The sequence below is a fragment of the Carcharodon carcharias genome, chromosome 18, assembly GCF_017639515.1.
Source record: "Carcharodon carcharias isolate sCarCar2 chromosome 18, sCarCar2.pri, whole genome shotgun sequence".
NCBI lineage: Eukaryota > Metazoa > Chordata > Chondrichthyes > Lamniformes > Lamnidae > Carcharodon > Carcharodon carcharias.
In genome coordinates this window covers 44,317,464-44,389,552 of record NC_054484.1, presented here as the reverse complement: position 1 = coordinate 44,389,552, position 72,089 = coordinate 44,317,464, and the positions used below count along the sequence as shown (strand labels likewise).

General features: G+C 42.7%; 1 protein-coding gene across 2 annotated transcripts; it reads left to right on the top strand.

Moving 5' to 3' along the window:
• The first annotated feature begins 26,871 nt into the window (after positions 1-26,871).
• On the top strand, positions 26,872-71,621 carry casr (calcium-sensing receptor). 2 transcript variants are annotated; one of them, XM_041211556.1, is made up of 7 exons: positions 26,872-27,251; positions 35,057-35,363; positions 46,341-46,941; positions 46,996-47,237; positions 63,313-63,543; positions 68,980-69,103; positions 70,124-71,621. In XM_041211556.1, exons 1-7 carry the CDS (start codon positions 27,055-27,057, stop codon positions 71,533-71,535), a joined length of 3,114 nt encoding a protein of 1,037 aa, XP_041067490.1. In that variant the 5' UTR covers positions 26,872-27,054; the 3' UTR covers positions 71,536-71,621. The 2 variants fall into 2 exon arrangements, with proteins under 2 accessions (XP_041067490.1, XP_041067489.1); XM_041211555.1 differs by having other exon boundaries at positions 46,341-47,237.
• Positions 71,622-72,089: the final 468 nt, after the last annotated feature.

Sequence of the window (72,089 nt, the reverse complement as noted above, 5' to 3'; positions counted from 1 at the left end):
TGCCTCAGGGGCTCTGTCAATGTGGCTGGAGCATTCACCTGCCCAATCACCAGGGCTTGTACCTACCTAGGCCTGGCACATTGAAAAAAATGCTTATCTGCCCGCTCTTCTTTTGCCTGTAGCCTTAATAGTGGCCATCTCTCTCGGTTTCCCTGCCAAGCTGCCAGCTGTCTGGTTGGGCCAGTTGCTCTAAGAGGGGCAGACCTCTTGGATGGTGGTCCCGATAGTGGCTTCTTAATTTGCTGCCACCAGTAAAATCCCCACCGGGGGTCCCGCTAACCAACCACGCAGACTTAGGATCCGCTTACAGCAAAATTTTGGCTAGTGCTTCAAAACTTATGGCTTCACACATACTTTGTATGTGCCACAGCTGGATGCACACAACTTTTCTAGCAGTGAAGTGACTCATTAGCTTCTTAGAAGTTTAAAGGAATCATTATTACAAATGTGTCATGGTTGGCTGACACTTTTCCATTATCACTAACAAAACTGCTTTTTCAGGAAATAAACATGTCAAATCTGTGTGCTCCAAACAGTAACAACTTGCATTTATATAACATTTTGAACATAGGAAAATATCCCAAGGCACTTCACAAGAGTGTATTCAGAGGCACACATTTTGCAATGACGTTATCTGCTGGAAATAATACAGGACCCCAGCATACACTCCCAGTTCACAATCTGATAGAAAATGTCAGACTAATAAACTTTAAATGTTTGCCTAAAAATAACAAATCATGTTTTCTAAGAAGTAAGATGAAAACAAAGGCCAAAATAAAGAGCAGGTTATATTTAGATGACAAAACATCACGCCAATCACATTCCAGGACAATAAAAGTCAACTTTAACAGTTTCCTGCTGTACCTTTAGGAGCGTAGATCGTTGGTTCTTTATGAAAAGCTCTTATCTGACAATGAACTCCATGGATTTCTTTGTTGTTTTTGCTCCTGTGGTAGTTCAGCAAGGAGGGAACCAAAACAAGTGCTACTACTCTGATAAAAACAAAAAAACTGTTGGAAATCCAAAACAAAAACCCTTCAGAAGGGTCATGAGGACTCGAAACGTCAACTGTGCTCTTCTCCACCGATGCTGCCAGACCTGCTGAGTTTTTCCAGGTGTTTCTGTTTTTGCTACCACGCTGGGTTATATCATTCTCTTTCCCTTTGACATTAAGCTGTGCCAAATACTTTCACAGTGGGTGAGATTTCCCCTGTTCGAATGGTCAATACTGAAAATGACGTGTGTTACGTGCCAGCTAAGCAACTTACAGAAAAGGTTGACATCTACAAACTAACCAAAAATGTATATTTGCTCAAATCTCTCTTGACAATGCGCTTAACGTGCTTTTGAGGCAATTGAAGATTGCTAGGAATTCAATAAAAATGACATTGGACTAGTTAAAAATGCATTAAAAATATAAATGAAGACTTAATGATCTAAATGTTTGTTGTTTAGGTTACACTTTCTGGTAGTTTGTAATTTTCTGTAGCAACTAAATGAAGAAAACAGAGCCGTTAGTCTCTAACTGACAAGTGTTGCGATGCCCAAATACAGGGGAAATATAGTCCTGCAAAAACACGTATTGCCAAGTGTTATCTTATTTGAGTCAGTGCCTAGAGACAGTTAAGTAACTTTTGACTATTAAACCACAAATAGAAGCCACGCATTCCAGCTTGTTGAGTTGCTTCATAGTCCATCTGGCAGCAGAAAGAAATATAAAGAAATTTGGAAATGTTTGACGCAGGCCACTCTCCGCCTTCTTCAAAAGAATTGAAGTACAGCGTGGTTTTCCACACTGACTCATGGTCTGGCTTGGTGCAAGATAGATCTGGTTTTTTTTTTCAAATTAAAGTAAATCTCTATGTTTAATTTCCTCTATTATAAAAACTTGTGGATTATCTGACGTCCCTATCATATTAAGTTCCTCACTCTGTCCAAACTGCCTCCCCAGCATCACAATGATTTCTTGACCAGTAAATTTTCAGAAACAAAAGGTAGTTGTGCAGGGTGAATCTACTACCCAATACTTTGAACTAGTGGTTTGTGTGTCTGATCTACCATTATGAGATGAATCTCCCCTGGAATCAGTGTACAGAAAGGTAAGTTATCTTATCCACCTTGTTTCTATGACAGGAGGAGATCCACGAGCCAAAAGTTGTTTCAATTTGTTCTATTTTTCTGATGTTCTTGAATTCAATTTTCTTTTGCAAAGTTTCTGATGCTTTGTGCTTAATTGGATATCCTTTGCTCTTCATCCACCAGTTCTTTTGGGAATGTGAGCAATATCAGCTTTCATAATTTTCCCTTTTTATCGAATATGCATTGAATTTTAAATGGATATATTTTGTATTAGCAATCATAGTTATTATCTTCTGAAGACTAAATATAATCTGCTAATATACAGAATGGTCACAGAGTGCCCATGAGAAAAATGAAGCAAAAATAGAGTGCAAAAGTCTGGAATTAACAACAAACTAAAAAGTAGATGTAAATAATGTAAATATTAATAATCTTGACAAAGTTATGACAGAGCAGCTTGTGTGTCTTTTCTCTAGCATGTGGGAGTTTGTGAACAATGAGACCATTCAGAGCGAATGTGTCTGCATTAGATGTCTCTGTGTTGCAAGTATAATAATTTCCTCAAAACTTTTCTGGTTTATTGTGAAGTAGGTATACGGGGGTAAGTATAGTTGGGTCTGTCTGTGATTTAATTACATTTGGAGTCAAGTAGACTGCAAGCTTGAAATTATCAAAAGAAACTACGTGCTTGACGTGCTAATGAGTAAACATGGATGCTGGCTTAGCTTGTAAAGTGTGAAGGGAATTTGCATTTTTAGATAAATTAAGAGATTTGGGCCAGGATATTGTGGTCGGCAAGTGGGGGACAGGGCCTGCTCATCGGGCGGAACTTCCGATGTCACCCCGCGTCATTTCAATTTTCAGGTCAGCGGGGATGCAGCCAAATCAGCTGTGCGCCCGCCAACCTGTCAATGGCCTATTGAGGCCATTTAAAAACTAATTCAACTAGTTAATGGACCATCCAACTTTAAGATCGGCGGACAGGCTGGGAGACCTGCCGAGCTTCAGAAAAAACATGAAGCCTCATCCACGGGCGGGATGAGGTTTCATGTAGGTTTTTAAAAACTTAATAAAAGTTTGATTAAAAGTGATGGACATGTCCCAACTCACATGAGGGGCATGTCAGGGAAATTTTATTTCTCCACATTTACCATTTTTAAATTTGGCACCGATCTCCCTGAGGCAACACTTAGCCTCAGGGAGATGAGTGCACTCTTTCATGCGCATGTGTGAAAGAGCACACTCTCGGCTGAGGGAATCCCCTCCGCCCACACAGGGAGCACATAGTGCTTCCTAGTGGATGTCACACTGGGCGGGCCTTAATTGGCCCACCCACATAAAATGGAGGTGCGCCCCCAATTGGGGGAGCTGATTGGAGATATGCCCGCACGCGCCCGCTCCTGAACTTCCCCCCTGATTGGGGAAAATTCTGCCCTTGGTTTTCAAAGGGATCTTAATCTGTTTACAATTAGCTAGATAAGCAAGGTGAAGGAGTATGTTTATTTTTTAAAGGTTGCTGACAATATTGGCAACATGAAATTTTGTATATTATGAGGAAGATACAGTTTGAAAGGCATATGTTACAATTGAATTTACATATTAAAAAGAGAGAAACATATATAAAGGAGAATGAAAGGCAATATGGGAGAAGGCCACGTAAGATCTAACACAAATGTGGGAAATAGCTTTAATGAAGCCTCCAACGAGTTGTGCCTAAATCTGCTATGTAATGAAACTGAAGTTGGAGACACCCATTTGGAATTCCACTGTCAAGTGGGTATGGTGTTAACTTGCTGATTCTGTTTTAAACCTAAAATCTATTTTACACTGTTGCCTTAAAGGGGGTGTAACTGGGGCTCAGGTTAATTAGGAATTTTAGGAGTTATAGTAGTAATTAATTGTAGTCTTATGTATGTGCTTGAAATCTTTTATTTTGTTAATAAATATTTTAAGTTAATTTTTAAAATCTCTAAAGGTCTTGGTGGACTTATTACTTCTGAATTCAGTGCACACATCTTCTCATAATAAATACAAATTGCAAAACCGTTGTGATAGTGTGACCAAGTTTCCCATGTGGATTTGGTCCACCTGGCATACTTCATCTGCCACATTATAACATCTCTGTCTCTAATCTCTGTGGCTCAAGGTCATTGAGTCATTTTGGCCTTTATTATAAGGGGATTGGAGTATAAGAAAATAGACACCATGCTACAATTGTACAGAGTTTTGGTGAAACCACATCTGGAATATTGTGTGCAGTTTTGGTCTTCACATTTAAGAGAGGGTACACTTGCATTGGAGGCGGCACAGTGAAGGTTCACTAGACTGGTCCCTGGGATGAGTGGGTTGTCCTATGATTAGAGGCAAAGTAAATTGGGCTTTTATTCTATGAAGTTTAAAAGAATGAGAGGCGATCTCATTGAAACCTACAAAATTCTGAGGGCACCCAATAGGGTGGATGCTGAGAGATTGTTTCTGCCACTTGGGGAGTCTAAAATATGGGGAAGACAGCCTCAGGATAAGGGGCCAATCATTTAGCACTTCAATCAAGGGCTTGTGAATCTTTGGAATTCTCTACCCCAGAGGGTTGAGGATGTTCCATCATTGAATACATTTAAGGCTGGGATAGACAGACTTTTGGTCTCTTAAGGAATTCAGTGGTATGGGGAGCGGGTGGGAAAATGGGGTTGAAGCCCAAGATCAGCCATGATCATATCGAATGGCAGAGCAGGCTCGACGGGCCTTATGGTCTACTCCTGCTCCTATTTCTTGTGTTCTTATGAGGTCGAGGGTGAGTCGAAGACACTCTGACACATAAGGGAGGTAAACCAGAGTCTGAACATTTTGCTCCTGGCTCCAGTCACACCTCACAGAGAGGTTCAGGTTCAGAAGAGGGGTCGTGTGACCATTAGTGTGCAGAGTAAGAAGAGTCAGGTGACGTAGAAAACAGTGATCATCAGCAATTGATGCTGTTCATAGTACAATGTACATGCTAATTGTGAGAATAAGGTTAAAGAGCAAGGACAGCCAAAAGGTGGATCATGGCATCTTGGAGCAGGAGGCTGTCAGAGTGGTGCAAAGGAGGAGGAACAGGAAGAGGGGAAATATAGGCCAGAATATTGCCATTGGCATGTGGGGGCAGGTCCAACATGCTGACGCACAAAATGACGTGTGATGATGTTGGGCATGTGTCTCGACATCATCGCGCATCATTTAGATATTTCATTTGGAGGGCCCGTGCTGGAGGCAGCTGCTGACCCGCCAAACTGTCAAAGGCCTATTAAGGCCATTCGGAAAGTAATTTAGATAATTAACAGCGCTGCCCGTCCAACCCAAGCGGCCTTCGAGTTTCTCAGGAATCCTCATCCACGGGTGGGATTAGGATTCCTGAAGGTTTAATAAAATCAATAGATAAATTTTGATAGATTGACAAACATGTCCCAGCTCATGTGACACTATCACATGAAGGGACATGTATAAATAATTTTTCTCTTTCTTTATTAAAAAATTTCAATATATAATTAATCTCCCTGAGGCAGCTCCATGCCTCAGGGTCGTTGCTGCGCTCTCTCATGTGCATGTGCAAAAGAGCTCAGGCCCTGACTCTCCCTCCTCCCACCATCCACACAGGTAGCGCTGAGTGCTACGGAACGCATTTTACACTGAGTGGGCCTTAATTGGCCCGCTCGCGTAAAAAGGCAGCACGCAGCCGATCGCAGGCAGTGTTCGGCTCTGTGCCTGCTCCCACCCGCTCCCACCTGGCCCGCCCGACATAGGTAGGTTTCTGGCCATGATGTGGTAGTTGTAGGGGATTCAATAATGAGGGAAATAGATAGCATCCTTTGTAACCGGGATTGAGAGGCCCAGATGGTATGCTGCCTATCTGGCACCAGGGTGAGGGACATTTCAAATTGGCTAGAAAGCATATTAGAGAGAGAGAGGGGAGCTTCCATTTGGACCTTCCATAGGGAAGAGTAAGCAAGAGTTCCAGTTTGGAAAGTATCAGGCTAAATTAAAGAGCCGGACCTTGAGTGTTATAATCTCTGGATTATTACCCAAGCCATGTGCAAATTGGTATCGGATTAAGCAGAGTTGGGAGACGAATGCATGGCTGAAGTACAGGTGTGGGAAAGATGGTTTCCATTTCTTGGGATACTTTAGACACAACAGGTAAAGGGAAAACTAAAAGATGTTTAGTAATTAAATGAGGCGAGAGAAATAAGAAACCTGTAAGTAAAACGTTACAACAGAAGCACAGGTTAAAGTGTGTTGTCAAAATGAGTGTTCTTTATACAAATGCACGGAGGACAGGGTACAAATTGAATGGTCGTCAGGTGCAAATTCAACCTGCAGGGTCTGGCATGGTAGCCATTACTGAGGCATGGCTGCAAGACGGTCAGAGCTGGGAACTAAATATACCTAGTGATAAGGCCTAAAGAAAAGATAGAGAAAATAGTTTAAGGAAGAAATAGCCTTAGCAATTAAGAATAAAATCATTTCAGTGATGAGAGAAGATATTATGAAAGTTAAGCAGACATGCTTTTATGGGTAGAATTAAGGAATTTATAATTGTAGTAGTGCATAGGCCCCAGGTAGCAGCTGTGAAATGATAGATTATGTAAATGTGGAGATTAAACAAACATATAGCAAAGCAGAGAGGTTTTAATCAGGGATTTTAATTTTCATATAGACTGGGATAAGGAGACTATCCCATATCAGAGAAGTAATGAATTTCTTGCGAGTATCCAGGATAGTTTTCTGTAGCAATATGCCTTAGAACCAAGAGAGCAGACTTTATTAGGTCAAGTAATGAATAATGTGCCAGATTTAGTTAACACCCTAATGATGCATGAACATTTATCTAATAATGATCAGATCGAGTTCAACGTAATTTTTGAAATGGAGAAATGTGATACAGCAAGTATTTTAGAGTTAGGAAAGACTGACTTCAATGACAGAGACTGCCCATGGTAAGTTGTAAATTTGTTAATTGGTAAAATGACAGAAGATTAGTAGAAGTATTCAAAAAAGAATATAATTGATACAAAATCAGTTTATACCCTTAAAAGGCATGAGCCCCACTAGCCAAAAAAGGCAGTCCTGGATAACCAAAGAGGTAAAAGACAACATAAAATTTTAAAAAGAAACATACAAAGTGCAAAAAAGGGCACAGATCCTGGTGAATGGCAAAATATAAAGAACTGCAAAGGGTGACCAAATAGATAGCAAATAAGAAAGAAAGACTTGCATTTATATAGTACTTTTCATGACCACTGGATGTCTCAAAGTGCTTCATAGCCAATGGGCTGAACCTTCAGTTCGGTGAGCGAGGGTGGGGCCTACTCACTGAGGTGTAAAATGACATGTGGTGACGTTGGGTGTGCGACCCGACATCACGGCGCGTCATTCAGACTTTCAGTTCGGCGAACGCACACCCGACTTGGCTGCGCGTCCGCCGAACTGTCAAAGGCCTATTAAGGCCACTTAACTGTCATTTAAAATAATTAATGGAGCTGCCTGTCCAACCTTAAAGTTGGCAGGCAGGCGAAGAGCCCAGGCAGCGGGATGAGGTTTCATGAATGATTTTAAATTTTCACAAAAATTTTTAGTGAAATTAATACACATGTCCCAGCTCATGTGACAGTTTCACATGAGGGGACATGTCCGAATATTTTTAAAAAATCTTTCTTTCAGTTTTTCACACTCAAATTAATCTCCCTGAGGCAGCCCTGTCCCTCAGGGAGATTTCTGCACTTTTTCGCACGCTTACGTGAAAGAGTGCATTCGCAAACTCAGGCAACCCCCTCTGCCCTCACAGAAAGCGAATCCTTAATTGGCCCACCCACGTAAAATGGAGGTGCAGACCTGATCGGGGGTGCTGATCGCACCCCACCCGCACCGTCCGCCCGCCCGACAGGCAGAAAATTCTGCTCGTGGGATCTTTTACATCCACTCAAGCTGGAAGGTGGGGCCTTGGTTTAACATCCTAGCTAAAAGTCAGCACTGGAATGTCACTCTTGATTTAAGTGCTAAAGCCCTTGAGTGGGGCTTGAACTGTCTGACTTCAAGCTGTGCTACCAACTGAGCTACATCTGACACAGAGCTCCAAGTGGGAACATGAAAAGAAACTTGCAAGGAATATCAAAGTCAATACAAAAACTTTTACAATTAAAGTGATCAGGAGCTTTGTGGACCCCTTAAAAACTGAACTATGTGCTATCGTTAATGAAAGTAGAGAAATAGAGGATATGTTGAATAATTACTTGCATCAGTATTTACAGTAGAGGAAGGAGTCAGCATGCCAGGCACTCTGAAGAAACTAATATTGCATCAGGGTCAAGGACTCACCAAAGTTAACGTAAGAAAAATAAAAGCGATGGAAAAATAATGGCTTTAAAAAGTGTGACCAACGCCCAGGACCAGATGGTTTCCATCCAAGAGAATTAAAGGAAGTAGGTGAGAACATTGCAAATGTCCTAACTATAATGTTCTCAAGTTTGCTCATTTCAGGGACTGTTCCTTTAGATTGGAAATTGTGCATGTCACTCTGCTATTTAAGAAACGTGAGAGAGGGAAACAAGGGAATTATAGACCAGTTAGCCTAACATCTGTTGTCGGGAAATTGCTCTAGTCTATAATTAAGGATGGGCTGACTGGACATCCTGAAACCTTCAACTGATCAGAGAGAGCCAGTATTGTCCAGCTTGTAAAGGATAGTTTATGTCTGATGAATCTGATTGAATTTTTTGAAGAGGTGACTATAATAGTGGAAAGGGGAATGTCTATGAATTGTTATTTATATGAACTTCCAGAGGGTATTTGATAAAATCGCTCACCAGAGACTGCAGCCTAAAATTAAAGTTCTTAGAATTGAAAGCTAATTATTGACCTGGTTAGATAATTGGCTGAGCAACAGGAGACAGAAAGTAGGGGTAACAGGCAGTTACTCTAATTGGTAGAATGTGACTAGTGGGATTTGATTTTCTACCCCGCCAAACTAGGAACAATGGTGAGTGGGCGAGAAAAATAGCACCACCAGCCTCCATCTCTCTCCCAGGGCAATTTCCCAGAGGCCGGATGAGAGCAGCAGGACTGCTGTGGGTATCTGGTTAAACTAATTAATGATCTTTAATGCATGGCCGGGATTTTCCAGTCAGCCACCAGGGTCCCAGGAGCCTATTTAGCTTTTCTTCTGTCCGTTAATTGGCTGCTTCCAGGAAAATCATATTGAGTGACTGTTTTCCACACAATACATGCTGCTGACCCCTAGTTAAGACTGTTAGTGGGATTCAGATGCCCACAGGAAAAATCCTACTCTTTGTGTCCTGCAAGGAGTACCTAATTGGGGCCTCAATTATTCCCCTTGTTTATTGGTGACCTAGATAATGGGAAAAAGCCAAATACCTAAATTTGGTGATTACACAAATACAGGCAACATTGTAAGTTGTGTAGATGGAATGTAACAGTACAAAGGAATATTGATAGGTTGAGTGAATGATGGGCAAAACTTTGACAAATGCATTTCAATACAGGCAAATGTGATGTCATCAACTTCAAACCCAAAAAGGATAGAACGGGTACTTTATAAATGTTGAAAAGCTTGAAACAGTGGAGACCCAAATAGACTTGGGGTTCCAGCTATACAGATCATTAAAATGTCATAAACAGGTGCAAAAAATAATCAAAAAACCTAATGGAATGCTGGCCTTTATATCTTGAGGACTAGAAAGCAAGAGGTTAGTAGTCATGCTTCAGCTATACAAAGCCCTAGTTAGACAAGACCTGGAGAATTGTGAGCAGATCTGGGCTTCACACCTTTGGAAGGACACAATGGTCTAGGAGGGGGTGCAGTCGATTTACCAGAATGATGCCTGTGCTCCAAGAGTCAAATTGCAAGAAGTGAATACTCAAATTAGGATTGTAACCACTGGAACTTGAAGGTTAAGGGGAGGTTTCAAAAAAGTTTTCAAGATATTAAGGGGAACAGTTAAGATAGATAGAGAGAAACTATTTCTGCTGCTTGGGGAATTTTGAACTCAAGGGCATAATCTAAAGATTAGAGCCAAACCTTTCAGGAATGGAATTAGGAAACGTTTCTACACACAAAGGGTGATAGAAGTTTGGAATTATTTTCTGCAAATGGCAATTGATGCTAGATCAATTGTTAATTTTAAATCTGAGATTGATAGATTTTTGTTATTTTTAGATATGGCAGACATTGGGTATGTGGAGTTAGGTCACAGATCAGCCATGATCTCATTGAATGGCAGAACAGATTCAAGAGGCTAATTGGCCTGCTCCTGTTCCTATGGACTGGTCTATCTCTGTGCTTTTGATCCTTAGTGGTCAGACAGGAAGCAAAATTACTTCCCTCAGGCCTTGAGCTGTCCCATTTAAGAAAAAAAGAAAAATGATGACCTGCCTGGGAATATGGACGAGAAACAGAAAATTTTACAAATGCACAGTAGGCTATTCAATAGCTAAAAGTATAGGTGACGATCTCTAAAGCCAGTTCTTATTGGAATCAAACTAAAATAGAAGAAAATGGACAGACTCAAAAACATGGATAAATTTAGAGAAAATTGTTTGAAAAAGTTATTATTTATTTAGAACATTGCTACAAAAAGGCAGGGACTTAAAATGTTGCTTTATTGAGGAACACAATGTTTGAAATTCTGAAGCAGTTGTGAGGTACAGTAAAAATACATCAGACAAAATGATTCTTCATATTTCCTTTGTAAAAAAAGATAACAGCGCTTGAATCATGGGTTAAAGTACAATTAAATTAACCACTTGGCCTAACAAAAAAACCAACATTGTCTATTTCTTTTGCACTGAAACTCAAACCCAGACTTTAATGTCCCATAAAGATGGGTGTTTTGGGTGTGATCTTTCAGCAAAAGTGGCCAGAAGGTCAAGCAAAGAAAAATCCTAGGCCCAGATTTTCGCTCCAGGGTTGGGTGCATAAAATCAGGAGAATGTCCTTCAAAAATAGCCACCTGTAGGTTGAATTTTTGTTCCGGTGAGGGGGGACAGGCTGGATTGGACATTGGGCCCACCACCCCTGGAACCAGTGCAGAGACTGACGGGCGCAGAGGTGAGCTGGACGGAAAGCCTGCCTCTGTGTTCCAGCACTGTGTTTAAATAAATAATAATAAAAAATAAAGCAATAAACAGCCCTCCAGCTCTCACTCTTCATCCCCCACACACTCCCCATGCCCCATCCATGCCAATCTATGCTAACCCATGCCCACCCACCCTCCATGGCCTCTTATACTCTCATACCAATCCATGCCCTTCTACACACGTCCCATTGTCCCTCGTATCCATATGCCAACTTAGTACCAACTCATCCCAATCCACGCCCCCCCAATCACCATCCTTTTCCATTATCCCCTCCATTCCAGCTCACCCTGTATCCTTGGACAATTTCTTGACAGCTTTGATAATTCCTTGACAGTTCATTGACATCTGGACAGTTATTTGACAGCTGGACAATTTTTTGACAGCTGGACAGTTCCAATGAGTTTGTGCGTAAAATGTGCACAACTTTAAACAATCCCAAAGGGTGCCTTATCTCCCCAAAGTTGTCCCAGGACCCTATTCAAAAGGGTACCCTGGCTATCCAAATGAATCCACCTCTTAGATGTTCCAGTGTGCACCCTCTGGGTTTCACATTGTTAGTCTACCAAAATCTCACTTCACTGGAGGCAGCTGGTGATCTAAATGGCCAGCTGCCTTTGCAAACCACGCATGTGCAGTCCCGGCCCAACTCCAGTCCTGGCCCCACAAAGTTGGGAAATGTCAAGTTCGGGGGCGGGATTTAGAATTTTCATCCATTCCTGGGATTTCCACCATGAGGGAGAGGCTCTCCGTCATGACAAAAATCTGGCCCTAATCTATCTTTCTCTTTCAGATCCTGACTGACTAGAAGCTCCTGCTTGTATTTTAGATTTCTTGTTATCTGTTGCTGCAGGCAGAATTCTATAAAATTCAAATTCAACTTTTTCTTCTCCATCCTCAGTGCAAATGAGCCAAAATTCACTTCACTGCATTATAAACTTTTCAATTGAATATTCAGCTATTCAAGGACTAAGGTATTGGGTACATAGCCACCTACATGTGGCTATTTTTGAAGGACATTCTCCCGACTTTATGCACCCATCCCTGGAGCGAAAATCTGGGCCTAGGATTTTTCTTTGCTTGACTTTCTGGCCACTTTTGCTGAAAGATCACACCCAAAACACCCATCTTTATGGGACATTAAAGTCTGGGGTTGACTTTCAGTGCAAAAGAAATAGAGAATGTCGATTTTTTTGTTAGGATGATGATACCAGACTGACGTGATTTAAAAAAGTAATATATGTCATATGTGATAAGGAGAATGGGCTCTAATTTAACAGTCACCAGTCAGGGCAATTTTATAAATGGGACATGTATTTGACCTTCTGATCTGCACAGCGCCATTTAATAGTATTTCAAAAAGTCATTTTTCATGCCTTTGTACTCAGTGGATAATTGACGAATTCACCTGGAAAATGGTAAACTTCTGTGGAATGGAATTCAATATTGCATTAGAGCTTAATTTTTCTTACAGTATTTAATGCCCAGATGACTAATTATGAATCGTACAACATTTAAAAGCAGGGCCTGTACTGGGCACTAATTTTAATTGAAAAAACAACTAATATATGCTATCCCTGGATCCAGCTCAAAACTCTAAAAATCAAATCTGAAATATATTTATCCTCTGTTCTCTACTTCCTCCCAACTCAATTTGTCATCATAGAGAAAAAAATAACTACTCACTCACATGCACATTCTGTACCTACACTCCCTGCTCATGTTCATGCTGTATATGCATACACTGTACATTCACACCCTTTTTTATATATATATGTTGTACATTTATACTTTGTACATGTACACTCTGTACCTATACATTCTATATAATCACACCCAGAAGTTATATTTCTATACACTCACTGCATTTTTACAGCACCTGATATTATTTTTAAACTGCTCACATGTCCTTGTCCACATAGATTTCTATTCCCGACAAACTTCCAAGTTTAATTATTTAGTATAAACACAAACCTGTCTGTGATGGCTCGATTGCTAAGTACAGAGCCTGTGATTGGCTCCAAAACGCGATTTTACGCGGGTGGGCCAATTAAGGCCCACCCAGTGTAAGACATGGCTGAGGAATGAGCGAGAAGGGGCAGGCGGGGGTGGGTGCGCAATGTCCGCCGGGTCCAGTGGTGACCCAGCTGCTGATTCAAATGCAGCCGCAGCAGCCATTGGCAGGCTGCCAGCGAGGGACGTTGACCTCATGATGGACAGCATTGCAGGTGGACACGACAGCTGGGAGGGCAAGTCGGCAGGGCATTCGGCCCCGCGTTTCTCTGACGAGTGCCTCGCTGCCCTCCTGAAAGGAGGTGGCAGCATGGCGAGAAATCCTTGTTCCCAGGGACAGGGGAGGAGCTTTCCCCCCACCACCTCTGCCGCCACCCGCCCCCTCCCCCTCCCCCCCATCTCATCAATAGGGACTGGGAGGAGGTGGCATCCAGGGTCAGCTGCCACGATGTGGTGAGGCTGACATCAGTGGCTGATTATGGGCCTCTAGAGTCGTCTCTGAGGCAGCAGATGCTGGACATCCATCAGGGTGTGTGGGAGGATCTGGCGGGGATACATGAGGGAATGCATGCCATGGTCTCTGTTATGGAAGAGTCCTTGCGGAGCATGAGCAATGCAATGACCCGCATGGTCGAGTGCACTGCCTCCTCAAGGAGAGAATGGCAACTCTCATGGAGAGGCTCCTCCAGGAGCTGAATCAAGGGTTCCTGGGGATGCGATCGGACCTGCAAGCCCGCACATCGGCAATGACCTCAGGTGGTCACTGTCAGTGACCAGTATCCCAGCTAGGTGCCCGTCCATCAATGGTGAGCAGGGAGGGCCAAAGTGACCTTACATTGGCGCATGAGTTGCCTGTCATCTCTGCGAACACCTCTCACAGCGCTCCAGATGATGGCAGAAGCTCCTTCACCGCTCTGCCAGTGACTGTGGCATCCAATGAGGCTGCGGCGACTGGAGAGATGCCAGCTATGGAACTGGCTACTTGCTCCCAGGTGGGGCCAGCATAGGCTCCATGGGCTAGAGGATGCCCGCCAAGGTCATCAAGGCCAACAGGACAGCAGAGTGAGCAGACTATCTCAGATGCCAGTCCCAGCAAGGGGGGAGCACTTAGATGTAGCACCCGCAAGCGCAAACCTAAAGCACTTTAATCACAACATGGCCTGATCACGGGTGATTTTTGTTTCCCCCACTTATACGTTAATTGTTCATTTGTGTGATGACTAACACGTCTCAACTTAATTTGTATAATGTATGCCAGGCACCATATCATTAAATGTGTTGTTGTACAACAAGCCTCTGGGTGCTTCATTCGTTCTGCAGGTGCAGGGTAACCCATGATGTTATGATTGATTTGTTTCTCATTGAACTTTATTGAAATGGCACATAGTGCATGTTGTTCAGCAAGCAAATGTTCCCGTCAGGGATCGAGTTTGGAGCCTGTAGCCCTGGCATGTGGTAGTGATTCTTATTTGGTAGACTAGCTGAAGGACCGTTGGATCAAAGCCTCCTGGGTGTCCCTACTTCCCTGGAAGCTGCCCCAGTCGGCATCAATGCCATCCATGTTCTCCTCACTGTGCTCGTCCTTGGACTCACTACTGGGCTCATCATCTGTTGCCTCTGCAGCTATGTCTTCTTCGTCCACTGTGTCGCCCCTTTCCAGTGTTAGATTGTGGAGAGTGCAGCATGCAACCACTATCAGTGACACACGATCTAGGGGGTACTGGAGTGCGCCCCCGAATGGTCCAGGCATCAGAAGCGCATCTTGAGAAGACCTATGGCCCTCTCTACCACTGCCCTTGTTGACCCATAGCTCCTGTTGTACCGCTGCTCGGCCTCTGTTCTTGAGTGCCTTGGAGGTGTCATGAGCCACCTTTTGAGAGGATAGCCCTTGTCATCCAGCAGCCATCCATCCAGTCAGGCTGGAGCACTGAAGATCCTCGGCACCTGGGAGTGTCTCAGGATGTAAGCGTCATGGGAGCTGCCAGCGTACCTTGCGCAGACTTGCAGAATCTGTACCTTCATGCAGTGGAATTTCTTCCTGTTGACAAAGGCACCAGGCTCACCTGCTGGCACCTTGATGGCCACATGGGTGCAGTCGATTGCACCCTGGATGTGGAGGATACCAGCAATCACTGCAAAGCCTCTGGCTCGCTCAGCCTGGCTGGCCTTGTCCGTACAGTAATGAATGAAAGTAAATGCACGCCTGAACAGAGTATCTGTTCCCAGTTTGACACAACTATGGACAGCTGATTGGGAGACTCCAGAAAGATCCTCCACTGACCCCTGGAAAGAGCCAGAGGCATAGAAGTTGAGGGCCACAGTGACCTTCACAGCCATTGGCATGGGGTGTCCATCCTCATAGTTGGTGCTGATCTCAGGGCCAATACTCTGACAGATGAAGGTCACTGTCTCCCTGGGGAGGCGAAGTCTCCTTCAGCATTGCATCTCGGACATATTGAGGTGGCTGAATCGCTGCCTGTAAACCATGGCAGCAGGATAGTGATGTCATCTGCCTTGGGTTTCCTGTTGGCCCTGCACCTTTGTGCCTGCACCTCTCCCACAGGTCGCTCTGCTGGAGGTTAAATAGGGACACCTGGCCTCCTCTCCCTTCTTCCTCCTCAGAGGAGGTACTTCCAGCGGAGACCACAATCCCCATTACCAGGGTAAGGGCAGGCTCTCTGATACCTGGAAGGCCCCAAGTGGTATGAATCCCCTGGGGGCCTGGAAAACAACACTGAAGCCTCTTAACCTCCTACCTCCCCCTGGACCATGACCCCAACACTGAACATCAAGCCATTGTTTCCAGGACTGTTACTGACCTCATCTCCTCTAGAGATCTTCCTTCCACAGCTTCCAACCTCATAGTCTCCCAACCTTGGATGGCCCACTTCTACCTCATACCCAAAATCCACAAACAGGACTGTCCTGGAAGACCAATCGTGTCAGCCTGTTCCTGCCCCACTGAACTCATTTCTTGCTATCTTGACTCCATTCTCTCTCCCCTTGTCCAGTCCCTTCCCACCTACATCCATGATTCCTCTGACACCCTACATCACATCAACAATTTCCAGTTCTCTGACCCCAATCGCCTCCTCTTCACCATAGATGTCCAATCCCTCTACATCTCCATCCCCCACCAGGATGGTCTGCTGGCTCTCCACTTCTTCCTCGAACAGAGACCCAAACAATCCTCATCCACCACTAGTCTCCTCCGTCTGGCTGAACTTGTTCTCACACTGAACAATTTCTCCTTAAACTCCTTTCACTTCCTCCAAATAAAAGGTGTGGCTATGGGAACCCGCATGGGCCCTCAACATTGTCCGGCCCATCTCCCGCGCATCCACCCTCACACCTTCCTCTCCCTCCTAGAACCATGATAGGGTCCCCCTTGTCTTCACTTATCACCCCACCAGCCTCCGCATTCAAAGGATCATCCTCCGCCATTTCTGCCAACTCCACCACCAAACACATCTTCCCTTCACCCGCTCTGGTGGCATTCCATAGGGATCGTTCCCTCCAGGACACCCTGGTCCACTCCTCCATCACCCCCTACACCTCAACCCCCTCCCACGGCACCTTCCCATGCAACCGCAGAAGATGCAATACCTGACCCTTTACTTCCCCTCTCCTCACTGTCCAGGGGCCCAAACACTCCTTTCAAGTGAAGCAGCATTTCACTTGCACTTCCCTCAAATTAGTCTACGGCATTCGCTGCTCCCATTGCGGTCTCCTCTACATTGGAGAGACCAAACGCAGACTGGGTGACCGCTTTGCGGAACACCTTTGGTCTGTCCACAAGTATGACCCAGACCTCCCTGTCGCTTACTATTTCAACACTCCACCCTGCTCTTACGTCCACATGTCCGTCCTTGGCCTGCTGCATTGTTCCAGTGAAGCTCAATGCAAACTGGAAGAACAGCACCTCATCTTCCCACTAGGCACTTTACAGCCTTCCGGACTGAATATTGAGTTCAACAATTTTAGATCATGAACTCTCTCTTCCATCCCCACCCCCTTTCCGATCCCCCTTTTTTCAAATAATTTATATAGATTTTTCTTTTCCCATCTATTTCCATTATTTTTAAATGTATTTCCATCCATTGTTTTATCTCTGCCTTATAGCCTATTTTGATCCCTTCCCCCCACCCCACCCCCACTAGGGCTATCTGTACCTTTATTATCACATTCCTTAGATAATATCACCACCTTCAACACCTCTTTGTCCTTTTGTCTGTGACATCTTTTGGTTATCTCCACCTATCACTGGGCCTCTATCCAGCTCCACCTGTCCCACCACCCCTTAAACCAACTTAATTTCACCTCTTTTCTATTTTTCCTTAGTTCTATTGAAGAGTCATACAGACTCGAAACGTTAACTGTGCTCCTTTCCGCAGATGCTGTCAGACCTGCTGAGTTTTTCCAGGTATTTTTGTTTTTGTACTGAAGCCTCTTATTTCTGACAAAGCAGCTCTGAAGCGAAATGAAGATGCCCTGTTTACACAAGCAAGCAGCAGCAAGTTATAAGCTAAAGTATGAACCACTCACATTAACAAGCCCACTCACCCCTCTTACCCCATCCGTGGATGAGGTTTTTGAAAATGTGGCCTGCCCATTTTGCCTGTGTGACAGCCTGAAAATTGCACAGGCTACATAAACTCCGAGATAATTGGAGCCTCAAGGGCTTTAACTGGTCACTTAATAAATGGCGGGCGCACCCCCGTCTTTATCGCGCACCTGCCTAGTGAAGTACCGTGAGGGTGTGCGTTGATGCCGGCACACTCAGCCGACGCCAACGCGCTTCATTTCACACCCGCAGGCCGATCTAAAAGTTCTGCCCTTGGTGTTTATTTGGTATCTGTGCTAATTTTGTAACATGGCCAATAGATGGCGCAGCCTGCACCAACAAAATGCTGTGCCCATGAAGAGGAAAATGGATGGGTAAATCCAGTGAATGCCAGCTGATCATGGGGTAAGAAAGAGGGCAGCTGTGATGTAGTCCAGACATCATAACCTTTAGAAGATGAGGAGAGATTAGAAATTGAAGACCTGAACAGCGAGGGGAAACTGTAGGACAGAAAAACAGTTAGATTTTAAACAAAAACAAAAATACCTGGAAAAACTCAGCAGGTCTGGCAGCATCTGTGGAAGGGAACACAGTTAACATTTCGAGTCCACATGACTCTTCAAAAGAACTAAGGAAAAATAGAAAAGGGGGGAAATATAAGGTGGTTTAAGGTGGAGGGGTGGGGGAGGGGCGGGTTGGGACAAGAGAGCTGGATAGAGGGCCAGTGATAGGTGGAGATAACCAAAAGATGTCACAGACAAAAGGACAAAGAGGTATTGAAGGTGGTGATATTATCTAAAGGAATGTGCTAATTAAGGGTAGAAAGCAGGGCAAGCAAGGTACAGATAGCCCTAATGGGGGTGGGGTGGGGTGAAGGAATCGAAAAAGGCTAAAAGGTAGAGATAAAACAATGGATGGAAATACATTTAAGAATAATGGAAATAGGTGAGAAAAGAAAAATCTATATAAATTAGTGGAAAAAACAAAAAGGAGGGGTAAAAAACAGAAAGGGGGTGGGGATGGAGGAGAGAGTTCATGATCTAAAATTGTTGAACTCAATATTCAGTCCGAAAGGCTGTAAAGTGCCTAGTCGGTAGATGAAGTGCTGTTCCTCCAGTTTGTGTTGAGCTTCACTGGAACAATGCAGCAAGCCAAGGACGGACATGTGGGCATGAGAGCAGGGTGGAGTGTTGAAATGGCAAGCGACAGGGAGGTCTGGGTAATGTTTGCGGACAGAACGAAGGTGTTCTGCAAAGTGGTCACTCAGTCTGTGTTTGGTCTCTCCAATGTAGAGGAAACCGCATTGGGAGCAACGAATGCTATAGACTAAGTTGAGGGAAGTACAGGCGAAATGCTGCTTCACTTGAAAGGAGTGTTTGGGCCCTTGGACGGTGAAGAGAGGTGAAGTAAAGGGGCAGGTGTTGCATCTCCTGTGGTTGCATGGGAAGGTGCCGTGGGAGGGGGTTGAGGTGTAGGGGGTGATGGGGGAGTGGACCAGGGTCTCACGGAGGGAACGATCCCTATGGAATGCCGCTGGCGGGGTAAAGGGAAGATGTGTTTGGTGGTCTCATCAGGCTGGAGTTGGCGGAAATGGCGGAGGATGATCCTTTGAATGCGGAGGCTGGTGGGGTGATAAGTGAGGACAAGGGGGACCCTATCATGTTTCTGGGAGGGAGGAGAAGGTGTGAGGGCGGATGCGCGGGCGATGGGCTGGACACAGTTGAGGGCTCTGTCAACCACCGTGGGTGGAAGTTCTTGGTTAAGGAAGAAGGAGGTCATGTCAGAGGAACTGTTTTTGAAAGTGGCATCATCAGAACAGATGCGACAGAGGCGAAGGAACTGAGAGAATGGGATGGAGTCCTTACAGGAAGTGGGGTGTGAGGAGCTGTAGTCGAGGTAGCTGTGGGAGTCAGTAGGTTTGTAATGGATATTGGTGGACAGTCTATCACCAGAAATTGAGACAGAGAGGTCAAGGAAGGGAAGGGAAGTGTCAGAGATAGATCATGTGAAAATGCTGGAGGGGTGGAAATTGAAAGCAAAATTAATAAAATTTTCCAGGTCCAGACGAGAGCATGAAGCAGCACCGAAGTAATCATCGATGTACCGGAGAAAGAGTCGTTATTTGTACCTTGCTTGCCCTGCTTTCTACCCTTAATTAGCATATTCCTTTAGATAATATCACCACCTACAACACCTCTTTGTCCTTTTGTCTGTGATATCATTTTAGTTATCTCCACCTATCACTGGCACTCTATCCAGCTCTCTTGTCCCAACCCCACCCCACCAAACCAGCCTATATTTCACCCCTTTTCCATTTTTCTGTTCAAGATTCATGCGAACTCGAAACATTAACTGTGCTCCCTTCCACAGATGCTGCCAGACCTGCTGAGTTTTTCCAGGTATTTTTGTTTTTGTTTTCGATTTCCAGCATCCGCAGTTTTTTGCTTTTATCTTAGAGTTAAATTTTAAAGCTGGTTTTCAAATTTCATTTTCCCCCAGAATCTTTAATGCAGTTTTATTCTAGCTTGCAGACATGACATTTACAGGAAGATAAAGTAATACAATAGGTCTGTTGGTGTGGCTGAACTTACAGCAATCGCGCATTAATTCCTATAAGATACAGAATAAGGATGGTTTGTTGGCCATGGGCACAAGAGATTGGGAAGTAGGCAGGTAAGAGAAACTGAACAGTTTTGATCCAATTGAATAGTGGAACAAGCTAGAGGGGCTGAATGGCCTGTCACTGTTCATGGATTCTGATGAATGCAGCAAGAGCAGTCCAGTGTTTCTGAGACTCTTTTAAGTTGGTTAGTTCTGTCATGTTTGGGGTTTAGGGGGAGGGGTAGAGGTGGTGATGTGCTCCCATCCTCACAGAACCTGTTGCTATAATTTTACATGAGACATTTGTGGAAATGAAAATCAAGTGCTTTCTTTAACAGCCAATTCAGCCCACAATGCCAACTTTAAAACTGAGCAGCAAGTTGAAAATGTATCTTGAGATGTCACCAGACTAAACTAACCTTATCAGAAGGATACGATATCCTTTGACCAAATTTCACCTCACCTAACACGACCAGTACACTGTTCCTCTCCAAAATGCCTTCTGAACTGTTGAGTATTTCCAGAATTTTTTGTTTTTATTTAAGGTTTCCAGCATCTGCAGTATTTTGCTTTTGTCACATTTGACTGTGATTCCTCAATTCCAAAGATGACTTTTCTAATGAGAAGCATCAACAGATTACAAATTCCTTTAATGTGAAAGCTCATCATTGCTAGCATAGGGGAAAAAAATGTTGTCAAAATGTTAACCACTCCTTGACAAAATTTACCACTTCATACTGAATTCATTACAATTAATGTCTCTTACAAACATTTAACTATTCATAGTATTTTCATTCAAGCTTTATAGGAGAAGGATTGTGCAACAGGAACATTTTCATTTTAAAAGTAGGAATTCTTGAAAGAAAAGTATAAAATATCTCCCTCACACATGCCTCGATATTGATCATGGGTTTTCCAACAATCAGAAGCATCCTCCTAATCATTGGGAGCAATTTTAACCTTGCTTGTCTAGGGGAATGGGGGGCACTGATAATTAAAATGACTGAAGGGTGCTTAGTGCTGTCAGCGCACATCACCGGGCTGCTTTAACAGAAATTCAGGTGTTGGGACTGGTCTGGTGACATCCTGCAATCTGCCTCACTAGCAGCCTCCCACATCATGGCAGTATGCTGTCTCTTGCACAACTTCACCACGTAGAGAAGTCTGCATTTGGAAGAGGTAAATGCAGTCCACATCCGATGAGAAAGACCAGAGTGAAAGTGTGGAAGCAGCAGAAAAAGGAGGGCCACCTCAACACCTTGCAGCAAGAGATGTGAAAAATGAGCCAATTGCTTAGCGACTCTGGTGACCTGTTCATTCCCCTATCCTGAAAACCTACACACTACCCCTCTATGTTAATGGCTCTTGTTAAAAAGCCTTCATCACTCCCTAGTTCTGCATTGAAGAACATTAGGGGAGCAATTCTTTCCTGTCACACCCAGTTATTTGGATAAGAAATGCATATTGAGGGGGATAAATTTCCATCTGCAGTCCCCATGCCCAGTCACCTCCAGAGGTGAGCTGGCTGCTAATTTGGCAATTGGCGACTTCTGAGTGGCTGGATGTCCATTTAAAACTGTTGCTGCTGACTTTGTTAATCAGAGGCCTTAGCCTGTTTCAGGACTGATTCCAAATTTGGCCAAAACTGGGTGGAGCATGGGTCAAGCTGCTCTCCTTAGTTTTATTGTGTCTACAGAGGCCGAACTGATGGTCCTTAAATGGAAGTCTAGAAGCTACTGATGAGGAAGAGGTAAGTCATTTTCTTACTTTCCTTAATGTGGACCCAGAAGAAGCAGTAATGTTCCTCCTGGTTCTATATCAATACTGCAGACCACTGCTGGTCTACACACACTCAGACCCCACCGTTAATTTCTACCATCCCCCTCCCTGCACCACCAACCCACCCACCCTGCACTTACAGGCAAGGTAACTCCACATTTATGATTGATTTCTGGAAGGCCCCAGTTGGTGAGCTGCATGAGGATGCTCAACTGAAGTCCTTAGCTTGCTGATATTAAGTAGATAAACCCAGAAGCACAATTTGGAGTAAACCTGGTACCTCCATTTTATGGGTGGACTTTCTGAAGGCATTGCTGATTGCTTCCTATTTCCCAACAATGACCACATTTCTCAGCCATTGAAAGCTTGAGCCAACTTCTAAAGCAATAACATATTGACAATGTAAACTCACAAGTTGCTACTAAATCACACTATAGCCCAAAGTGCCAACGATGATAACATGATAAATTTAACTCCCAGCACAATTGGCGCTGGGTCAAAATCCTGGAAATCCCAGCAATGGGGGCTGCACCTACACCACATAGACTGCAGCAGTTCAAGAAAGTGGCTCAGCACCACCTTCTGAAGGGTAATTAGGGATGGGCAATAAATGATGAACAAATAAAAAATATTTCTTAAATTAATTTCTATAATAATTGTCAACCCGCAGTGCCTTTTTTTTGAAGAAGGTTTCCTAATTCTGCTCCTACAAGATGCTGCTATCATGACCTCAGCAAAGCTAGTAGAAGGCTGCTGTGGCTCAGGTTGGAACCCTGATGCTCATGGCCAGCATCTTCTGGATGTTCAATCCTGCAAGCATCGGTTGTAGATGGTTGCATCCCAGCTGCTACCGGGGCAATCTGGCCAAATTGATTTCCTGGCACCATGGTAGCTGTTGGTTGAAGGAGTAACAAAGGAATAGAGGCATTGTCATTCTGGCAAGGAAGCACATACTGTTCCCATGACGCTACTGCCACTTCCCTGGGGCAGGGGTTCATTACTTCCACTGATCTGCAGGAGAGCGCACAGTAGCAGATGAGTGATTTCTTGAAATCCCCATCTATTCAGTCTGTCAGTCTATCCAAGGTGTGTGCTGCAGCCATTCCAGCTTCCTAAACCTGCAAAGGCTGGTGACACAGATTCCTTTAGTGAGGACCCATTTACAGTGTCCCTGAAGGATTCCACATTCTCCAAGATAGACTGCAGATTGCTGATCCCAAGCAAGCTGTCACTGCAGAGTCATTGTATGCCACAGTATCAGCAGATCCTATGAGTTGAAGCATGGATTTTATATTCATCCTAAATAAAGCACATTGCCCCTCAAGGTTTTTAAATTCTCAGTTTTTATTTTTCAAACAGACAGCTAGTTATTTCAGCATGTTCACGGCCAGAGATGGGTTTTTTTGAAGGAATGAATATGCAATTGCAAATAAGCCCCGTATTCTAAAGTGTATATTGCAGAACCCAAACTTGTAACCTTTTACAGAAAGGTGAAATAATTTAGATTTATGTAGCAATGGAAACAGTATTTTACCTCCAGACAGCCTTTCTTGCTCAGTGTTGCTCATAATGCTTCAATCCGATGATGCAGCATTCTGCGTTCTACCCGGCTGCACTGATTTACTCATTTCGATAAGAATATTTAGGAGCTGTTGCACCTGCCGTAGCTGACCTCTGCTTGGTACTATAGTTACCATCTTTGTTACTGAAGTTGCCGCACTCCACTGCATCCAATGTAACTCTCTGGAGTCGTTCTAGCTTTTAGAAATGGTAACGCTTCTGTTTTCTCAGTCTTGGAACCAATTACATGCAGTACAATGTACACATGGGAATGAGGTATAAGACAGCAACTTTTTTCAAGATTTCAATGACAGAATTGTCCATAAGGCTGTGACTGCAAACAATACCTGAACTATAATATTTCTTCTGGTTGGAGTATTTTTTTAATTCATGCTGGTTCATGGATATGTACAGTCCTTGTATGTTACTCTATTAAAAACCAGTCTATATAATTGCAACACAAGTCAGCGAAATTATTTTATTTAGCAATATTTTTCTCTTGTGTAAAATGCAAGGAATGTGTAATTTTCTCCATGTGAACTATTTCTGTTGGATTATAATCTGGCTGCTTTGTTTATCAAGGAAAACATAAGCTATTTTTTTTCTCTACTATTGATTAAGGAACATAACAAATAGGAGCAGGATGAGGCCATTTGGCCCCTTGAGCTTGCTCTACATTAATTGCCTCTGATTAAATCCTCCGGTTAATGCTTAAATCAGAAGTTAATAGTTAAGTGAAATACCATGCGGTAGATTTTTCATCCATGTGATTTTTGGATGGCTGTTTGGCAATTATACTGGTGGCAAACAAGTAACCTGGGTAGCCCACTGCATTTGTACTGACACAATATTGGATGGTCCACCTGGATGAAATTAGGTCGTAATTCTGTGAATGGTGTTTGGTCTTGGGAAGGCAAATCAGGTGTGACCGGAAAGCCAGGTGTATTGGGGCCAGGTTGTGATGATGTGGAGGGCCAGGTGTGGTAAGGGGATCAGGTATGATGAAGGACCAGGTGTGGTGAGGGTAGGTGTGGTGGGGGTAGATGTGGTGAAGGACCACGTGTTGGGGCAGACGCGGCAGGTGTGATAAGGACCAGGTTTCCAGGAGACCAGAGATTTTGGGGACCAGGTGCTCTGGGGGGCATTTATGGAGGAGGGGTGGGTGCGGGTAACAGGTGTGGCAGGGTGCCACAATATATTAATGAGGCATGAGGAGACCACCTCCTCCCCTGGCCCTACAAAAGTAAACAAGTATTTACCTCGGGTTCCCCTTTGGCTGAACTACTAGATGATACTGGATGACATGTGCAGGGTGCACGGTCCTCCCAGTTGGGGCAGAGTTTAACTTTCTGGCCAGCCACACATGCCAGATCCAAAGGTATTGCAGCCATTTTCATGCCAGGGCCTCATTTAAAAAAAACTAGCTGGCTTCCCATTCCAAACAGGAGTCTCAATGCTGCCTGCCAGAGTGCTGTACTCTGTTCTGGATTGGAGGCTTCCTAACTTTTGACGGATTGGAAGGAAGATCAACTAAGTTGATAAATAGGATTGAATATCTGTGCTATGAGGAAAGACATGAGATATTAGGGATTACTACTTAGTGCAAGTGGAAGGTACTCTCAATTTTAAGTGGGCAATGGACAAAATTCTGACAAATTCTGTTTGGAATTGTCCCGATGGCTGAAAATAATCCTTCTGGTTATAATCCTAGGTTTCTAAGGACATTGGGACAGATGGGGAGAGGGAGTTAGTAAAGTGTGACTAATGATGATCATGGATAACCACGATCTTCTGGGACTTGATTGCCTTTAGGGCATTGGGTACAAAATTCCAGGAGATTGTCCTTAAAATTGAGCATAGTTTTTTTTTCTATTTTTTGTCTCTGTATGCGATGAGTTCAAGTATATTTGTAACATTGCACCATGTTGTGGTAGGATGGGCACTGATAGGGTTTTTGCACCCTTCTTGTGTATTTTTAAATCACTGTTCCTAAGTGTGATCTCACCATGAGGTCTGTATTACATGAGAAAACTCTTGTCAGAAAGCTGTGAAATGTTATATAAATGGAACTGCATTTCCATCTTTTCAGTATCTCAGCAGCACAGTATACTAATTAGGCACACAGGATCTAAATTTGTTCCCTGTCTCATTCTGTCACGCACATACTTTGCAGTTTCCAAAGCAATTACCCTATTATCCTGGCTAATGAGCCATAGGCACCTCAAGTCACACCATCTCCCAGGCAATTTGATGTATTTCCTAATAAATTGAGGTAGAGTGCTCCGGAGCATAACCCTAGGGTTTTCATGTCTCATGTTAGCAATAGAAAGATCACCTTTATATCTGACTAAGAGAGTACCACATTACAAAATTCACTCAAGAATCGATAATCTATCAGTATTAGAAGGCAGCAAACCAAAACTGTGATAACATTGATTATAAAGCAGATGTTCTGCAACATGTACAATTAAACTGCTCTGTCATGTCCGGTTCTTCTGTTTTACCACTTTTCTATAAAATCTGCCTTTAGAATCAGTGAAAGTTTCCATTGGTTCCCAAATTCATTAGTATCCCAAGCTGGCTGAAATTCCAGCTGGACACAGCATGGACCACATTAATATCATTCTCTGGCCTTATCCTCAGAATCCATGTCAGTCCCAGTCAGGAAACGCAATGCAGGTTGTCTTCAAAGCCTTACAAATTTCAGGCTGAGAGGTTGAGAAAAATGAAAGTATGTTTTAGAAGGTAGGTTAGTAAAACTTTCAAATTTTAACAAAAAAACTCACAAGATGATGCTAAAGGCTTCCTCAAGAATTTCTTTAATGGCAAATTGTGTGCTCATCTGTCATAGCCATGGTGTTCTACTACAAGCCTGCTCACCTGCCTCCTTTCAGCCAAGTTTTGAGTGATAATAGCAGAAATCATGGAGAAACTCATAGTCCTCTCCACAATATCCTTTCCATAAATCAAGGCCAAATCAAAATGAATTGACTTCATAGGGAGATGCGAGGAAGGGAAAAAAAGGAAAAAACTTATGTTTTACAATTCCAAAGTGCAGGATTACAGTTACTCAAATTCTGTACTTTCTTTCTCCAAGGAATTTGTCAAAATGGAGCAGAGCTGAACGATTTGTTCATCAGCTATAGGTATGATAGCCTTTTTCAAGATGGAAGACTTCAAGGGGACATCAGTTTTCATCTTTCAAAAATTCTACAACCGTGTCATCCCTCAGCATTACAAAGATAAGCAAAAAGTTTCATTGATTCTTCTCTAAGCGATTTGTGAGAGTGGAGACATCTGATTTGGTGAAGACATCGTCAAGAGAGGACTATACAATGGGGCATTATTATTACCATCTCTTATTCTTGGGATTTACTCTTCTTCAATCTTACAGTGTTTCAGGATATGGTCCAAACCAAAGGGCACAGAAAAAGGGAGACATTATACTGGGAGGTCTTTTTCCAATACACTTTGGAGTGACTGTAAAGGATCAAGACTTAAAATCTAGACCAGAGGCAACTAAATGTATTAGGTAGGACTTTAAGTGCAACAAATTTTTCAAACAAAATTGTGATAAATTGTGCATTTATTAAAAATGTGTATATGCCCATCTTTAGACTTTTGACTATTGCTTTGAAAAGATGGCCCAATAATGCCATAGACTTTCTCAAAACAGTCATTAACAGCCTCTATTCAATTGACATAAGGCAGAAGATCCCAAACTGTGGGTCGTGACCCCCAGTGGGGTTACAGGATGAGCAGTTGGGATCTCAAGCTCCCAGGCAGCAATGGTGGCTGTGGAGCGCAGTCTCAGATTTGACAACTCTGGGATCAGTTGCAAGACCCCATTAAATGTGCACGATTTTTTTGCCTAAGTGTGTGGCTTAATCTAATGAGCCCTAAAGCCTGATTGCTGACACCAACAGAGCCTACAAAATGGTAGGTGTCTTAGTTGTTTTGCGTATTTGTATCCCTGCTGTTTGAACCCCCACCCCACTCAACTACTCTCTCCCTGCCCTCCCACAATTTTCACTCCAGGGTCACCCCAAGTGTGAAGCATTAAAATGGGGTCACAGCAGAAAAAAGTTTGGGATGCACTGGCATATGGGGAAAATATGCAAAAATGTCATATCCTCTTGTTGTCAGTTTGGGCCATTCAGCTTTCAAGGCTGCAATTCTTAAATAATCTTTTATTAGTTTTGCACAGATGAACCACAGTGAAAATCTGAATTTCATCATTGAGTTAGACCATGATTTCTTGAGATAATGGTATAGCTGAATTTTCACTGAATATATATCATTTCACTATAATTTACAAATGTGCAACTTTTACTGTGATTTTAAGGAGTTATATTGAAAAAGAATTGTGATTCTATGCTGGTTTAATGATAAATGCTGAGTTTCACTAAATCTTACTGTCGCTAGCAGAGATATTGCTCTACATATCTTAATTATCACATTACAATTTGCTGAGATATAACTGAATCAGTGTCTTGTCATCTTGTGACTCACTATGAGACAGTAATCAAAGCATAACTGATATCTCATCCAGTTATATAGTGACTTAATGAAATTTAACTAAAATCCCACATAGGCCTATTGTGATTTACGCAGGCAGCGTTTGGATCTCACTTAGCCCTAGTGATTTACCAAGATTTATCTGAGACATGACACTCACTGAAACGTTATCAGCTATAAGATAACATCATTAACGACTTACATTGTGATTTTACTGAAATCTCACTGGTCCCCACAGTAATTTCTGAGATAGAACATTGATCTCACTAAAGCATACAATGATGAACTGAAGCCTCAACTGGATCTTAATTAATTACTGCAAGACTCAGTGGGACGTAAGTGAGATTTCTCATTTATGTTGGGATTTACTGAGATATAGCTACATCTTGCATTGTTTACAAAAATGTATCTTTCTTTCTCTACTGATACACTTCATTTAATATCCCACTTAACTGATTATGTCATACTCATGATTTTGTGTTAACAGCCCAACATAGTTGTGGAATAAAAATCATATTTCATAGCTCTTCCTTAAATAGGTAATATGAACTTTAATGATTTACGTGAATCAGTTAGATTATGTTGAGTTATGTGACATTTCGTTGTCTTGCACTATACAGTATTGAGTTTTCATTCGGCTCCTATTAAGCTACATTTTGATGTATTAAGCGTAGTGACTTGCTAAGTTCTCACTGAGTTACACTGTTCTGTACAATGATTGAAGAATGAAAGAACATGCTATAATATAGAGTTCTTCATGCCTCAAGATGTCCAAAGTGCTTCACAGCAAAGGAAGTATTTGAAATATAGTCTTTGTTGTAATTTGGGTAAAAATGGCAGCAAGTTTTCACACAGCATAGTTCATAAAAAAGCAGTGTTAGATGGTCAAGTAATATTTTTTGAGGGGTTCAACAAATCATTTGCTTTAATTATATAATGAAGTTCCACTATGAGAGATCTCGTTGAACACTGTTGTGGTTTTATTAAAATGTAACTTCTCCATGATTTTAATAGACAGTAGAGATACCGTATTGTAAAACAAAATCAATAAACAGCATGGTGTAAGCTGGTAATGCATCATTCGCATCTCTCTGGCTAACATGATTTATTGAGATGTAGTTGAGTTTTGCTGATATTTACTGGAATAGAACCAAGGTCTGACTGAGCCTCATAATTTCTAAGACATAATTGCAGTTTCTAGAGATGTGAATGAATGTCTCACTGTCCATACAACAACTGCTTGCATTTATATGGCACCTTTAACATAGTAAAACATCTGAAAGTGCTTCTCAGGAGCATTATCAAACAAAATTTGATAACAAACCACACATGAAGACAGGTGACCAATTATCTAGTCAAAGAGCTGGGCTTTAAGGAACATCTTAAAAGAGGAGAGATAAAGAGAGAAGTGGAGAGGTTTATGGAGGAAATTCCAGAGCTTAGGGCCTAAACAGCTGAAAGCATAGCCACCAATGGCGGAGCGATGAAGAGTGGAGGTGGACAAGAGGCCAGAATTGGACGAGCACAGAGATCTCAGTTGGTTGTGGGGCTGGAGCAAATTAAAGAAATAGGAAGGGGACGAGGCCATGGAGGGATCTAAAAAAGGATGATAATTTTAAAATTGAGGTGTTGCCGGCCCGGCTGCCAATATAGGTCAGTGAACATGGGGTGATGGGTGAATGGAAATTGGTGCAAGCTATGATGCGGGCAGTAGAAACTCAGTGTGCAGTATAAAGACAGCACACAGAGATCAAAATCACATTCCATAGCCCTGGCTGCATGACTGAGTTACATTATGATTTATTTATTTTACATTGAATTATGCAGTAAGTTAATGAATTGTGATTGAGCTGCATTGCAAATTTCTGAGTACTCACTGAGTCACAGTAATCTACTGGTTTCTCATCGAGTTACACTGTGACCTACGAAATACTCATTTTCAAACAACGTAGTGCACTCAGTTCTCACTGAGTTCCACTAAGTACTGTCATTGCGTTACAGAAATCTGTGAATTATTGAATCTTATTGCTTTATTGTGATGTTTTATTAGATTACAGTAATGTTGGGAATTTTCTTGGGGTTTCTCCAATTCTGCCAGCGAAGTTAACGACAGAAGCCCCAGGGAAATAGTCAGCACAAATTACTGGAGGTACACGATGGAGTTTTGAGTTGTACAATTAGTTTGCATCAAATTACAATGTAAGTTATTGAATTACACTCAACTCCACTGAATGCTGATTGAGTTACACTAAAATTAAATCATTTTTCATTGTCTTAGCTTATAAGCACTGAGCCCTCACTGAGCTCTCCTTAGATTACAGTATGAGTTACTGAGTTCTTGTGGAGTTGGTACATATTTCCAGTGTGTTTGAGTATGACGTCTTGAGTTCTCAAGTGAATTATACCCTAACTAACTAAATTCTCAGTGAATTATCGCTGAGCTGGCATTGTGCTATATTGAAATATTCTGAGTTCTCAGTGAGCTACACTTTGACTTACTAAGTATTTATTCAGTAGTACTGCAATTTACTGGAATTTTATTGCAGTACACTGTGATTTACTCTAACAATATTGCATTATGATATTACATGCTCAATGAGTTTCCTGTGATTAATGTAAATTCTGTTCATTTTCAGAAGGAGCAGATTCTGCCTGATGAGCTGGTTTGACTTTTTTGAGGAAGTGGCATCCCAAGTGGACATTGAATAATCCTTTGCTAGAGCATATTCAGACTTCTTGAAAACCTTTAATAAGGTTCTACATGAAAGATCATTAAACAACTTAATGTAGCTGATATATCGTGTAAAACTTAGAGATGGATAATGAGCTAACTGAAAGACAGAAAGGAGAAGACATTAGTTAGGGAAGTGATGTTGGGCTGGGAAGATGAGCAGTGAATGGAGTACACCACAAGTATTTGTGCTGTGGCACCTACTGTTTTTGATCCAAATAAATGACCTAGGTTCAGAATATTATTGACTGATTTAATTAAACTGTGAATCACAAACATGAGGGACCTCACTGTTAATGTCAAGCAATGAACTCACAGGATGGGACATCCAATCACTTGTTTGGCCTTCTTATAACCTTGTCCCAATTCCAAGGGCTTTACCATTACATTAAGACAGCGAAGGTTAGTCTGGATGAAAATGATCCAGACTTAAAGTTTCTTTAATGCTATTCTCTTGCTGGTGGACAGTGTCACCACTTGTTCACATCTGAAATCTAAAGCGAACAAATGAGTGGTACTGTCTACCAGCAAGGGAAAAGCATTAAAGAAACTTTAAGTCTGTCTCATTTTCAACCAGATCAGCCTTTGCTGTCTTAATGGAATGTTAAGGCCCTTGGAATTGAGACAAGGTTATTGTAGTGTTCAACTGTTCTGAGTTTGATTGTGCAGTCTCTTTACTATTGATGTTCACTGTGCTTGATTAGTTAAGCTTGGGTGTGAACTCTGAGAAAGGTAAACAAACTGTATACACAGCTGGAAGCGAGGTCTGTAAGCATGGAGAGGACATTTTTAAAAAAACTCTTGTAAATTAAGTTCCTCTTCTTCTCTTCTCTTCTTGGTATCCCTCCATCTTGAGAGATGATGGACTGCACTCAGGGTGTATGGTCACTTCTGTATTGAACATCATCTGTTGTGGCTGTAGAGGCTAATTCAGGAGTGGCAGACCCTTCCGCAGCTGGCACAGATGTGTAGCATTGGCCCGAGGACAACTGATTTTTTTTTCTTCCGGCAGGCTCTTTTTTTTTTCTGGTCATTTCTTTTGCCCTCTGCTGACTGCTTGTCTCCAGGCACTCAGGCCAGCAGTGAAGACTTCCCATACATCAACTCAGATTCCGGTCAACTTGAAGTCTCACCTGCAGACATCCTTGTATCGCAAATGTGGGGGACCTGTTGGCCTTGTGCCAATAGCAACCTTGCCATAGAGCATGTCTTTGAGGATGTGACCACCATCCATTCAGCTCAGATGACCTAGCCAATGGAGTTACCACTGACTCAAGAGGGCAAACATGATGGGGATCCCTGCATGCTGGTGTACTTCCATATTTGGCACTCTGTCTTGCGAGGAGATGTCTAGTATTGGTCTGAGGCAACAGAGGTGGAAGCTGTTTAGCCTCCTTTCTCTTGTAACTCTTGTATATTTTATATCTTGGAGCTATGCAGAAACGATACACCAGTTTCCATGTGTGTAGGAACTTTATTTTTTGTTTATTCTTTGGCAAATAAAGTTTCTACACGCATAAGGTCGAATCTTCCATTCTAAAGTTTAAGTCCGGTGGCGGGCACGGAAGTTGGAGTGATTTCCGCTGGGAGGGGTGGCTGGCTGACCATGTGCAGTCTTGCGCTGTTCAGCTCATTACTTACGCATCCATATGGAGCATGGGGAATCTAATGGTGGGGGCAGGCAGCAAGTTGCTGACCTCGTTGTTACCTTATGGGCTCTACTGTCCAAATGCCATAATTAAAGGGCACCCAGACAGCCATTCACTCACTGCAGGCCAGGAGCTCCAGATTTTGCCGAGACCAGGTTGTCCTAGAAAAGAAAGCAACACACGGCCTCATGGTTCAGCAAAGCCTCCCTGGAAAGGCAGGAGATGTTGTTTCCTGGGATGGCAGCAGCAGGTCCTCCCTTCTGACTGTCACAGTGAAGGTTAGCACCATGGGGCCCAGCACAGAAATGCCCAGCAGTGTCAAAAAAGGATGAATATGCTGCACTCTGCCAGGGCAAGTGCACTGTCTGCTCACTGCAAACTGATGCTCATAAGGGCATCTGGTAGTCTAAGTGTGCGATGTCACACAGGAGTTTGGGTTGCAGCACTCACCATTAGATGGGACACCTGCACTAAATGTGTGCCAGCCGTTTCATGCTCTCGATCTTCTATCAGTTGCAGGACAGCCTGCTTCTTAGTCACTAGGCAAGGCTCAGCAGCTGCCATAGGCATGCATGCTCCTGAACTACTCATGCAACCCTTGAGATAACAATCAATCTTTCTGTCTTTCTGCAGGAGAAGGCCCACAACAAGTAGAAGGGGTAACAGACGGGAGGCAGAATTCCAGCAAATTTCACTATTTTGAGTTTCTGAGTCATGGTCAATGGTGTAAATGAGAGACTGTAGTCGTCTGAACACTGACCCTCTGGGGATTCCCAATCAGTCCTTCTCCCCACCCAGTCATAAATCCTCTAACAGATTATTTTCTAATCTCCAGCCAGTTTCTTTTCCATTCCTAGGGGTCCCCATGAGTCCCCACAGCTCTGAGTTTGACTAACAATTTTCCATGTGGGAGTTGTAGAACTTTCCACAGTCCATCCCTAATTGTCCTTGAGAAGGTGGCGATGGGCTGCTTTCTTGAACCACTGAAGTCCATATATGGTGCAGATACAGTGTTAGGGTGGGAGTTCCAGGATTTTGACCCAGCAACAGTGAAGGAACGGCGATATAGTTTCAAGTCAGGATGGAGTATGGCTTGGAGCAGAACATGCAGATGGTGGTGTTCACATGCAAGTGTTGCCCTTGTTCTTCTAGGTGGTAGTGGCTGCTGATTTGGAAGGTGCTGTCAAGGTAGTTGCCTGTGTCTATTTTTTTCTTCCATTTTGAATAATACAGTTGGCCATTTCTAATCTACTGATACCTCCTTGGTATCAAATGGATCTCTGTAAATGGTTCACAGTGTCTGACTGACCTCTCTAGTCTCTTTCATTGTGCTGGAAGGAACCTCCATGGATTTGTATGTTGAAGTCCTTTTGAGCCTGTCCAGAACTTCCATCTCATTTATATTGAAACATTTGAAACCCTGTCACTATCCATTCAAGTAGAAAATGTTGTTTCTGCAAGTGATACCTCAGAGAGTGAAGGGGGGAGTGGACTGTGATAGCAGTTAATTCCTTTTGATGGTGGTGGGGATTCCTTGCAACAACTGTAACCGTCTGCTGGGTTGGGAGCAAGAAAGGAAATAATTTTGTTAATGGTTGCAAGGAATGTAAAAGTTTCCTATCGCAACCAAAAAAATTTCAGCTGACAAACATTTTTATTATGAAATGTTCCCTTTTTTGCAATCATAATTCTAAGGAAGAGTATCCATTCTTAAACATTAATTTACAACTAAATGGCAGCCTTAGTTGGGCAGTGAGTGTATAAATGCACTTTGTATTAATGAGGAAAGAATGTTGCATATGAAAATTGTTTGTCATGTCTTAGTGCTAGCTGGTCACTCTGAGTCGCAGCTCGTGGGTTCAAATCTCACTACAGAAACTTCAGCAAAGAAAATCTAGGGTGACACTCCGGAGTAGCACTATGTACACAGTGCTGCACCATCAGAGGTGCCATCTTTTGGGTCAGATGTTAAACTGAGGTCTCATCTGCCTTCTCATGTGGATTTAAAAGATTTCATGACATTACTTTGGAGAAGAGCAGGGAAGTTCTCCTAACATTGCTAAAAATAAAATTATTACATTGCTATTTGTGGGGCCTTGCACTACACAAGTTGGCTGCTCTGTTTCCTACATTACAACAGTGACAACAATACTTCATTGGCTGTAAAGCATTTTGGGATGTCCTGAGGTTGTGAAAGGCGCTATATAAATACAAGCCTTTTTTTCTTTCTTTCTTTTAAGATCACAATTAGGTTATAAACAATTCAAATTAAAGCAATGCAGCTACTTATTTTTGCAATGGCAGAGTATGCATTGGTGTGGCTGAGGCACCTTGTATTCATCTCAGTTACAGATTGATCAACAGAAATGTCACAGTGAGAATGATAGGCTGAAAAGGCGGATGAGGATATAATAAACAAGTTTAAATTATCATTTACAGGTACAACTTTAGGGGATTCCGTTGGTTGCAGGCAATGATATTTGCGATTGAAGAGATCAACAACAGCATGAAATTTCTGCCGAATATCACCCTCGGATACAGGATATTTGATACATGCAATGCAGTGTCCAAAGGTCTGGAAGCAACACTGAGTTTTGTAGCCCAAAATAAAATAGACTCACTGAACTTGGACGAGTTCTGTAACTGCTCTGATTACATCCCATCAACCATAGCAGTTGTGGGGGCAACGGGATCTGGAATTTCAACTGCTGTAGCCAATCTGCTGGGTTTGTTTTACATTCCACAGGTCAGTGCAATTTGTGCAGAACACGTGTTTCTGTGTATAACAGCATGTGTATGTGTGTGTGTGTGTTTGTGAAGGAGACTGCATGTTGCTGCACGCAGCCAACCCTCTCCTTGTGACTATCATGTTTTATCAGCTTGGAGCTTTCTAGTCAAATTTCAGTTCATCACATCCTTTCTGTTCAACACGTAAAAACATAACAGATTAGAGCAATTTTTACATTGATATCAACAACCTTACATTATAATTTTATTAGTTGCAGCAGTGACAGTGATTTTTAAACCTTTATCTAATCTGCTTTTTTTTAAAAAGAAAGTAGAGACAGTACTATGCTCCTTTCTGATTATAGAGCAGAAGGGCTGTGAAATAAATAATCAGGAATGACCTTTGATCTACATAGGCTTAAGTGAAATGGAATTTAAAATGTTGATTTAAAGGTTAGCTCCCTCCTTACCTGGAAGTCTTGTTTCTACACAATACTCCCTTTAGTGAATCATATCCAAAGGCAAACGAGTCTAAATAATAGTGAGGGCCATTTTAATCAGCAATGGATTGGGAAATTGAGTGTGTTATAATAGCTGGCTAATTTCTTGTTATCCACTTTGTACAATTGTCCAAAGCTAACCAAATGACCCTCAGTTATCCAAGGGGACAAGATCCTGTACAAGTTGGGATTCAAGTGCCCATTCTTCGAGTTACAAGAAGAATGTTAATAAAGCCTTAATACATAAGGTAGTTTATTTATCTCCTTTCAATTATATCTACCAAATATTAATATCTAATAGTTATATTAAAACAGATGGTTGTCATAATTACATTCAGATTACTGCACAATTATCTGAACTCAGTGGCACAGTAACTGTAAGGCGAGTGTGTGATGGTTGCTTTGGTTGGAGGTCATTTGACATTATAACCTGCTGATAATCGACTGCAACAGTTCCACTTTTAATGGTGACCTCATTACTGAGATCACTGCTGTTCAGTAGTCATAACAGCTTACACTTAACCTCTAGAAGCAGTTACATCTTTGGTGACTTATTACTTTTTTTTAAAAAAAAAGGGAGCAATATTGAATCTTATACTGACACATTGATTTATAGGATATTGTTCTAATGAGTACACTGAATCATTTGAAACTGATTAACAGATAGATGAGAACAAGGTTATCTTATGCTGGGGGTGACATTTATAAGTAAGACTTCAATTTTTTGGTGCACACATTTTCGTGAATCTCTTAACTGTAATTCCGTCCTAGATATCTATTCTCAATATAGTGCATTAACAAAGTATGCTCTAAGAGTTACTGTTTAGCTAAATACATTTTTCTCGTCCATGGAAAAGATAGCTAATCAAATTTCAGTGATCATCTAAAGCAAACAGGTCATTTCACAAAGACAGGCAGGAAACAATTGAAAGCCTGAAGGTACCAGAGCTCCTTGAGTGATTGAAATGAAAACAAAGAAAATTTGGAAAATATTCAGCATGTGTGGAGAGAGAAACAGAGTTAACACTGCAGGCCAATGACCTTTCATCATAACCCAGAACTTGAAAGGCAATTGATTTGAAACATTAGCCAAGATTTTACTGTTAGTGCAGAGACCTTGATGTCAGGAGGAAACGTGTGTCACTGGTACACACAGGTTAAGAGGCTGCCATCCTATTAAGGATCTGGCCTTGAGAGCTGCTGGCCCAATCCAAGGCTTGGCAGCTCAGCAGCGACACCAGGTTGCCTGGGGTTTACAGCAGGGAGGTGAAGACAAAATTTAAAATTATGAATCAGCCAAGTTTTGAGGGAAAGTCCCTCCGGGGAAATCAATGGGGCCACGGGGCTACCTTCCCTGCTTGAAGGCCTCGCTTTACCTCATAAGTTCTTACTCCCTGTATTGCCGCTGGGAGGTTGCCTCCATTTAGTGGTAGGCCTCACCCGATGGGAAGCTGCAAAATGCTGATGGCACTGTGAAATGACCCTTAATTAGGCCTTTTATAATGGAAATTGCCTTCATGGCTCCTTGGATCTGGCAGCCTGCCCACTTCTGGTCTTGCCGTCAGTAAATTGACCCAACGGTGGGACCCTCGTTACGGTGCCAATCTGACCCGGCTTTCCCCGATTATACTGCCCCCACCCCTGGCTTCCAGCCAGCTCCCAGGGCCGGTAAAAGTCAGGTTGTTAACTCTATTTCTCTTTCTCCAGATGCTACCAGTATTTTCTGAGTATTTCTTTCAATTTCCAGCATCAGCAGTATTTGGCTTTTGACCTTGATGGTCTTCTTTTTTCTGTTATATTCTGTTTTTCATCCACAAGGTCCTTTATTATCCACTGGGATGAGTATCTGGGGCTTTAAGTTTCACTTGAAGAATGATGCCTTCAATAGCGCAGAGTGTTCCTCAACCTTTGCAGAAGTGGCAGTAATCAGATTGAGAAAAAGAATTAAAGTAAAATCATTTTACTGCAAACTTTTTCTTTATCTTGCTAGGTATTCCATTAGTCACTAGAGAAATCCTGATCTTTTCCTAAACTTTTCTAGTCCCAATGGCATTTTCTTACAATTAATTAAAGCCACATAACAGAAACATTTCTCTTAACTATAGGGGTTGGATTTTAACTGTTCAACTTGCTGGGAGTGGAGTAGCCCAGATGTTTCAGCAACGTGTTTGTCAGTGGCTTTTTAACACAGCCACTGTTAGCAGCTGACTTCTCAACCAATTAGTGCGACAGAATAAGATGACAACCTGCGTGAGTGTATTTCACCTGAACCATTTAAACTCTGCTAGGATTAAAATAGAAAGATTGTCCAGGTGTTTGAACAGAGCAAGAAGCTTCAGTTATCAGCAGGACTGATAGCATTTCAAGGCAGAGCCTCACTTCACTGACGGCTCTCTAGAGCTGATCTCTGGGCTATAAGGGTCCACAGGGAGATTCAGTTTCCTACCAACAGGAGGAGGAAGCCTGCCTTAGAGGACAAAAAAGTATGACTGGAAAATGTTCAGGAGGTTGGCAGCAGCACAATCCTGGAAACAGTGCTGGAAGAGGAATCGGGAAGCACTTTACACCTGTTAGTCGGCCCACCTCAGCCAGTGCTCCATATGTAGCCTCCTGTCCCAGTAGCCAAGTCTGCCCCATGCACAGGTGCAACTGGGGCAATCTTTGGGAGAATCCTCAAAGACTCAAAACCCAGAAGACATCAGCCAAGAGCATCTCAGCAGCCAGAGGTAGGAACTGAGCAACCTGCATCTACTTGTCCTGCAGCCATAGGAGAAGCACCATATAGGAATTATTAAAAATGTTTTACAATCCTGTGGATTTTACTTTACCAATGAAGTAAAAGAGCTGAACTTCCCAAATGACCCCAGTGGAAGAAACTGATGGACGAGATTTCACCTTTTAAAACTTTTACTGTAACAATCAAACCAAAAATCAACATAAACTAAACATGAATTAACAGACAAATTGTGCTCAATACAAACTATATATTACATTTTAAATAGCTGATACAACAAAGCTAGATCTCACAGATTTACTGGCAGCCCTTTTGGAATATATGGCATTAATTGCAAGCACAGAGCATCCCTCAGAACCCTGGTCCTCCCAAGTAGAGTTTCAGTTCCTTTATTCACGCAGGAGTTAGGCATGAGGTGCCATCGGACTGCAGATTTACTACGCTCGAGTTCCACGGGTACAATGTCCACCAAAAGGTACAATTTTCCAGATCCTTCTCAACTCTGCTCCCCGAACCAGCCTTGTTAGTCTTCTTTTCCAGCTTTGCCATGACTTTCTACCTTGTCTCATGTACACACCGGACCGGACTTTTCCTCCTGCCAGCAGAGGGAATCTTAAAGGGTGGGACTGGAAAACTTGGAGTGAGGCCACAAGTTGAAAAACCGCTGGCGAGAAAACATCTTCCCCTTAGCACCTCCATGGCGGATCGCCTTCTCGCTGGTGAACGTCAGGATCGTACTTTGCATGCCCTGAATGTTCATTAACAGGGCTAAAGGACCAGGATCTTACACCCACGTGAAAACTTCCCATTGGTGGGAAATCAGACCGTTCTGTTTCCCAATCTGCAAAAGTGGGCGTGCACCTGGCGTGGCAGATCACTTTCACTTACCTGCCACGACTCGCTACCTTCGCCATGTGCACTGCTCTTCTCCTAGCTGGCAGTATATCATGCAGCAGATGGCACGCACACAAAGGAAGGTGGGGGGTGGTTGGACCAGATGAAGGGAAGTTGGGGAGGGGAGGCAAGGTCCAAGGATTGGGTTGGGGGGGGGTGGGGTGGGTGGTGGCATTCTAGGAAAAGGCAACTCTCCAAAGGGGGGGGGGGTGTTGAAGGGGAATGGCAACTCTGCAAGGGGAGAGTTTAAGAGGAAGGGCAAATCTGCAAAGGTGGGTGGGGGGAGTATAGTGGGTTATAGGTTTGGTTGGGTGGAGTTGACATTGTGTTCTGGGGGCAAACTGAGGATGCTGAGATCCCAAGGGGACAGTCACAGTTAAAGGAGGAAGTGGGAAGCGGTAGAGTGGGAGGGCGAAGGTTCAGGTTTCTAGAGTGTATTGTTGGTTGGGAGTGTCATCAAGAGGGACAAGAAATGTTGCAGGGATAATGGAGTGTGTAGGGTCAGGGTGGGCATGGAAAGGGTGATGGGTGTGGGCTCCGCAGGGAAGGAATGCATTTACAATGTTCTTTTTATGGGGTCAAAGGTGATAGGGGGAGGTTGAAGAGTAACAAAGAAGAGGTTCAACATAACATGAGGGGAAAGTTGGTTGGTGACAGGAGGAGAATAAAAAGTAGTAGAGTAGGTGCTAATCCTGATGCATACCATCCTGACCAAGGCAGTTCAGTGGAAAGGAAATGCCCTCCATGTTCAAATGTAAAAAAGTCAATTGGAAGAAAGATCCTCAATTGGAGTTCAATTGGAGCTCAAGATCAACACAACTGGACAATTAAAGGAGCACCCTAACAATAATGGGAACAATGATTGCAGCAGTCATTTGAAATCATAACAGTATGGTGAAGCTCACAAGGCAACAGGTTTGGCCCAGAGGGTTCTTAAAGCTACCAGATCCCAGCAAGGGGTTCAGCTGCCGCTCCTTCTGAACCATAGACCCTCAGCTGCTGTCAGGTTGAGGGATGAAGGGAGAGAGGGAGGTGGATGGTCACAAGGGCCATGCTGCCAGCTCGCGATTGCAAACTTCCATCCTCCCGGGCCCATGGGTATGCCTGACAAGGCCTTGTGTTTAGTCTTTCCATTATGACAAGGCAAACATCTGTCTGTGGACTCTTCAGGTTGTGTAGGTGATAGGGTGGCTTCTCAAACAAAGCTCTCATCAGCCTTGCCAAAGAGCCATAGGTACATGTGGTGGCATGCATAAAGGGAAGGGAGACCCATCCTTGGTCCCTGAGAATGTCCTTCACCGGAAGGGATGGAGTGCAAGCTTACCTTGAGGCAACTAACAGCCACAAAAGATCCAAAAAGCAAGTGGTCATATACTTACAAGTGCCAAAACTATGTACAATGATTGTATACCCATGCTATCAGTGTGAATTCAGAACTTCTTAACTTTTTTTAACCCCACCACTTTGTCTGGGTGTGTTCCTGACATCTGCAGCAGAGGTGGAGGCAGCCTGCTGATTACTATGCCCTCTTATCTGATGACTTTGGCGGGTGTCCTCTGGAGGGCCTAGACCTGGAGGGCGCAAGCCTTCTTTGGGTCTCCTGCTCTGGGACAGGTGCACCTTCAGCGGTTTCAGAGGCTGGAGCTGATGGGGTCACCAGCAGAGGGGACTCGGAACACATGGACACTTGTGGAGAGTCCTGATGGAAGCCTGAGGCTTCTCTTCCCTTTGGGTGCCCAAGGGCCTCTCCCTGATTCCTTGAGAAGGAGCGCCTGGAGGAAGGTTGAGGTGCCTTGTCCCCCTCTCGTGTAGCCGCTTCTAAAGCTCACCCATGGCAACAGCAATATAGCGCAGGTCTGAGCTCATCTCTGGCAGAAACTGGGCATTCTGCTGCACCAGGTTCTCCATGGTATCCAGCATCCTTCCCATGGAGACTTTGATACATTTACATGTCAGAGCCTCTACATTAGAAGGCGTGCAGATGGACTCGTCTGCCTTACATGCCAATCTGTTGAAGGCCTCTGACATCACTGCCTGTTCCTCTGCATCTTGCTGGTACTCCAGCATCTTTTCCATGACCACTTGCAGAGGCTCATCATCTGACTCAGAATTAGCAAAGGCCTCTTCTCCTGCAGTCCTCCAAGGGCCAGAGACCTTGGCTGTCACTGCCGCCACCTGCTGTGGACACATTTCTGTGAGGTGACCACCAGATTGTGAGCCTGAGCCTAAACTAGACATATGAGCCATAGAGATGTTTGTCTCTGGGCTGGTGGAGGGTGCAGGCGAATGCTGTGACGGTTGTACAGGTGAGAAGTTGTTCTTGTCGTCTTCTGTGGTGTCCTGTGGGCTGAGGCTGACTTCAGGTGTGGAGGCTGGCCTCACCCTCTTCCTGCTGGCACCTGGAATGGAGAGGAGAGAGGGAGTGACTGTCTAGGCTGCCACCTACATAGCTCACTGCCTCACCCTCAGGTTCTGATTTGCAGAGATTAGCATGCCTCCTCACTGGATGCTGGGGGAAGGCTGACCACGCTGTCGGCACAGCCACGGTGTCTGTTCTCGCCTGCAAGTTCAGCGGCCCGCTGCTTGAATCGAGCAAGGGGTCGCAGGTCTTGCATCCCAGCTTCTGTTTTTTCTCTCTCCCTTCTGTTGTGGGCTTTCTTCTCCTGCATAAAGACAGAAGGATGGAATGTGACCAAGTTTGATGAAAGGTTCCTAATGCTACTAACTAACCTCCTGACTGCCCAAAGTCTGGCCACCATGTACAAAACACAAGTCAGGATTGTGATGGAGTAATCTCCAATTGACTGCATGAGTGCAGCTCCAAAATGACTGAATACATTTGACAACATCCACGGCAATGCAGCCTGTTTGATTGGCATCCTCCACCACCTTCATACAGTTACTCCATCGCCCATGCATAGTGGCAGCAGCGTGTGCCAAAATTCACCAAGGCTCTTTTGATATCACCTTCTAAACCCATGCGCTCTACCAGCTAAATGGGCAGGGACAACAGGCACATGGGAACAACAGCATCTGCAAGTTTCTCTCTACTCCACTGCCCATGGCTGTCCCTTTACTGTGGCTGGGTGAGAACCCTACAATTGCCCCCCTGACAGCACAGCACATGGACTGCAGGGGTTCAAGAAGACAGCATCCCAGCACCTTCTCAAGGCATTTTGGGATGGGCAACTAAAATGCCAGCCTAGACAATAACGCCCATATTCATGACCGAATCACAAAATGAGTGGTGCTAATTTAGAGCATTAGGCCTTCCTAAATAGGGGAAAGTAAAATGAAAAGATTCCAGTGAATCATAGTAGCATCTTTCCATCCCCCAATGTCAGAGGGAGAAAATAGAAATGCAAGGAGAAGTGACAGAGTACACAGTGCTAAATTCTCTTCACATTCCTAGCAGCTGGAAGATACATGAGGGAAACAGGCTAATGTAAAAATAAGCCCAATCAGTTGAAGGTTCACTTAACCTAGCAGGGTGGATAGATATTTGACCCATTTCCTGCACTGCAGGGCAATCATCCTCTGGACTCAATGGGTGCTGACTGCCCTGGCAAACTCCTCCCAGGCCAGCATGGTGAGATGAGATGGCCCCTTGTGGCCATCCCTAGGAAGGAGGACATCCTGTCTTCCCTCTACAGCCTGAAGGAAAGTCTTGAGGGAGGCATCGCTGAATCAGGGGGCCAGAGTTTGCTGCCTTCTCCTCCTCGATGATATTTTCAGGTTCACTGAAGGTCTTTTTTTAATTTATTTTGTTCATGGGATGTGGGTGTTGCTGGCTCGGCCAGCATTTATTGCCTATCCCTAATTGTCCTTGTTCGGAGGGCATTTAAGAGTCAGCCACATTGCTGTGGGACTGGAATCACATGTAGGCCAGACCAGGTAGGGATCTACCTATCTCTAGATTTCCTTCTCTAAAGGACATTAGTGAACCAGATGGGTTTTTATGTTAATCAGCAATGGTTTTGTGGCCATCATCAGACTTTAATTCCAGATTTTAATTGAATTCAAATTTCACCATCTGCCGTGGTGGGATTCAAACCCAGGTTCCCAGAGCATTACCCTGGGTTTCTGGAATACCAGTCCAGTGACAATACCACTATGCCACCACCTCTCCGTATGTGCCTCCCCTGGCATGCTGAATCACTAGCTATCTGGGTGCCTTACAAATATGGCGTCCGGACACAATGGCAGGGCGGCCGACTTCCTGCCTGACCCATTGCAAGATTTGAAGTGAATCTCGTGGCTGCATAATTAATGAGTTTAACATCATGTGATTTGGCGGATTGACCCACTATGCTCTGTGACACGAGTCTCTTCGACCTCCTGTTCCTGCCACCGGACTTAGTCCCAGAGTTGAAAATTCTGCTCACAGTCTCACACACACTGTTTCCCCACATCTATTGAACTGCTCACTTCTTGCAGAAACTGAACTTCATGAGCCCTGTGTCTGTTTAGACCACAAGCTGAAATTTGACCTCTCAGCTTTGTGTTTTTTCTTCCCAATCAGCTTCTATTTTCCTCCCAACCTAAGCCATAAGTTTATTTCTCAGATGTCTGATGTCACAGCCAGGAATTCTAATTCACAATCTGCCTTCCAGGAAATCTGGAGTTTTGGTTTCTTTTTCAGATGGGGACTGTTTCAAAATATACAAGCTTTGAAACCATAGTCAGTGCAGATAACAACTTACAAACTACAGGTTTTGTCATAAGGAAGAGTAAAGAACTCTAGTCACACAATGATATGTACATGGATATTTAGCACAATGTCATATTGTTAAGTTGCTGCTTAATGCTTCTGTAAGATTAATTGTTTGTTTGCACCATTTCCTGTTTTGGCCATTTTTCCTTCTGTGGTCTGTGGCACAACAGACCACCATCATTCTGGATACCTGGGCTGGTACTTTTTGAAAGATGGGCCAGGTCTGTCCGGGGACCTGAAGTGCAACTTAAGCATTCAAATTGCTTGTTTGATAGCAACTCTTGTGGTTATATCGCTCGATTGTATCCCTCTTGAGCATCATTGACTGGGCTCCTTAGTGTTAGCAGCCAGGTCTTCAGTGGATAGCACTAAGATAAAATAAATATTTCAGTGGATGGTGTTTTTGTCTCCAGGGAAACAGCCACTAACTATTCTTGAGGTGTGAAGAGCTCAGGGAAGTTTGCCTGGTGCAGGATGAAAGTATCATGGCAGCTCCCTGCGAATCTTGGACAAAGATGCAGGAAGATCTTTTGGTGTTTTTACACAAAATCTTCATATTGATGGAGTGGAAGCCCTTGCAAATGACAAAGATTCCAGCCTATTCTGGAAAATGCCTTGGTTGCCACACGTGTGCAGTCAGTGACTCCTTGACCCATAGGAAACCAGCCAGAGCCACAAAGTTGAGCGTCTGCTCATTCCGAAAGGCCGCATCGGTTGTGAAGTCCACGTAATTCCCAATCCTGGCAAACATGGCGATGCATTTGTGGACAGCGGTTTGTGAGATTCTGTAACTCTCTCCTGCAGACCCTTGGTAGGCGTAAAAGATGAGGAAATTAAGGTGGTGACTTTTACAGCCACTGGCAGTGCATGTCCAGCAGGTCCACTTGGTAGGATCTTCTGCAAATGTCAGCAATCACCTGTGAGATACTGAGCCTCCTGAGGAACTGGTGTTCTGACATGTCCAGGAAGCTGACCCTGTATTGGGGGCATCGCCTCCTGCCAGCTATGCTAATCCCCTCCCTCCTGTGGAATGGAAGGTGGGTGAGGTGAAAATTGCTGCTGCCTTTGCTCCTGCTGTTGCTTCTCACCTTTTGGTTCCCCCTCATCCAAGGTCCAAGGTGAAGATATATAAGCAGCACTCATTTTGAACTGATGTTTGACAGTTGGGAAGTCATAACAGATGCAAAAAACTCCAAGACGTAGAAATTACCTCCGAAGTATTGGAATTATCTCCAAGGTAGTGAAAGCATATTCTCAGAGTAGGCCCTGTCTGTGAAAACCTTTTAATTAGACAAGGAAGCAGGTATGAGGTCTGAGTACTTACAGGATTTTCTGCCTGTGAGGTAAAAGGGGGAACCAAAAGGGATTCTGGTGAGGCTGAGTGGAGTGTAATTTTCATCTGTCAAGAGGGGAGAGTAGAATGTCAGCATGAACTGAGTGGCAACTTGAATTGAAAGGCAGAGGGAGGTTTGTGAACCCACAATGTCACAACCAGCATCTCCAATGAGCATCACTGCTATCCAAGGTCGCAAGATCAGGGGATCTCCCTTATATGAAGTAAAGATGTTTAATTGAAATGGGACGCAGCATTTCAAATATTCCAGGGAGCTCTCCCCAGCATTTCCCAGCTCCAAAACTTGCCATAGAGGGAATTTGGAAGGAGTGGGTATGGTTTTAAGTTTGGTGTTGAAAGTCTTGACTGAAATTCCCCTTTGGTAAATAAGATTTAAATAAAATAGTGAGAGAGTACTTTTCAACAACATTCAGCAGATTTCTTTGCTCTTTACAAAAAATTTGTGAATTTTCATTGTAGATTTCAGAATGCAAGAAAATGCGTCAATTAAATTGCATAAAATGTTTGGAATGTATAACCTCCATACCCCACCTAGAAGATAAATTTTATGTCTTTCATCTGCTATATGCTCTGATATGGATTATCGAATGTTTTTTGTTACAAACCATGCCCCACAGCGTAATTATTAGTTTTCACCTCATAAATTTATATTCAAGGCAGTTTTTGAGTTCTCCGCCTTTTCTTCATGCTATGTCCACTTTTTTGAAGTTATAACGGTCAGTATGTATGCAAATTTTCAGTCCACGTACATTTAGAATTTTGGATTAATATTTAGCTAACACATGTTGTTTCTATTAAAGGTCAGTTATGCCTCTTCAAGCAGGTTGCTGAGCAACAAGAATGAGTACAAAGCTTTCCTTCGTACAATCCCCAATGATGAGCAACAGGCCACGGCAATGGCCGAGATTATTGAGCATTTCCAGTGGAACTGGGTGGGAACTTTGGCAGCTGATGATGATTATGGCCGCCCAGGGATAGATAAGTTTCGAGAAGAAGCTGAAGAACGGGACATCTGCATAGATTTCAATGAAATGATTTCTCAGCACCATACACAAAAAGAGGTGGAGGATCTTGCAGATATTATTCAGAATTCCTCGGCCAAAGTGATTGTTGTCTTTTCCAATGGTCCTGACTTGGAACCATTGATACAGGAGATAGTTCGACGAAATATCACTGGTAGAATATGGCTAGCAAGTGAAGCTTGGGCTAGTTCCTCACTGATAGCCAAACCAGAATACTTCCATGTTGTTGGTGGGACCATTGGATTTGCATTAAGAGCAGGGCGTATCCCAGGATTCCATGAGTTTTTAAAAAAGGTCCATCCCAGCAGGTCCTCCGACAATGGATTTGTCAAGGAATTTTGGGAAGAAACATTTAATTGTTATTTCACTGAAGAATCCCTAACACAACTAAAGAATTCCAAAACACCAACCCATGGATTAGCAATGCAGGATGGCAATGCTAAAATGAAGCATTCCACAAAGTCAAGGGCGCGACCTCCATGCACTGGAGAAGAAAATATCACGAGTGTGGAGACCCCTTATCTGGATTATACTCACCTTCGTATTTCATATAATGTTTATGTGGCAGTGTATTCGATTGCTCATGCACTACAAGACATCTATGACTGCAAACCTGGGAAGGGCATTTTTGCAAATGGATCATGTGCTGATATAAAGAAAGTTGAGGCATGGCAGGTAAAGAAAATTAATTATTGTACCTATTAACTTAATAGAAATTCTGTTCCAGAGCTGTCCAGTGTAAGAATAGTTAAAGGGATAGTTCAATAAAATAGTTATTACATTTGTGAATAATACTAAACTGCATGGTAGGATCAGGACCTTAGGAGAAGAGGAATAGAATGAAAAATGTCTGATCAGTCTAATATATTTGCTCCTTCCTCACCGACATATAATTTCCTGTAGCATGTGTTCACTGTACCTACTTAATCTCCATAAATACTCTACTCATCCATTATTCAATCCTGATGTGCGTCTTCCACAGACTCAATCCTGTGATTCTAAAGTCTGGAAACTATTGTGTCTGATTATGTCATCATTTCAATTTATACTGCATCACCATAACCTTTACTTCCATTTCCCCAAATAGTTAATTAGTTATTTGACAGTCACTTTTCCTGGGAATCTATTCCATATATTTAGTACATTTGTGAATGGTCGGAAGGCTGCAAAGAATTTCTTTTGAATACTTTTGTCACCTGAAGCGCAATTGTGGGGAAATTTGATTGGCCCGATGTCAGGCACGGAGATCGCAATGTGCCATTACCCCACACCCCATCGTGTTGAAGCAGGCAGCACTCAATCTTTGTGCTGCCTGCTCACTTACATTTGTAAAATGTAAATTCAACGCAATGTAAAATGTGCTGGTAACTGGCTAAATGCTCAGCAGGATGACCAATTGTGTACCTGGCTAGCATTACGCAGAGCTAGCCTGTGCCTCTTCAAAGGGCACTCCTGCAACTTCACTAGCAGGAGTTGCTTGAACGGCCACATGAAGGTCTATGGTGGAAGGTAGAGCCAACAAATGGCAGGCCAGAGAGAGGGTTGCCAGATTTTCAAATGCAGCATTGAAGGCTTTAGTGATGAAAGTCAAAAAAGAAACAGAGCCACCATGTTTCCACAGGGGGACAGAAGGCTCTCAAGGCATACCCTGTGAAGGAAATGGGAGCAACTTGATAGGGGATTCAATTCCCAAAGTCTGGCACCAAGGATCTGGTTGCAGTGCTGGAAAAAGTTCCAGGTGATGGTGTTCCCATGTGTCTGGTGCCCTTGTCTTTCTAGATGGTAGTGGTCATGGAAGGTGCTGTCTAAGGAGGCTAGATTTCATACCCCACTTCACCCTCATCTTGCTATCTGGCATTAGGTGCAAGTTGCAGCTGGCGTGTCAGTGATCCCCTTGCTTTCCATCCAACCCACTTCCCTCAGCCCAATTCTCCACATTTGCATTTTAGTTTTCAGATACCCTGAACTGCTGTCTGGCCAGAGAGCACAGCCTCATCACGATGGGTGAAAGCAACACCAGTTTTCTAAAGAAGCACCATTACTTGATCTGACAATCACAGCCATCACATAGTGCTGATACCTGTACTCTAAAGAGTAGTACAGAGTAAAGATCTGCACATGGTGAGTCACTAGGCATGAGTGGACGGCAGCTAGGACAGGGGAAAAGATGATTCATGTGTCAGTTCATTGGGAGGCAAGGTTGCAACTGAGATCTGCTCAGTTGAGGTGGCATACTGGAAAAGGCTGAATGGAATGAACACCAAGATGCTTGGTGCATTAGCATGCCCTCCACAGAGCCTTTTGTCACTGTCAAGGAGCATGGAGGAGTCCGCCTTCAACTTAGCACAGGGTTTTGAGCGAAACTTGGAGGCCATCCTTTCTAGAGTAGAAGTGGTGGCCAACTTCATGCAGCACCTGCAGAACCAGCTGGTATGCACTGTCTGACAGCCAATATCTCAGTTTCCTTTGCAACACAGGTAGAAGCCAGCCAACATCTTAGGCCTGCAGTGGAAGCTCAACTGCGATCATGAGATCCATGCTTGTTGCCAGACAAGCCCAGCTAGGTATAAAAAAATAGCTCAGACTGCTGCCTCCATTGCTGTAGAGACCAGTGCTGCAGGTACAGGAACTCACAGCAGCCCAACAATCTGCCATTGTGAGGATTACTAGGATTGCTGAGGCGCTGTCTGTGGGAGTGGCAGTGACTGCATGGAACGCATAGCTGCTTTCCTCTCTTAGATTGACAGCATTTGTGCTCCCGCCAATCCGTCAATGGCCTTGCTGTTGCCTGTCAGCCAGACATCCCAGACACCTGCCACCATTCCAAGGTAGTGCAGTCCAAAGTTGAGCTTTGAAGTCAGCAGCCTTCCATCAGCCATGCTGCAGCCATTTGGGTAGTGCTGAATAGGGGCATTAGGCCAGAAAAAGGCACTCACAAGACAGGCTTTAAGTGATTTTACAGGAGAAATGTATGTATTGTTGGATAAAGTTGATTTGGAATGGTTTTTTGGTGGTGACTTTTATTTTGGAATTTTTGGCTAAGAGGATGCTGTGCTGGAATGTAGCAGACAGATTGAAAGGTGGGGATTTATTGAGCAGTGATGATGTGGGGAACCAGAGTCTGAGTCCTGCTCACAGACAGCTTGTTCAGAGCAAAGGGATTCCAGATGCCTCCTTTCTTCTCCCACTTTTTCCTCCTCCTGCAGTTCCTCCAAAGGCCTAGTGGCAATGGCTGTGCTCTCATGTAAACAACGTTGTGGAGCACATAGCACACCACCATGAGCTTAGAGACATGTACAGGCAATGTACAAACAATCGAGGTAGTGGAACTGTTGTTTCAGGAATCCCGTGAATTGCCCCATGATATTTCTGGTAGCCATATGTCTCTCATTGTAGAGACGATAACCGCACATGGTCAGGAGCAGCCTCTGGTGCTTGGTGGTGGCCCAAAGATGGTTGGTACAGCAGACTGTCACAAGGTGAAAGCACTCTGGGTGCTGCTAGGATAGTGTGCATTCACCAACAGGATCTCTTGGGTATGGTGACACACCAACTGCACCTTCAAAGAGTGCCAGACATTGCAGTTGGGTACATTTCCACTAGCTTGGAAAAGCCACTTTCTCTCTCCTCCTGCATCCCACTGGTAAGTGAGAAGATGGTGAAGGCTCTGCTCCTTCTGTACAGGGAGACTATGTCACTTTCTTAATTGGGCGATGGTTAAAGAACTGTGAAACCTTGTTAATGTTGTCTACTCCTGCCTGGAAGAATCTTCTGGAGTAAAAGTTTAAAGCCTCTGTGTTCTTTACAGCATTGGCAATGCCATCCTTGCCCTGCTTTGTGGCTGCAGGTCTGGTTGTAGGATGTGGCAGAGTTCAGTCATCACCTCATTGGTGAAACTTAGGCACTTCAGCACTGCTGTTGGCTGAGGTGAAGGTAGGACACATGGTCCCTTGGTGGGTTGGGTCTTCAGTTGAGAGCTCTCCCCCCCCTCCCTCTGCACGTAGATTTACCTTTCTGCTGCCTCTGTTCCATTTTCAATTTATGCTGCAGCCCAGGAGGAACTGCAACTATAGACCTCATGACCAACAGCAGGTTCTCCTGAAAGAACTTCCAATTCTTCTGACCTCCTTACCAAAGACCAGTATCACTCCCTTGTAAATCCAACAAAGGTTTCAAAACTCCTCCAATAACATTCAACACTTAACTTTCACCAACTCTACAGGAGAAAGGAAAGTCAAAAGCACCTCACCCGGAAGTCACATGGTGATCCCTTTGCATAATGCTGTTGTGGAGGGTCCTTTGTTTAGCTGAACACATGCTTAACTGGGAGAGATTCAAAGATGGCATTGATGGAGCCTGCATGGTCCAAAATGGCAGTTTGTGTGCCAAATCAATGTTAAACACTGTCAGGGCATGCTGCATGGACCTTGCCAGAAGTGGCTAGTAGAGATCTGGCTGACATTTTTAGAGTTTCAGACTTCTGTGGTACCAGGAGCACTGTGGCACTGTAGAGTTGAATTTCATGGCCATTAACTTTAGAACTTTGTCATCTATATCTCTGTACTAGTTGTAGTTCACCTGCACTCTTGCTTCTGAGTCAAAAACTTGCAGATTCAAGTGCCACTCCAGAGGCTTGAGCACAAAAAGCTCGGCTGATGTTCTAATGCAATGCTGAGAGAGTGCTGAACTGTCAGAGGTGTCGTTGTTTCAATGAGATGTTAAACTGAGGCCCCTTTCTGCATTCTCAGATGCATGTAAAAGATCCCATGGTACCATTTCAATGAAGAGCAGGGGCATTATCTGTATTGTCCTGGCTAATATTCGTCCCTCAATCAACATTGCAAAAACAGATTAATTAACATTACCACATTGCTGTTTGTGGGATCTTGCTATGCAAAAATTGACTATTGTATTTCCTACATTACAATAGTGACTACACATGGGCACATGAGATTTTACTAAATGTGCTGCAGCAAACATCTTATGACAAATCTCATCAGTATTCGTGCATGATTTCTCCTTATACATCAGAATGGTATGCACACTCATTTTATTTGTTAAAGGAACATATGTTACCGTGTCAGTTGTATATGACACCAACATGACAATGTACAGTCTGCTCTGGATAGCTCCGGATCAGGACATGTGGCTGATGTTTCTTCTCTTTACCTTTTGGACACGTTTGCACCATTTGAACTGGGTCCAGTGAACTCAGCACTCAGGGCAGAGATTGATCCTCTGTTCTTCCTCATCTGTTTGCTCATTTCCTCACTAAGTAAAACCAACACAGGAACTGTCTCAGAGCTGGAGATGTTGAATCGCAAAAGTATATATTCAGCATTTGTTTTACTTATTTAAAATGATTGGCATAGTTTATTGTTAATCATTGATCTTGAGATCCTGCTTTGACTCAGCATTACTTATTTGGACTTCTGTTGCTTTTACTAGGGAACTGTTTGTCATTTCTGTAAAACTGGGATTCTGTAGCTACTTACTTATGCTTCAATTCTTGTCATTCCCCCTTTTTCATACGATGAGTTGTTGGCAGATGAGTCCCTGAGTATTGGTGCCACTTGGATAAAACATATTCCATCAAGGTGAGAACGTGTTCCGACGGTTGGGTTGAAGCACAAGCTGAAAGGCCACTCAATGGCCACAAGCTCAATGGCCACTCTCCATGAAAGTACTGTGAAAATCAACCTTTTTCAAAATATATTCCTGCTGTGTATTCCAGGTAAGGACAGGACTAAAGCAATGATTCTTATACTCTGCGCCCAATGAGAATGGGCCATACTGTGTGGGGTTGGAAATACAGGCAGAGTGGCTCTCACTCGAGTGGGTCCAGCCTTGTCACCAATTTCACCCTCTCACAAACATTGTTGCAGATGGAATCAGACTGTTCTCAACCTATGTGTCTCCTAAGCGACCCCAAGTAGAGCTTCCAGTCCCATATACTCTCCTCCACAAAGACTTGTTAGCATTCAACCAAAACACTTCCCATCACAGTATCTACAGATACTGTGCCTGAGCTGCTGAGTGTTTCCAGCATTTTCTATTTTTGTTTCAGATTTACATAATCGGAAATATTTTATAGTTTGTTAATTTAATAGGTGTTAAGAACCAGGAAAGAAGTAGCTGTTAAAATAGGAGTGAGGCTAAAAGCACTCACCGCTATATATATCCAATTTGCACAGCTATTTCATGTGAGGGCAGATGGGCAATTAAACATTTGCCATTGGAGCTTCCTTCAGATTTTAGTTATTGTTGTAAACTTAAACATTACTTTTCCTTTCTGTCTCCTTTTTTTCTCTTTCTTTCTCTTTCTGTACCTGATTTGTCATTGAATCCATTATTCTAGCTTACACTCTCCTCTCAGTCCTTGCACTCTTCATTTCATAAGACTCCAATCTGATAGGTTAAGGAGGTACACAGGCTTGTCCTGTTTACTCATATCCTGGAGGTTCTGCATAGGGTGCGGTGTCCTTTCCATCTCACACTTGCAGCAACATGCAGTATAAAATAACGTGGAGATTGAGCAGACAAAGGGCTGCATTTTACGTGACACTGCCAGGCGTGTTTCGAGTCATGGGGGCACATAAAATAGGATGGGTGCCTTCCCCATCACCTTCCCACCCACCCTCGAGTTCACTCTCACAGGGGGCGGGATTGCGGGTCGTTGAGCGCTGAAATCTCCATATTCAAATAGATAATCAAGGGTTAATTAGGCTTGTTACTAAACCAATTGTTCCTGATAATATTCTGCCTGCACCATAGAACATTTGGCGTTGGCAGCTGGGCGGGAGTGGGCAGCTTGTTTTTATTTAAATGCAATCTTCAAAGGGCAGGAAGGAAGGGTGTGTTCGATCATAGGGGGTTGCCCTTTGCAGATCAGGGGTGCCACCACTAAGATCCCTTTCTTTCTAACATCCACAGCCTTAAACCCATCCCCTCACCAGCCCCTGCCCTGACCAGCTGAACCCCCACCACCGCCCCCCCACCCCACCTCCCCGTCCAAGACCCTTACTTATTGGTCCATGGATCCATTGGGCCTTCTTCCTCCTTGTTGCAGTCCTGGCTGTGGCCACTAACATGCTCTTTGTGCTGCCAGACTGATGGAGCTGCCAGTCAATTGGATGAGCAGCGGAAGTCTCACGTGGCCTTTGTTAAGCCCACAGCACACTATGGGTGCAGGATGGGGCAGGGTGGCATAGAGCATATTGGCTTAAAGATAAGCCTAATTAATGGTGGACACCATTCGTTTACAGCAAATTTGGGGCACACATAAATTGAATAAACTGGAAAGCTCAATTACAGCACCAACTACAGGCATAACTGGTGTGTGTTGTAGGGTGTTGGTTATCGTTCGGTAGGTCTTAATGAAGTCTTCATAGTCTTAAGTAGGTTAACTGTCTGTATTTCTTAGCTACAAGAGCCAATTACATATATACACTAAAGGGATCAAGCTTGGAGCTATCTCCATGCTTTCTTGTATGCACAGCTCTGTCCAACATTAGACTGACACCTCGCTGCAGGTCATGTTTCCTCCTACATCACTGTGTGGGCAGTGCTGTACTCAGTCCCATGTTACTCCTTCATGTGCCAGGCCCTTATGCCCTCCCCCCAATTCTTTATCCAATGAATTTCAAGTTATTCTAGTTTACCCCTTGTATTTATATCAATATTACTACCCCAAAACCTCCCTTCAAGTCTCTGAGTTCATAGGTTCAGGTGATCTGAAGACCTTATAACCCCTTATATATCTCGTTCACACTACTGTCGGAGGAGTGGCAGGCTCAGTCATTGCAGGTATACTCTGTTGGTTTGCAGTTTGTTCTGGCATCTGGGTATCGTTACATCCTCCTTTCCCATTCCTGGCAGTTGTGGTGACAGGTGGTTGTTGTTCCATATCTTTTCTTGTGGGGTGGATAAACGTTTTGCTCATTTCCATGTTGTTTTTTGCCTCTTTTTCTTTCATCGTGATATCCTCTGTGATGGAAGATGGCCATTCCTGTTATGAAGATGTGTTTTTTAGCAAGATCACCTTTGTGTTTGACTGCATGGTGTGCTGTTGGCCATGGACGGTTGCTACTTGATTCCAGCGTTGTCTATGCCACTGTATTGCTGGGAATTGCAGCATTTGCTCTGTGGTTGTAGTGCTGACCTCATCAACAATCGTCGGAGCTGGAGTTTGAGGCTCTTCTGGTTGTAGGTTGCTCTTTTCTCTATCCCCCACTCGAGGCATCATGGTAACTATTTGAGTTGTTGGCTGGTCTGACCAATGAGGGCTTTCTGGCACCTGTAATGAAAATGGACAAAAAGAGAGCACAGTTCAGAGCTAAAGTCCCAGTCAGGATATTCTTTCTTGTTTGAACTTTCAGGTACTTGCAGTTTGACATCTTCTGCTGTTTTGAGGAGATTCAGGGCTGCACAGGCCACTCTGCTTAAGAGAGAAAAAGATTGCTTATGGATGATGTACATCGACTTGAAGATTTGTTTGCCACCATACCTTAGTGGTTTCAAAATCATGCCTATGATTGGAAGTCAGATTCCTCCAGGTCCATAGAGTGGTGTGTCTGTTGTTCAAAACCAGAGGTCTCTCAGCCATGGTTCTTTGTCTGATAGGAACATAACACTGGCTTCCGTTGTGAGATGCCCATTAACTGAAATATCCACATTCTAATATGAAAATCCAGGATCGTTGCCCTCATCCAAGAAGCATGATTGTGTGTCCTCTTGGTGTGCAATCTCAACCTCATGAACTATCCTTGGGTCTTCTGTGCATTTAGATGTTTTAGCCTTGCACTATTTGCCTAAGGGCAGGATTTTTACCTTGTCGCTGGCCCGGGTGGGCTGCCGCCTGCGATCGGGACCTGACATCGATTTCACGCTGACTGGCCGTTAATTGGTGCTACAACACTGAGTGCTGCCAGGGGTGGGGGGTGGGAGGAGGGCGAGCACGGGAGTTTGCGCATGCGTGCAGGTGCGCACAATGAAAGCTCCCTGAGGCACAGAGCTGCCCCAGTGAGCTGAGGGTTTTTAAAATCAAAAATAAAGAATTTACAAATGTTAAAAACATGTCCCCTCATGTGACTCTGTCAGGGGACATGTTATGAATAATATTTCAAAATTTTTATTTAATTTTTTATTCCTGTTGGAAACCTCATCCCACCTGTGGATGAGGTTTCATAAAAAATCCAAAGGCTGCTCGGCATTTTCGCCTGCCCGCCAAACATAAGGTTGGATGGGCAGTAAAAAATTAACTCAATTAATACTTTAATGGCCTGAATAGGCCTGTTAATTATCGGTGGGCGTGCTGCTGACCAAAATATCATGCGTCATTTTATGATAGACTGGGTCAGGCATGCGCTTGCCCACTCAGCAAAAAATTCAGCCCTAAGTGTCCAATTCTGTTACATTGAAATCATTGGGCTGAAATTGCAGAACATTGAGCTTGCCTATGGGGGTGCTTTGCTCCACAGCACTGGCATGGTCGCTCTACTGGTCAGTATGGTATTGCTTCCCTTGACCTGGAGTATCCTTGTTTCTTTGCAGTTTAACTAACTCGAGTGTAGGGGTTTCCTTTGTACCATGGTTTACTTTCTCCTCTTAAAATGAACCTGTGCTGCACACAGAGTTCATACTGTCTAACAATCTGGATGGCTTTCTCGAGGGTTAATTCTTTCTTCACTTGCAGCATGGCTGAGAGTGAATTGTCCGCCACTCCTATTACTATTCTATTCCCAATAAATTCAGATTTTAGATATCTGTATTGTTAGGAACTAGGTATAGCTTAAGTAAATTACATTTGTATTTTTGGGTGTTAGGAATAAGCCATAGCTTTAAGTTTAAGATTTAGCTTTAAGTTTAATGATATTTTTATACTTGTGGGTTGAAAAGGTGAAACCTGGGATCTAGTTTCATTTTTGAGTGGAGACGGCAGGGGCAGGATTTTCCCATCGGCGAGCAGGGGGCGGGGTGTGCTCGCCGATGCTTAAAATGACACGCAGTGACATTGGGCGGAGCTCCCGATGTCACCGCGCCCCAATTTAAATTTTCAGGTAGGCAGGGGCTCAGCAAAATCAGTTGCGTGCCCACCGACCTGTCAATGGCCAATTGAGGCCATTGACAGAGTCATTGAAGTAATTAATGCCCTTAAGGTGGGCGGGCAGGCCGGAAGCCCTAGTGGGCTTCAGTAAAAGCATGAAATCTCAATCAGTGGCAGGATGAGGTTTCATGTAGATTTTAAAAAATTTAATTAAAGTTTTTTAAAAAGTTATGGACATGTCCCAACTCATATGACAGTGTCACGTGAGGGGACATGAGAGGGATTTTTTTTCTATTTTTAATTTTTTTTATTGTAGAGCCAATCTCCCTGAGGCAGCACTTTGCCTCAGGGAGATGAGTGCGCTCTTTCGTGTGCATGCGCGAAAGAGCACACTCTCAAGTTTCGGGATTCCCCCGCCCGTACAGGGAATGCATAGCGTTTCCGTGCGGACATCATGCTGGGCGGGCCTTAATTGGCCCACCCACGTAAGATGGCAACGCGCACCCAATCAGGGACGCCGATTGGAGGCGCACCTCTTGCGTGCCCTTACTTCAACTTGCCCCTTACAGGGGGAAAATCCTGCTCCAGGTTTAAGACTTCGTTTGTATACCTGAATTTCTAATGAGATTTATGGCCCTTGAAGTGGGGAGCTGTGTTATCAAGGGGGGTAGTGGTTGAGGGATGTTAAAACAAACAAAGTGGAAAAAAATTGTGCTGTTGCCTAGCAACAGGGGTCCAGAAAGACGGACCCACACAGATGGAAAACACTAGGAAACCAGTTTCAGTTCAGTTGAAGCCAGGATTCCAGACAGGCTTGACGGGAGAGGAAACTGCAGGAGCCGGTTCCAGAAACTAAAGAAAAAGGTCCTAAAATCTAGGGGAATGGAACAGGAAAGGTCCCAGTGGACAGAGTAGTCAAAGGGCAAGGACAGGCATCTGGAAAAGGTCCTGTTCTGTGGAAGTGAAAGTAAGGAGCTTAGAGGAAGGCTCCAAGCTTCAAATTTAAAGGGAGAAAGCTGCAGGGTGCATACTTAAAGCAGCATCGGCATGTGAGAAGCTAGAAGATCCAAGGGACAGCCAAAGGTCTGTAATTCTTTACTATGGGCATGTGAAGCAATGGTATTCTTTTAGCACGGCTGAGTCAGTGGGAGAGAGAGTGTGTGGAAGAAAGCACATGGCGATCCAGGAGAGAGGAACATCGGAAGGAGAGTTCGAAACCCTGGAGGTGTCTGAGAGTAAATATTGGTTTGGATGAAGATCCCAAAGTGATTTCTTGGAGAGTGGAGATAAAAGTTCATCAGCTGACTCCTGTGACTCTCTTCAGTTGCCACTCTCCACATATCCAAACAAAGAATAAACGTTAGGACATTGGGATTTGGCTTGTCCAGTAGTAACATCAGCTGGGATCACTTGCAGCCTTCAGCCATCCTGTACAGATCATTAATGAATGAGTCAACAGGTTTTCCTGGCTGCTGGGCTTACTTGTTAAATTTAACCCTTTCGAGGATTTTGTTACTTCTTAGGTTAAAATAAACATTGAATGATTTTAGTACTTCTTCAAATTTAACAGATTCATTGAATCCTTGTCTAGCAATAATGTTGTCCACTATCGAGCCTACTAAATAAAGCAGCGTGTTAACTTGTTCAGCTTTTGTCTTTTTATCCAGACCTGAAACAACCATGTATCTAAGGAATCTTTTTCTCTAAAGTCCCCAATTATGTGATCGGTCTGGGCCTTGGCTAAGTCCAAATTGATCTGGAACAGTGGATTTCTGATCCATGGTTAAAAAATTTTAAAGTGTAGGTTCAGCTTTAAGAAGTTGCTGAAATTCAAGATGTTGCTGCCGTTCATTTGAAGACAAAGCCCATGCTTGCTGGTTTTGGTGGGCTCCCACTGTAATGGTGCTCACGATCAGCCTTGAAAAGATTTTAAACAATGATTGTTTGGATCGACTGGCTGCAGCCTTCTTCATTTCAGCGCTACGCTGTTGGGTCGCAAAAGCATTGAGTCCTGGCCTTTGCTGGTTTTTAAAGCTGGTTCTTTAGTTGCGATTCTTCTGAATGAATTAATTAATTAATTACCTTTTTGGAACGAGCTCGGAGTGTGTTCAGGCGCTGACTCGAGTATCTGGTTTTTCCAACAGAGCTTTTAAATGGCTACTTCTGACACTGAACAATTTAACCATTTCTCAGGACTTGCTGTATCCTGGAATTTAAATGTTTTAGGTCACCCCTGCTAGGTCTGCTGACTCTGCATTCCAGGAATTGAAACTGAACTTGCAACAGATCCTATGGAGTCTTCTGCTACAGTGAGGAATTTTAAATTTCTGCCTGCAGCCTTTCTTTGGAACTTTTCCCTGGCAATTTTCGTCTGTGCATCTGCTTCTCGAGCTTTTCTTCAGGTCAGAATGCCTCCTAGAATTTTTTTTTAGTCTTGCAGGAATTTAATTTTTCTCTGCATTTTTTGTGAGGTTTTGGTTTTTTCCATTTGCTGCCACCATGTTGGGTATCGTTTGGTAGGTCTTAATGAAGTCTTCGTAGTCTTAAGTAGGTTACCTGTATGTATTTATTAACTGCAAGAACTATGTACATATATACAGTAAAGTGTCCAAGCTAGGAGCTGTCTCCATGCTTGCTCATACACACAGCTCTGTCCAACACTAGACTGACCCCTAGGCACAGGTCCTGTGTCATCTTAAACCACTGTGTGGGCAGTACTTTATCCAATCCCACTTTAACCTTTTATGCGCCAGAACTTTATACTACTGTATGGACTTATTTGGCATTTAAAGTCCCATTGGACCTGTCCATATAAGGCTTTCAAATGTGAGAGGACAGGATACATCAATTTTAATAATGCCTAAATATTAATCAGCAACACATGTCAGAAGCATGATGGGGCCAAATTCCCTCAATATTTCTGGCACACTTCCATGACAACTCCACTGGGAATATGCTGTAAGATCCTGGAAATAGGCCAATGCCTGGATACACTGGGTCTCTGCCTGGAGTTTCTGCTCGACTTTGTAAGGGGTGGAATCTTTGACCAGAATTGCAAAAGTGGTCGAACAGAAGAATAAGGTTTCCTGCACCAGAGGTTTCTGCTTCCCTAACCTCTAAGGGACCTAGTGTGAGGTTGGAAGTTGAAATGTTCCTTGAGATGACCCTGGAGTAACCAACAGAATCATAGCCTGTCCAAATTTGGGGCCAATAATACTAATTGCTTCTTTTTGTTGAACTTTTGGACTACAAAAAACAAATATGCAACAGAATTACATATTTAATTTAATCAATCACATATTCCATTTATTATATCAATAATGTGAGCATGCATTAACATTGAGCATTGAGGTGATATACATTGTGTAACCTGAGCAAGTGATTTCGTCCTCTCATGGGATTAACTACAGTTGTCAGCCTGACATTAACAACAAAATGCCTCTTGCAATTGATGTGTGATACCTTCCTAAATGAAAGACTTATTTTGTAAAGCAATCATATCAAAATTATTGAATTTAATCTTCTTTGATTAATGCTGCTATACTATACCTATTAAACATGCTTATTTTTATACTTGTCTAGTCTGTTTTTATCGTGATGTCTATTCCTCCTTTAAATTATGTTTTCTTGAAAACTGTTAGAAGTCTTAAGGCATGCTATATGAATTAATAAGAGTAATTGTTATTTAACATGGCGCTTGAGTGTTCTGAGAGATTTTCCTTGCCTGGCACTAAGATAGAAAGATGATGATCTGTAAGGAGATGAATGAAGGTAGTGCAAGTGGTAATAGGAGTTGACAGGGAAATGGTGGCATAGTGGTAATGTTATTGGACTAGTAACACAGAGGTCCAAGCTATTGCTCTGGGGACAAGGGTTCACATCCCACCATTGCAGTTGGTAATTTATAAAGCTAGTCTCAGTGATGATCATCATGAAAATATCATTGATTTCCATAAAAACCCATCTGATTCACTAATTCCCTTTAGAGAAGGAAATCTGACCTGGCCTACATGTGACTCCAAATCCACAGCAATGTGGTTGACTCTTAACTGCCCTCTGAAATGGCCTAACAAGACCCTCAGTTCAAGCGCAATTAGGGATGGGTAACAAATGCTGGTCTTGCCAGTGATGCCCACATCCCATGAAAAAATAAAGGATTGGCACCAGACCCTTACTTTAGAAAGTCTCAGTGAGGTCATCAAGTCTTTTCCTTCTCTTCAATCCTCCATACAAAAACAACCTCTCAAGAATGTTTTACCAGGATCATAAATAGGATATAAATTACAAGGGAGAGCTCAACATTTTCGTCCCATTCATTATTATTTGAAAATTAATAGTCATGTATTACATTAGAACATAAACATATATGATACATTATCAAATGCACTGGAGTGTTCCAAACACTAAATATGTTTGCCATGCTTTGAATCTGTATGTCACATTTAATGTTTGAAGTTGATATACTGAAACTGTATATTGCTCTGGTCAGGCTGCACCTCAAATACTACATTCACTTCAAGTCTTGAAAGCATGAGGAAGTATTTAATCTCAATAAGCAGTGAAAAAAGGACCTCAAGGCAGATCCCTTAGAATCAGAGGATTGACTTACAAGAAAAGGAAAAAGAATTCTAATATCTTACAGAATTCCCCTAGAGTTTATAATTGGGAAGGGTTGTCAAACTAGTTACATTACATTCAAATTAGCCTAGCATTGTGCCATGAAGTATTAGTTTTAACTCTACCAAACATGTTTGACTTAAAATGTCAAAAAAATTAAACCTTCAGTCTTGAAAGTAGGTGAATGAAAGAGTCCTCAAAGGCATACAAAATACAAAGTGGAATAGAAGAACTAAATCTTGAGCAGTTTTTGTTAAGCTAAACCATGATAGCAGGGCAAAGCACCACAGGTACAGACTTGTAAAATGCAAGCTTAAGCCTGATGTCAGCAAACACTTCTTCATAAGAGAAGTGATCAGTACCTGGATGGTGAAGTGAGTAAGTGGTGTTGAGGTACAGATCAGCTGTGATCTATTTGGTGGAACATGCTTGTGGGGCTGAAAGATATTCCTGTTCCAATAGAATTGTCTCTGGGTAGGATTGTAGAGGCAAAACTTCTGGTATTATTTAAGAAGTGATTAATAGCATGATGGATGATCATCAGTTTCTTAGAAAGAAAGATGTTGTGAATTAATTTCCTCAGCAGCACTTTGTGAAATCTGTGAATCAACTTTAAATCACACCCTAGAGCCAGACAAGCTGAGATTTGAAATTTGAGACAGAAGGGGATAGAGGGTTATGATGATAGATTTAGATGAGGAAAGATAGGAGGATCATTGAGTGGGCTGGTTGGGCTGAATAACATATGTCTGAGCCGTATATCATATGTAAATGTGTATGTAATACCCAGGGAGCCACACCTTGGTACTGCTTTTGTGAATGGTTTAAGTAACCACCATTTGTTCAACTAATCACATTAAACCGTCAAATATGTAGAAATACCAATCAGCAGCTAGAAATAAAACTATCATTAACTTTCAGGAACAACAACTCACAAAATTGAGCAAGTTGCTCATCTTCCCCCCACCCTCCACCCAAACTCCCACTGCCACCAATCAGAAACGCCCACAAAACAGTCAAATGAAATAGCTCACATAATTTTTTTCAAATTACACCTGCTTTCTGCCTTGTGTTTTTCATCTATCTTTCCTCGTTTGTTATATTTTTCCCTGGTTGGAATTAGGAAGTTTTGTTATGCCTCTTATTCACTCATATCAGCCTCTACCAGGAGCTGTTTTTTTTATTTCTTGCCTTCATTAGGAAATGTACTTTTGCTACATTTCTTGAGCAGTCTTTTTTTTATGCACTACAAGTCTATTGTTAAATTGGTAAATTTGTTTTCTATTTAAATATCCTGTGGCATTTTTTTACATTGCAACATGGGTTACAATTTCACAATTACATCTTATTAAATTTTGTTTTATTTATTAAATATATTCAGAATTTTAACTCAGCCTGACAGAAGTCTGCTTAAGTTAATTGGAGTCTCTAATTTTAACACCTCAGAGCCATATAGGGCGAGAGAGATAATAAAGCAAGAATTGAGACAAATAGAAAGTCAGAGACAGAGGGGATCAGTGGAAACAGTAGCATGCGGAGAGAGGCAAATGGTAGTTATTCTTATTATTCATCTGTTTTGTCTTTACTTTATTTTGAGCATTTTAAATTCTTTCATGGGATATGGGCTATACTTGCAAGGCCAGCACTTATTGCCTTTGAACTGAGTGACTTGCCACACCATTTACATGCCAAGGCATTGGTGTGGGTCTGGAGTCACATGTAGACCAGCAGATTTTTTCCTTAAAGGACATTAGTGGACCAGGTGGGTTTTTACAACAAACAATAATGGTTTCATGGTCACCATTACTGAGGCTAATTTTTCATTTCCAGATTATTAATTGAATTTAAATTCCACCAGCTGCTGTGGTGGGATTGGAACTCTTGTCCCAGATCCTTTGCCTGGGCCTCTGGATTACTAGTCCAGTAACATTACCACTACACCAGTGTCTTCCCACTCTTGCCATAATAATATGATACACATGCTTTTTAAAAAAATTCTATGGAGCACCACCATGGGATATAAGCTAGTGCACTTGAATTATTTAAATATGCAAGATTTGTTACAATGACTTATAAATTTCTACCTAGGTTCTCAATCACCTGTTGCATTTGAAGTTTACAAACAGCATGGGCGAGCAGGTTGATTTTGATGAACAAGGTGACCTCAAAGGGAATTATACCATTATCAACTGGCAATTGTCCACTGAGGATGAATCTGTAGTGTTTCAAGAAGTTGGCAACTACAATGCAGATGCTAAACCAAGTGACAGGCTCAACATAAATGACAAAAAAATCTTGTGGAGTGGGTTCTCAAAAGTGGTATGTGATTCATTTTTAATCACACATTTTATTTTATTCAATGTACTATTTGCCAGATTTAAAATTTCATAATTTTCATTGACAGTGGTGACAAGGTAAAGAAGAATAAGTTTATTAAATGATCATTGGTTTATGACAGATTAGTAAAAAGATTTATCTTCGATGTTATACAGAGGAAAACATTTGAATATATTTTAATAGATGGCTGTACTTATTAACACCTGTCAAAATATAATGAACTATTTTTCTACTAATCCTCATTGTTCAAATAATATTCACTACTATTGTTATTTTCTCTAACATTGTTGGAATTTAATTTCAGGTTGTTTCCACATAGTAGAGATATAGCATGGATTGGATAATATTCAGATGCACAATGTATTTTTGTACTACTTTGTAAATTGTATTTTGTCTCTCTCAATTCACTTATAACTGCATGCACAAAATCCCAACTACTGATCTGATCAGTCATACCCTCATCTTGACCTTTAAAACCCTAGTTCCCATTGAAACCATTTTCATTTCTCAGCCAGTTCATTCCTCAGTACAACCCTCATCTTGCTCCCTTGAGTCCAACTGGAGCACAAAATTGAATGGATATGGCAGACAACTGCTTTAGCCATTCACCTCCAGAACTGGCTGAACCACATAAGGCACCTTTGGATACTGCTCTCATTTCTAGAACTGTTCATTATTCCAGAATCATCCTGGAGTCCAAGGATAACCCCAGCTTGTTTTCTCCACTGCAGATTACCTTGTTAATACCCTCTCCCATGTCTCCTCCACCCTCAGCTCCAACAAAAGCGAGGAGCTCATCAACTACCTTGTCACCAATATTGAGATCATCGAATCAGCTACTTCCCTCCCTTCATCTAGCCCAACAGGCCAAACTTCCTTTAATGCTCCCCAAGGTCTGCCCTGATCTATCATCTTTCTCTAGTTTCTCTCCTGTCTCTCATCTTGTCCATGAGATCCACCTTCTGCCCTCTGGTCCCTATCTCATTAAACTTCTGACCACCCAACTTCCCTTTCTGGTTCCCATTTTAGCTGATAATGTTAACAGTTCTCACTCTTCAGGTGCTGTTCATCACTCCCTTAAATCTGCTGTTATCAGCCCTCTTCTCAAAAATCCAACCCTTGACCTTGTCATTGCAAGCTACCATCCCGTCTCCAATCTCCCTTTCCTATCCAAAGTAATTGAAAGTGTTGCTGCCCCCAAAATTCCATGCACAACTTTCCCCGAACTCCATGTTTGAATCTCTCCAATCAGGTTTCCACCCCTGCCACAGTACTGAAATGGCTCTTATCAAACTCACATATGCCATTCTATACAACCGTGATAAAAGTAAACTTTCCCTCCACGTCCTTCTCCATCAGTCTGCAAGCTTTGGCACAGTTAATTACACCATTCTTCTCCAATGCCACTTCCCTCTCATCCAGCCGGGTGAAATTGCTTTCATCTGGTTCCATTCTTATCCATCAAATCGTAATCTGAGGTTCACCTACAATGACTCCTCTTCCCACTCCTCCTGCAAGGCTATGTCTGGTGTCCCACAAGAATTTATCCTTGACCGCCTCCTATTTCTTAACTACATGCTGCTTTCAGTAACATCATCCGAAAACACATCAGTTTCCACATGTACGCTGACGACGCCCAGATCTACCTCACCACTACCTCTCTTGACCCCTCCGCTATCTCTAATTTGTCAGTCTAAATTGCCAGTGCCACGTTTAATTTAAAGAGTTACCTTTAATGGCAGAAGAACGTTTGGAGCCAACTTTTGTAAATTAAAAGAAGTAGTTTTGCCAGGGTACTTTCGATCAAGAGGCCTGTGGTCACAAATGTAACAAACAGCTCCATCCATGACTTTGAGTATATCTGCAGCTTAACTGATGACGTGGTAAATCAAGAAGTAGAGACAAGGCAAAAGAGAAAGGTATTATTATGGGAAATGAAAATCAAACTGTGACAGGAAGGGATAGAGCATACAAATCTAACAGTAAATCAACTGGTGAGACTAGAGGTTATAAAGAGAATAAAAGGATAAAACTAAAGGCTGGATACACAAAGCATTTGAAACAAAACAGATGAACTGAGAGCACACATAGAATTAAATAACTATGATGTGATAACCATTACAGAGACATGGCTGCAGGGGGACATAGATTGGGAACTGAATATTAAAGGGTATAGGACATTTAGGTGGGATAGGAAGAGAGGAAAAGGTGGAGGGGTGATCCTATTAGTTAATGATGGTGTTAACACAATACAGAGGGATGACCTAAGTCCAGGAAACCAAGATGTGGAAATGTTTTGGGTAGAAATGACAAATGGTAAAGGCAAGAAGTCACTTGTGGGAGTCATGTACCGGCCCCCTAATAGTAACCATGTGGTATAATGGAGCATAGAGGGAGCTTGTCAGAAAAGCACAACAATAATCATGGGAGATTTTAATCTACATATAGATTGGGAAAGTCAGATGGGCAAAGGTAGCCTGGATGAGGAGGTCATAGAATGTTTCTAGGATAGTTTCTTAGAACAGCATGTTCTGGAGCCAACCAGAGAACAGGCTATACTGGACCTGGTATTGCACAACAAGATGGGATTAATTACCGATCTCATAGTGAAGGTGCCTCCAGGTAGCAGTGGCCATAATATGCTTGAATTTTACATTTAATTTGAGGGAGAGAGGAGTGAGTCCGAGGCTATGTTTTTAAATTTAAATAAGGGCAATTATCAGGGCATGAAATCAGAGCTAGCTAAAGTGAATTAGCAAATTAGGTTAAGGGATAGGTCAACAGAGATGCAGTGGCAAACATTTAACAGGATATTTCAGAATACACAGAATAGATACATCCCAATGAGTAAGAAAAGGTCCAAGGAACCGACACACCATCCGTGGTTAACTAGAAAGGTTTAAGATGGTGTCAAACTTAAAGAAAAAGTATATAATTGTGCAAAGATAGATGGAAGGCTAGAAGATTGGACAGAACATAAGGAACAGTAAAGGATGACTAAAAGATTAATAAGGTGGGAAAAATTAGAGTATGCGAGAAAGCTAGCCAGAAATTTAAAAATGGGTAGTAAGAGTATTTTAAAAAGAAACGAGTTAACAAAGTGAGAGTTAGTCCTATAGAAAGTGAGTCTGGAGAATTGATAATGGAAAATAAGGAAATGACAGATGAATTAAACAGATTTTTGCATCAGTCTTTACTATAGAGGGTACTAGTAACATCCCAGAATCAGCTATAAATCATGAGATGGAAGGGAGGGAGGAACTCAGGAAAATTACAATCACCAGAGAAGTGGTACTGAGTAAATTGTTGGAGTTGCAGGCTAATAACTGCTCGGGTCCTGATGGACTTCATCCCAGGGTCTTAAAAGAAGTGGCTAGTGAGATAGTTGATGCATCGGTTTTAACTTCCCACAGCTTCCTAGATTCTGGAAAGGTTCCATTAGATTGGAAGATAGCAAATGTAACTCCATTATTCAAAAAGGGAGGGAGGCAGGCCAGTTAGCTTAACATCGGTCATAGGGAAAATGATAGAAGCTATTATTAAAGAAGCCATTGCAGGGCACTTGGATGAGTTCAAGGTAATGACGCAGAATGGTTTTGTGAAAGGGAAATCATGTTTAACCAACTTACTAGAGTTCTTTGAGTAAGTAACATGTGCTGTGGATAAAGAGGAACCAGTGGATGTACTGTACTTAGATTTCCAGAAGGCATTTGATAAAGTGCCACTTCAAAGGTTATCATGGAAAATAAAAGCTCTTAGTATGGCGGTAACATATTGGCATGGATAGAAGATTGGCTGGCTAACAGGAAGCAGAGAGTAGACATAAATGAGTCTTTTTCAGGTTGGCAAGATGTAATGAGTGGCGTGCCACAGGGATCAGTGCTGGGACCTCAACAGTTTACAATTTATATAAATGACTTGGATAAAGGGATGGATGGGATTATTTGCCACATTTGCTGATGACAAAAAGATAGATAGGAAAGTAATTTGTGAAGAGGACATAAGGAGGCTACAAAAAATATAAATAGGTTAAGTGAGTGGGCAAAGATCTGGCAAATGGAGTATAATGTGGGAAAATGTGAAATTGTCCATTTTGGCAGGAAGAATAAAAGAGAGGCATATTATCTAAATGGTGAGAAATTGCAGAGCTCTGAGATGAAGAGGGATCTGGGTATCTTAGTGCATGAATCACGAAAGGCTAGTGTGCTGGTACAGCAAGTAATTAGGAAAGCTAATAGAATGTTATCATTTATTGCAAGGGAAATTGAAAGTTATGCTTCAGTTGTACAGAGCGCTAGAGAGACCACATCTGGAGTACTGTGCACAGTATTGGCCACCTTATTTAAGGAAGGATGTAAATGCAGTTCAGAGAAGGTTTATTAGTCTAATATCTAGAATGGGCAGGTTCTCTTATGAGGAAAGACTAGACAGGCTAGGCTTGTATCCACTGGAGTTTAGAAGAGTAAGAGATGACTTGATTGAAATACATAAAATCCTGAGGGGACTTGACAGGGTGGATGTGGAGAGGATGTTTCCTCTTGTGGAAGAATCTAGCACTAGGGGTCACTGTTTAAAAATAAGGGGTCACCCATTTAAAACAGAGATAAGGTGAAATTCTTTCACTCAGAGGGTCATAAGTCTTTGAAACTATCTTCCTGAAAACGCAGTGGAAGCAGAGTCTTTGAATATTTTAAAGGCAGAGGTGGATAGATTCTTGGTAAGCAAGGGAGTGATAGGTTAATGGGGGTAGGCGGGATGCAGATTTGAGTTTACAATCAGATCAGCCATGATTTTATTAAATGGCGGAGCAGGGGCCGAATGGCCTGCTCCTGCTCCTCGTTCTTATGTATGTATCTGAGTTTTCCCATATATGGCAGATATGTTCTGTCCAGCTGTGAAGACTTTTGTTATAACATAGGGAATAGACAGGTTTGAATGGAACAATTCCAAGAGTGGAATTTTACAGGCCCACCATGGCAGGGCAGGGCCGTAAAATGTGGCAAGCTGTTCAAAAGTCCATTGACTTTGGCGAGAGGGGCTGTAGAATTCCACCCCAAGTACAACTTTGTACTAACTAACTAACTTTGTACATATTCACAAAATTCATGTACACATAGTTCAACTTCAAAGTAACTGCATATGGACAAATGTCACACATGGAAAGTTATCAAATCTACTTGCAATGTAAATGAGTCTGAGATGACTGCAAAGGAATAAAGTTCTCTATCAGAACTCTTTTCAATGGAAAAAGTTCTACAATAGAATGAAATATTATGGAAGAATGGAGAAAAAAGACACTGGGAGTGAATTTATATGGGAGATCTTCCACTCACTAACCAAAAATTCAACCCCAAAGATTTTAACTAAACTGCTCAGTCAAAGTTTCAAAATATATATTTTTTAAATTTGCATTTCTAGGTCCCTTTTTCCAACTGCAGTCGTGATTGTGTGCCAGGCACCAGGAAGGGGATAATTGAAGGGGAGCCCACCTGCTGCTTTGAGTGCGTAGCATGTGCAGAAGGAGAATTTAGTGATGAAAGTGGTAAGCAATGCTACCTGTTTGTTGTATGTGCCTGTACCTGAGGCTGATATAGAAAATGTAAGTTCAAATCTTAGAGAGTTCTGCCTCCAGAAACATATGAACTGAAATGAAAATATTACAATTGACATCCACTTACAACACTGCAAAGATAACTAGGCACATTTGAAGGAGATTACCTTTACAAAATTATTTGTTTTTAGGGGCCAACATATATAAAGTGAGAAATTCAACTCAGCTGCACCTGAAAAATGGGAAGCCAACCATTGTAAATTGGGAAGTGACACCTTGGCTGGCCCATCAATGCCTAAGGCCCATCTAATGTCATATTAATGCAGGGTGCGCAACTTGTCAGCCTGAAGCAGATGCAAGGCTGCTTAAGTGTATACATTTGGATCCTAAACAAGTTATTTGAAGATGGGGAGAGATGCAGTAAGACCGAAGGCTTTGAAGAATGAATTTCAGGATACAGCACAATAGCTGAAGGTTCTGCCAGCAATACTGAAATATAGGGATGACAGAAAGCACAGATGACCAGGATGAGAAGAGTAAAGGATGCAAACTGGGACATAAAACCAGCATGAAGTGATGCCTTGCAAAGATTTGTAAATAAAGATGTTTAATTTGTAATAAATACACCGGGATGCAGAGCTATTGAGGATTGTTGAGGACAGGCATGATAACTAAACAGAACTTAATGCAGGTTAGGATGTGAGTAGTGGAGAGGAGGTGACTGATACTTTGAAATGCAAATAAATTGTTAGTGAATGAACTGCATCATATGTTGAAAATTTAACAATAAAATATTAGTCAACCTTAAAACCCAGCTAAGGGGTAACAAAACTTACTCCTAGTAGTAATAGGTAGGATATGGTGGCAATAACATTGTCGGCTGGAAGTAAGACAATATGAAATGATTATCCACTATCATTGAGTAAAGAGTTAATGCTTTGAAGGCCTATTTGTACCAAAGAAATAACGGACTATACTTGCATCATTGTTTGCTATGTTTTTCTCCTTTAGATGCAAGTGCATGTACAAAGTGTCCCAATGATTTTTGGTCAAATGAGAATCATACATCATGCATAGCCAAGGAGATTGAATACCTATCATGGACTGAACCTTTTGGAATTGCTCTGACAATATTTGCCATTCTAGGGATTCTGATGACTTCCTTTGTTTTGGGTGTATTCATTAAATTCAGAAATACGCCGATTGTGAAAGCCACTAACAGAGAACTCTCCTATCTGCTCCTCTTCTCCTTAATTTGCTGCTTCTCCAGCTCATTGATCTTTATTGGAGAACCAAGAGATTGGACTTGTAGATTGCGTCAGCCTGCATTTGGAATCAGCTTTGTGCTGTGTATTTCTTGCATTCTGGTGAAAACGAATCGCGTACTATTAGTCTTCGAGGCCAAGATCCCAACCAGCCTCCATCGAAAGTGGGTGGGCCTCAATTTGCAATTCCTACTGGTTTTCCTCTGTATTCTTGTCCAAATAGTCACTTGTGTCATCTGGCTTTATACAGCACCCCCTTCCAGCTACAGAAACCATGAACTGGAAGATGAAATAATTTTTATTACATGTGATGAAGGTTCCTTGATGGCACTTGGTTTTCTCATTGGTTACACATGCCTCCTTGCTGCCATTTGCTTCTTTTTTGCCTTTAAGTCTCGCAAACTCCCAGAGAACTTCAATGAGGCCAAATTTATTACCTTCAGTATGCTGATATTTTTCATAGTCTGGATCTCATTCATTCCTGCTTACGTCAGCACTTATGGGAAATTTGTTTCAGCTGTAGAAGTCATTGCCATACTTGCATCAAGTTTTGGGTTGCTTGGATGCATTTATTTTAACAAGTGCTATATAATTTTGTTTAAACCATCAAGAAATACCATTGAAGAAGTAAGATGCAGTACAGCTGCCCATGCTTTTAAAGTGGCAGCCAGGGCAACTTTGCGGCGCAGCACCTTATCTCGTAAGAGGTCCAATAGTATAGGTGGTTCAACTGTCTCTTCTCCATCATCTTCAATCTGCAGCAGAAGCGTCCATGATGAACCAATCACCATGGAGATGCAGAGGTGCAGCAAACAGAAGGTCAGTTTTGGCAGTGGAACTGTCACCTTATCCCTAAGTTTCGAGGAAACAGGAAGATATGCAACTGTTAGCAGGAACATGAGGAGGAGAAATTCAATGGAAGCCAAATATAGTGATGATTTTTTAATGAAACACAATGCTTTGATACCTCTTCAGAACTGCGATACAGCAAATGACACACGGTGCAAGGTAATGGGAAACAATGGATCAGGAACTCTTGAGTCATTGGATGGTAGCAAAGAATATACCAAAAATACTGAAGAAATGTCCTCCAACACTTCAATAAATTCAAGAAACCTTGTTGATGGCACCATTGTAGATAATGCTATAAATTCATAACAGTGTAATATTTTCAGATAGTCCCAGCACTTTTGTGAATTGCTGTTGGTGAAAAATGTAAGTTATGCTGTTGCTGTCTGTATCAAAATTTAAAACTCAATATTATACCTAGAAAACTACCCAAATGGCAATTCAGAACATTGAAGTATTGCCAAAACTGAGAGGTACATTAGGAGAATTACTTTGTCATGGCAGGCCAGTTCCTGGATTTTCTGTAATAATGATACACATGATTAAAAAAAAGAATGCAAGCCTAGAAATGGAAAAGAATAAGCTACAGTAAGAAAATCAGAAAGAAAACAACCAGGTAAAACAGAATGGCCAATAGATCCACAATTTAACAGCTTTATTCTTTCAACAGTTGCCATATAATAAAAACTAAAGAGTCATGTGTACTTGAAAGATCATTAAAGTTGTGATTGTGTAAACTTCTGTATGTTTTCAAGATGATATACTGGGTCAATAGAAAATAGGGGCAGGAGTAGGCCATTTGGCCCTTCGAGCCTGCTCCGCCATTCATTGTGATCATGGCTGATCATCCAACTCAAATATAT

What these genes read in the sequence shown, in the direction of transcription:
- casr (XM_041211555.1), top strand. Translation starts at nt 27,055, where the DNA reads ATGGGGCATTATTATTACCATCTCTTATTCTTGGGATTTACTCTTCTT. An exon ending in GAGGCAACTAAATGTATTAG is followed by an intron (nt 27,252 to 35,056) that starts GTAGGACTTTAA and finishes TATCATTTACAG; the next exon opens with GTACAACTTTAGGGGATTCC. An exon ending in AGAATTTAGTGATGAAAGTG is followed by an intron (nt 69,104 to 70,123) that starts GTAAGCAATGCT and finishes TTTCTCCTTTAG; the next exon opens with ATGCAAGTGCATGTACAAAG.